Here is a 61,573-nt window from a genome sequence, read left to right as displayed (position 1 = left end):
GGGTCCAGGGCGCACAGGACCAACCTGTAGTACATCGCCACTGCCGTCACAGGGTGCTCGGCCAGACCTGCTGTGTACACTTGAGAGATTAGTGTGGCTGCAGCCTTCTAGCTCAGCGGTGTAGCTAACGCTTCCCTGGGCTGCAGAGGATCCCACACGCTTTGGGGGTGCAGGAGGCGGCTGCAGCTGAGAGGGTTGGAGGGCCTGTGTTCATACACTCAGGGTACCCTGGGTTTTAGTCACTTTTCCAAAGGGGTGGAGCCGTGGACCCCGACTAAGCCACTGAGACTTCAGAATCCACAGCCTCTCCCACAGGGGTCTGGCTATCCACTGGCTTCAGGCTTACAGCTCTCAAACTCCAGGGTTATTCCGAGCTGATGAGACCCGCGCCTGCTCGCTAACCCTCTTTGTGTACCTCATCATCTCAGTCACACTTCCTGCCACACGGACCCTTCAGCCTGTCGGCACCCAAGCCTCAGACTTTCCTCAACTGCTTCCCTGGGCCTTTCTCGCCCAGAGGCTGGGGCAGGCCAAACTGAGGCCCCGGGAATGAAGCTGTTCCCAATAGTCAGGGACCCTGCAGTAGCTCAGATTTTAGGAATAATTTCTCTCAAGATGGTGCCTGGGATACGGCTCTCCAAGTTATTAGAGTTACAAAATGGTATTTTGCCCCACTGTGTGTGTGTGTGTGTGTGTGTGTGTGTGTGTGTGTGTGCGCGTGTGTGTGTTTGGTTGATTGGAATATAAGCGATATAAGTGGCTTACCTTTGAAGCAGTGATTTGTATTCTTTCTAAACTTTTCATTACATATGTGTGTGTATACCCAACAACAACAATAATAATAGGATAAAAATCTAGAAAATATTAAGTAATAACCTTATAATTGCAATTTAATAAATCTTAGCGAGTTGATTATAATGATGAATTTGACTTGGATTTTAAATTTTTTAAATTTCATAGTGTCTTAACTTTGAATTGTTTTTCTTGAGAGTCATTTATTTTATTTTATTTTATGTGTTAGGGTTTTGCCTATATTTATGTCTGTATTCCACATTTGTGGGGTAACCGTGGAGGCCAGAAGAGGGCATTAGAACCCCTGGAACTGGAGTTAGAGATGGTTCTGTATTCCATGTGGATGCTGGAAATTCAACGTGAGTCCTCAGGACAAGCAGTCAATGCTCTTAATTGCTAAGCCATTTATCTAGCCCCTGTCTTATTACTGTTGTTGTTGTTGTTGTTAAGTAGTTTTTTCATACAACATATTCTGCTACAGTTTTCCTTCCCCCAACGCCTCCCAAATTATTTCCACCTCCCCACCCACATTTACATCCTTTCTTTCTGTATCATTAGAAATCAAACCGGCATCTAAAATAATAGGAAGAAGAAGGTAAAATAAAAACAAACAAACAGAAAAAAAAAAAGGGTGCCAAAAAAAGCGCTCGAGGAACACAATGAAGATGCAAAGAAAAATACACATTCCATAAAAACATAAAACCGGAAGTCATAATATATAAGAAAAAGACCTACACAGTTTAAAAAAAATACCCAGACAAAGCATTATGAAACAAACAAAAAAATCCAAAAATAGCATTGAATTTTTTTGTGTGTTGGCCCTCTACTGCTGAGCAAGGAGCCTGGACTTTAGTGTGATCTGTATACATGATGAAATTCCATTAGAGAAAACTAATTTTTCCTTTGCAAGCAGTTATCAATTGGAGACAGAGACTGGGTTGTGTTAGCAGTGGGTGCTTGGGTCCAATTCCCCTCTCAGCATCTAGCTCCCCTACCCCATCTTAACTTTTCAGTGAGCTGTAGTTTATAGGTAGAAAACTCACCTAAGTCCGTTTTCAAGCTGGAAACCTGCTTTGGATCCAAGTTTCTTTTCAACTTTGACTGAAACACATTGGGTTTTCTGCTGAGTGGGAATTTTATTCACAACCTGTATAGAAGGAAAATAAAGCCACAATCAGATGAATGGAGTAAATTGTTACACAAGCATTGTATAGCTCTGCTTCATCAGATAGCCACTGTGTCATATACCACTGTCACCAAAGATGACTCACAGCATTCTCAAACTCTTTCAAGGGAGACAGTTCTGTTTCAGGAACATGAGTCCTCAAAAGCCCAGAAGGCTACTTTCCTAGGACTAGAAACCTCAGGACAAGAACACTCACGTCCTTTACCAAACATGTCTATACTGTGCAGACCAACCAAGACAAAAACCTGAACACAGCCACCAGAATTCAGACATAGCTTCAGCTGAAATGTCAGTAATATTTCACTTTGCATTCCCCTCTCTAAAACAAAGTTAAGCAGGGCTTTGTCTCAGCAAATGAATAAAAATGAGAAGAGCCGTGTGAGTGCAGAATTACAACATAATCAGACACAATCACAAATGTGCATGTAGCCAATGACAAAAAAATTCTTCCCTGAAAACAGTTCTCCTTCACACTGTACCTACTGAAGACAAGCCATAGGTGAGACCAAAGCTGTTGGCTTCTTCTCAACCAAAATACAGCAAATATCACTCAAATAGCTTTGTCAAAATATGAAACAGACATATTTTATTTCATGCAGTTTAAGGAAACTACATTAAATGCAGGACTGTTTACTTGATAAGGATCTCAGTGTAAGGAAGCCTATTTAGGGATTTAGCCAAAGCGACCCACACACTGAATGAGTAAGAGGGTCTGAAAAAAAAATCTGCACTACCATATTTTATTTAAAAGAGCAATAGATGTGGTCTCAGGTGTTTTCTGGGATGAGTAAGATGAAATGGAGTTAGGGGCTGTGGCTATTTAAGAACTGAGGGCATGTTTTATCTTGAAGTAGCATCACTCTGCAGCAACTTCAGCTCATTTGGCAAGATAGCATCTCAAGCTGGGCTGAGTCCTAAACTTAACAAAACCTCAAGAAACCCCCTTCCTATGGCCGAGCATTGAGCAATCTTCTCCTACTCCCAGGTGCTTCCCAACACAGCCCTGAACAGCTTGTCCCTGTTCTAAGGGTGCTGGCATGGGCAAAACAGAAAAAGAACATAAGAAACCAGTCAGCACTATCGCTCCCATATTGGGGAAAGCTGGGTAACAGAGATCAAGACGAGGAGGGGTGAGGAAAAAGGAACAAGTTTAAAGACTATTTGTAATTTCCAAACACAAGTATTGCATACATGGAGAACTTCAGTGGAGATCCTGAGATGGTACACAAGGTTTTGAATGCTTCCCCTGTTATTTGTTGTTTGAGAATGTCACATATGCGTATAGTGTTTTGATTAAATCCTCCCACACCTCCTACCACTTTCCCTCCCAATTTCTTATACTCTTTTTACCCCACTGGGTCCATTCAGTGCTGCCAGTGTTTGCATAGTGCCATCCATAGGACTATGGGCAACTCAACAGAGGCGGCATCTCAGAAGCAAGCTGAAGCCCGCAGTCACCAGCTATAACCAGTTGTCCATAGGTTCTTCAGCTATGAAGTGGGCCTCCATGAGCCCCCAAATCATCCAGAGTGAGGGCTTTGGCTGGCTTAATTTTGTGCACAGTCTCTGTTATTATGAGACTGTGCACCAGCCCTGTCATATCCAGAAAAGACAATTTGGCAGCAGCCCTCCCTGATCTCTGGTTCTTAAAATCTTTCCATCCACCTATCCTGCATTACTGAGTCTTTGGAGGAAGGAGTGTGAGATAGATGTCCCATTTAAGGCTGGGCACTCTGTCGTCTCTTGATCTTTTCACACTGACCAGTCAACAGGGTAGGGAGTGTTCTAACAATAATTTACCTTTATACATATACGAAGTTGAAAGAAAATGATGTAAGAACAGAAACAGAAAAGATGGCCAAGTTACACAACTATTATTGCGCACTAACAATGCCGATTAGTACACTTGAGATCTTCACGAAGAGCCATAATCCAGGAGAAAACATAAATGATTACAACTTGAGAACAGACTTAGTGTGTGTGTGTGTGTGTGTGTGTGTGCGTGTGTGTAACCCAAGGCTTCCTGTACATATGGAGAGACAAGAAGCCGATTGTTCATTTTCCTTTAGTTACATGATGATGATAAATGGGCCAGGAAAATGTTGACATCTCCGTTTATTTTTGTCTTACAGATCACAAAGCGAAATATCAGGAACCACTGCTCCCTGGGAGGCAAGTCATGTTCCATACTTATGCAGCAGCTGTAGCATTGCCCAAACCCGAGCATGGCAACAGCCACAGTGAGCGACCCTTAGATTTCTACCTCCAGAGTCGAATAGTGGTCCATCAGTTTCATGTGTAAATCCAGTATGTCTGGAGGGAGATTCTGATAATCATGGAGGATAACAATGTGCAGGAACAAGAAATACGTGGAGATCTCTGTACCTGCTGTGAACCTCAAACAGCTCTAAAAAGTAGTCTATTTAAGTTATATGCATCATATTTATAACAGTATTTGAATAGGTAAACAGCCCTACGATAATGTATCCATTCCCAAACTACAAAATCAGATCTGTCCTGTCTTGTTCATAATTTGTTTCCAATTGTATTTCCCATATTTCTGTTCTCACCATCAAGGATCCAAGCTTTGTAAATGTAGGTTTATCCCTGAAATCCAAGTCATAAAGCCATACCTTCAGAACTGCCCTGTCATCTGTATGAGTAACACCCCCCCCAGGCTTTAGTTCAATTATAGATTCAAGTGCCTTTACATGTACCAGTTAAAACTCTTCAGTGTTGCTGATGTTCCCTGATGGGTACCATTAATTATTCTTACATCTCAAAACACTAATGTCTGTTTTAGACCCAAGGAAGTTTTCTAGGAGTTATAGACATGACCAGTATCCTTTGTCCCACACTAGTTTAAAAGATTAAAGTCGGGAAAGCTGTTTGTTCACCTCAAACATTGGCAGTACTGGTGAGATTTAGCCTGAAGAAACAAACAGCATTGAAAATTCCAGGAAGATAACTTCCTCATCCATGCCACAAGCATTACAATATTTCCCAGGGATATAGGCCAATGTAGCCAACCAAGTCCCAGAACACACCCTGGGACCAGGGAGGGTGCCATCATAGGTTTCATCCATAGTCAGACCCTGAGCTCCTGAGGCAGCATGCTTCTCCATAGCTATTTTTTTTTCCTACTTTAGAGGACCACACTGACAGGAGCTTCTGTCCATGGCTGCGAGGGGAAAGCCATGCTGGTAGAACACTGTTTTTTTCAGTGTTGCCAGAAGGTAAATAGAACAAAACCTATCTTATTACTGTGAATAAACATATTGCAAGCACATATTAAACTGAGAAGAAATAAGGCATTATAATTCAGGGAAAGGAAGATTTCCCTGTCTTGGAAAGAAGTTCAGTCACTGCAGGTTACAGAAGCAAATATGAATTCTATCTCCTACTCTGCCAATCACCCCCAAAGTCCTGTGACTGTGGGTTTAGGGAAAATGATGAGCCTATGTGTACTAGATACACTCCATATTCCCCAGAGTGGTAAGCCATGGGCTTGGAATGGTTCCTCCATTGACCTGAGGTCATACAGATGGAACGTGGAAAAGAAAAAAGGCCAAATAACAGCCCTCTGACTCCATGTTTATTTTTTATTATATATATTTTCTTTACATCTATGTTGTAGCCCCATTCCTCCTCCCCTCCCAGGCCCACCCTTCTTTCCTCTGCCTCCCCCCTCTCCTTTTCCTCAGAAAAGGGAAGCTCCCTTTTCCATCCAGCCCAGCTCATCAAGTTGCATCAGGACTGAGCATATGTTCATACCCTGTGGCCTGGCGAGGCAGTTTTTCCTTCCAAGGGGAAGTAATCAAAACGCTGGCAAGTGAGTCTATGTCCGATGTAGTTCCCACTTCCCTTACCAGAGCACCCACTTAGACCTTAGTGAGGTCTAAGCTGCCCGTCTGCTACCTCTGTGCACGGGGCCTAGGCCCAGTTCTCGGTTGATGCTTCAGTCTCAGCAAGCCACACTGGACCCTGTTTAGTTGGCTCTGTTGGCTTGTGGCACTCCTGTCACCTCCAGGTACCTCATTTAACTCCCCCAAGTCTGTCGTCTCCTCACCTAGTATATCTGCTGTCTCAAAAGTCCGTGTAAAGGAACCATAACATTATCAATTCTTGGTGTAGGGTAAAGCGCTTGCCTCGAAAACATTAGGACTTAAGGTGCATGCATGTTTGTGTGTTCATGTGCACACGTACGATTGCTGTGAATATATATGTATGCATGTGGAGTCCAGAGGACTACTTTGGGTGTCGTGTCTCAGGTGTTGTGTCCTTTGAAAAAAAAATTATTTTGAGAAAGGACCTCACCGAGTAGTCCAGGCCGGCCTGGAATTTGCTTTGTAGACCAGAAATGCTTGTAATCCCAGTGCGGGAAAAACATACAGAGGTATGACGTTAGTAATAGCTCTCCAGCCAGCCTAGACGATTTGTCAAGCTCCAGGCTAGTGAAAGACCCCGTATCAAAAGTAGAAGATGGATATGACAGACATGGTGCATGTGCTTTCGATCCCAGCACTCAGGAAGCAGAGGCAGGTGGATCTCTGTGATTTGAGGGCAAGCCTGGTCTACAGAGCAAGTTCCAGGATAGCCTGGGATATACAGTGAGGTCCTATCTCAAAACATATTATTTTTAGAAGATGAACAGTGCCTGAGAAATGACACCCAAGATAGTCTTCTGGCTTCAATATATACACACATGTGCACGCACCTCAACACAAACATATGTGCATGAAAACATACACATGTATGGAAACACACTCTCACAAAAAATTAGACATATACTAAAATAAGTTCTTAGTATGACAGCACTTTTTACAAAAGACAAAAACTACTATTATTTTCAAAACTCAATTTTCTATGAATCTGTATAAACTGGAAATACTCTATAGTTGTTTGTTTCTTAGGTTCAAAAACATATATATCAGAAATGCAGGCAGATTCCATCAGGCACTTGATATACTGATAATAGGGCCAAGCCAAATAACAGTCCTTGTTTCTGGATTCATAGACCTAAAATCTTTATGGTCAGTTTATGTTAGCAATAACCCTACCCCTTGAAGGCAATTTTTTTCTGTATTGTTTTTCTAATTATTATAACAAAATATTTAGAACAACATAAGAGATGAAGGATTTGTCTCGGCTAATGATTTAAGTGTTTAGTCCATTATGACAGAAAACACACAGCAATGTGCTGATGATTTGTACCTGTGGCCATGAGAGCTCGCTCACATCTACATAAATCCTGAAGCGAAGAAAGCAGAATGCCTCTAATGAGCTAACCTTTTCTCCTTTCCCCATTTTTATTCAGCCTGGGACCCCAAACCATGGATAATGCCACCCAAATCCATGCGGCTCTTCTCAATTAAACTTGATAAACATTCTTCTTCTTCTTCCTCCTCCTCTTCTTCTTCTCACCCAATCAGAGGGTACGAAGTCCTAGAGAAATTCTTCACCAGGACTGTTATTTCCTTCAGAGGGTGTTGTGGCTTCTTCTCCAAGCTGACTGCTCAGAACTATTGGTCCTTTGTTAGTACACAACACCAACGCCATACTCTGTCACCACAGCACTGAGAGCCCCAGATGAACCTTCACTGGCCTCGTGTGTACCAAAAAAGAGCCAACCCTTCTATTGGATTTAACTTGGGGTTGTGGTTTTTCCATTGCTGCCAAAGAGCCTATTCCAAGGTTTACATTTTATAGGCATGAGGTAGGCCAGGACTCTCCTCTATCAAAGCCCTCACATGCTGACAAGCTTTAATATCTGTTTATCATCTCATAAGCAATAAAAACTAATGTATTAAGTAGTTTGGCCTCGGGAGCCACAATGTCTCACAACTGTACAGGGATTAAGCCATAATCCTCAACTTTACATCATGCTCTTACAGTAACAGAGAATTAGCACGTCAACCTCAAATCGCGAATAGAAGCCAATTAGTCACGCACGGCATGTCAGCGGCTAGCCAAAGGCATGATTTACGAGGAGCAACCAACAGGTCTTCCCTCTGCGTAGTACTTTCTCTTCAGGTACAATAAAAAACAAATAAGGTAAGGAAAAAACACAGAACCAAAAATTATTCTCCTAAATGCTTTTGAGTGTAGTGGATCAAAAACAAACAAATAATTCAAGCTTTGAGAAATGAGTAGTGATTGAGTTAGCTATTATTATGTAATAAATCAACCCAAGGCTTAGCACCTTAAAAAAAAAAAGTATAACCTCTCTTTATTTCAAAAAGAAGGATCTGGCAAAAGTTTCTCATTGGATTGCAGTCAGGTGGTGGCTAGAGCTGGAGGAACAGGGATGTTTCATCTCTCTGTGCAGCCTCAGGGTTCTTCTGTCTAACTGAGTGTCTTTATAGCATGGGAGCACCTCATCAGTCTGAGGGAACTCCAGGCAGTGCAGGGCTCCAGTGTCAGAGTTCCTTACAAGCCCAGTTGCTCTTTAGACCAAACCTCTTGTAATGCTTCTTTATAATTGTCAACTTGACAGAATGTAAATATCACCTGGGAAGAAAGTCTCAGTGTGGGATTGCCGAGAGCAGGCTAGCCTGTTGGCATGTCTGTGAGGGATTGTCTCCATCATCTTGGCTAACATGGGACACCCAGGCCACTCTGGGCAGCACTATCCCCTAGACTGTATAACAGTGGAGAGAGTGGGATTACTGGTAAGCATGCACTCGATCTCTGTGCTCTGATCCTTGCACATGGTAAGGCTACTTGTTTCAAGTCCCTTCCCCCTTGACTTCCTTGCTTTGCTAGAACTGAGATAAAATAAACCACTTCTCCTGGGCATTTTTCTCTCCTCCTAGCAACTGTGAGACAGCCAACTATCTATGTAATTATAAGCAGGAGAGAATGAATCGATATCTTTGTTTCCAGCACCTAGCCCAGTGCCTAGATGCACATTTAGTTAAAGCTCATTCGATGCAATTAAGGTATTCAAGCAATGCTGAGAGACAAGCAAGAGCACACAACCCAGTCCTAGACTATCCCCAAAGACTGGGAAATAATTCAAAGTAACTGTTCCTAACCATCCACAAACATAAATACCATTTTAAACAAAAATTCCAATTCTTCCAAATGAAACTAATTATTCTTCCAGGAACAAATGAGAAAATATGGCAAAAAAAAATCCTACAGATCTGACAATTATTTCAATAAATGTCTGTTCATATAGCCAGAGGATCATCTACATATTTATTTTAAAATAGCCCTCTCATTTGTGGATTCCATTAGTCGTTACAGAGAGAATGCAACACTGACTGCATGAACTTCTGTCCATTTCTTGTCCCATCAGCTGAGGCCCACACAGCCATACTCTGTGAGCAGCCTCCCCGATTTGTAGTTACTACTCCACAAGCTTGCTTTCACAGAGCTGTGCGAGTGATCTCTCTCAAATAAAGAGGTTACTGGAAAGGAGCTTTGGAATCTAAGTTTACCAGAACCCATCAGAGCAGATCCCTTGAATAAGCTGTGCAAACATACTAAGCTTCAGTATCTTTAGTTATAAAAGCAGAAGGGTAATGCCTCACACTTTATAAAATTTATTTCAAGTTGTATAATAGCGTTTCTGCCAGGTCTATGATAAATCGTTTGCAAATTGCAGGGGTGAGGAAAATCTTTTAAAGTGCCATTGGCTACATTTTATTACCTCTAGCCGCACGATCCTCCATGAATAGTAATTTTTCAATACTGGTTTTAAAATGTTTTAACACTAGCAATGGTGTGTTTCATTTTCTCAAGCATTTGTTTCTGAGTCCTGTCAGTTCTTTACAACTGTAACACATTTCTCTCTCATCCAAGTTTAATTGCATGGTGCTCCTGGTTTTTTAAAAAAAAAAAAATGAGCTTTATGTAGACTTTTTTTTTCAAAAAAGTAAAAAAAAAAAAAAAAGTGGAGCCAGGACATACGTGGCCGAGGGAGAGAGATAGCTCAGCAGTTAAGAGTCAGGTGACTGACAACTGCCTGTTACTCCAGCTCTGGGGGATCTGCAGGTACCTCCACTCACAAGGTCTACAGACACCTATACATCATTAAAATAAAAACAAAATATTTCTCAAATCTAAAAGCAGAGTATCCTATGCCTTTAAATGTGGAACTTGAAATTTTCAACATAAATGTGTTAGTTCTATATGGCACCACAATAAAGAAAGTTTAGAACCTTCCCCATCACCTAGTTATCGTTAACCGATGGCCCACAAGGACAGTGACAGCAGTAGCTGTACTCCTGCGGTATCTATCAGAGGACTCTTTGAGCTCCAATTTAAGGTGCTGCTCACATTAGCATGCTCTGACTAGAATCCAGTTTTACAGTTCAGATTGAGAGCGCTTGGCATATTTAAGCTGCACGCAACACACTACGGCATGAATATTTACAATGAGAAGTTCTTAATTTCTGCCTCCATTTCTACCATTATAACAATTTCTGCAATTACAATCGGCAAAACTGTCTTTAATGATCCTTCAAGGAGCATAGAGGCTCATTGTATACACCATGTCTTAGCATTTCCTGCCTCACAGTCATCTAAATCCAAGTTTCTGCCTTTGGGAATCTGCTAATGGATGTTGTGTGTCTATTTGGCTGTTTTGTTTTAAATGTAGATTACTTTATTTCCTTTCTAGCCTTGATTTGTTTTGCTGTGAAGTGATTTGCCATCAATATTTAAACATACTCTTCAGATGCTATCTCTAAAGACTAATATTTCTTACAAAACAAATTATATAGCAATTTATTGCACAAAGAAAATCTACCTGTTATATTAAATGATCTAAATGACATGAAAAATTATCAAAACTTTTAGCCATCTAGTAAATGACAACTTCTCTTCCCTTTATTTTAAATACCAAAGAAACATAACCCCTTTCATGCTCCTGAAGCTGTCAAAGACCATAAAAGAAAAATTCTTTCTGTGATATATGCCTATTGATAATTGGAAATTAAATGGAGATTTTAAAGACTTTACAGCACTTGCTCATTTAAAATAATCATGAAATGTATGTGGGCATAAATAACATTTTTTAGGAAAGTACTTCTCTGCTCAGAACAAAGAAATTTTAATGAAAAGATTAGCACTGATTTACATTTTTACAAAACCCTTTAACGTCTGGCTTGATGAAAGAACAGCTGGATTCTAGTATTTTCTCTGCATTTAATCAGTTTAGTTCTGCTATTCTGATTGAAGTCTGTGATGGCTTGAATGAGAACTGTCCATCACAGGCAAGGAGCCCTGTTTGTGGAGGCTATGGGACCTTGAGATAGAGCCTTGCTGGAAAAAGTCGTTATCTGTGGCGGCCTCTGAGAATCTATAGCCTCACCCCACTTCCAGGCCTCTCTGGGCTCCTTTGTTCTTGATTGAAGCCCTGATTCCATCAGCTCCCTGCTCCCTCACCACGCCTGCCACTTGGTGCCACGCCTCCTCGCCATGACACACTGTTCCCCTCCAGAACTGTAACCCAAAATAAACGTTTTCTCTCTTAAGTTGCTTTGATCATGGTATTTCATCACAACCTCAAAAAAAATGATTAATATACTGTAGAAAGCAGCCAGAATAACTATTTCTTGCAGCATTAATAAAATGGATAGAAGTGAGATACAGGAAAATAACACGAAATATGGAAGGGGAGAGACAGACTAAACTACTATAGGATTATTACTCTGTTTGGGAAGTGACAAATGTCTAATTTAAGGCAGACAGGAGCAGGAGAGGTGGCTCGCGGGATAGAAGGATGCGGTGCGTGCATGTGCGCCCGAGGCTGGATCCTCGGCACCCCTGTAACAGCCAGGCAGGCAGAGAAGCCAACAGTCCCAGCACTCAGAAGGTGGAGGCAGGGTCCCTGCAGCAAGCTGGCTATCTAGGATACCCAGAATCGGTGAGCTCCAGGCTCAGTGAGAGACTTTGTCTCAATAAACAAAGCAGGAAGCCAGACAGAAAGATGTCTGACATCAAACTGGGACCTCCAAATGCGAACACATACACGTATGAGCACAAATGATAAACTGTAAAATATCAAGGGTATGAGTTGTGATTTCGGTGTAATTAGTAAAATAATAATGTTGAGCTATTTGACCAAAATATGACAGGGAAGGGAAAATGGAATATCAAAAATTTGCTTAATGGACAAAAGGCAGGAAAAGGGCAGAATAATTACAGAAAAGAGAAAAAGAAAATGCACCACCAAATTGTAAGGCACATTATCTGAGAGAAAAGACAATGACACATTGATGTAATGCCACTAATAATTACCATCAGAGGTGGCAGGCCCTGTGCTGAACATTCTGCGTGGATATTTCCATTTGTTCTCACAACAGCGCAACAGATAGGAACTGCTAATTTCATTTTATTGTTATTAGGGAAACCAAGGCTTTTAGTAAGAGGCAGAGTCGGCACTTTGAACGGAGCTGTCTGACCACAATGCCCTAGCCATTCTTCTATGGAACCCTATGCACTATAAACAATGCCAAGACCACAGACAATGATGTCTACAGGAGGTGAGTTGTGTGTGCCGTGGGAAAGTGCCAGTGGCACACTCAGCTCAGTGGCCTAGAGTGGAATGGCTAAAGATTTTTATCACATATTGTCTTATATATATAGCAGAATTACCACAGGCTAAAATATGTATAAACCACAGAGAGTTTTATTTCTCAGAGTTCTGCAGGCTGGGATGTCCAAGGTCAAGATGCAGGCAGATGATCTAAAGATGGCTGCTCCCATTTCCAAGAAGGCACCTTGATAGTGTGCCTTCACTTAGTGGAAGGCAGAGAGGCCAAGCCGACAAATGCTGAATGGGCTTTGGTCCCATTCATTAGAGAAAAAAAAGAACAATATGGCTTTAATCAACTCTTAAAAGTTATCACTTCTAAACATTATCACATTGGAAATACCTGAATTTTTGAGAAGAGAATATATTCAAACCACAGCATGTGTGTGTGTTTAAAATAATAGAAACAACCCACATATAAGTATAATAAAAGCATTTGTTTTATATAGACATATATGTGCACACAGAGGGAGGGCTTGGTCCCCTTCCACTGTTTCTACCTACCCATATATCTGTTATGCCAAGACATGATATTTGAAGGAAACTTTACTTTGAAATAGTTACACAAATAACAGTGGTATTGATTTTACTCGAATGGCAATGCTTTATTTTTAATATTAGACAAAGTTTTGAAACCTAGTGACAGAAAAAGAAATAAGAGTTGTTCAATTTAAATCAGTATGTATGCAGACTTGAATCTTCTGAGAGTTATAAAACTTTAAAGAAAAACAAAATGAGAGAGACGTGTTGCAAAAATCAAGAGAAAATGGATGTGTTGCTAATATATTACTGCACTGTAGCTTTTCAGAAATTTCTAGCAAGCTGTATCCAGCATAACATGTTCGCCTGCTTCGTTGTTATTTACTTGGCTATTAGGTAGGCTGGGAGCCAGGTCTGCTCTCAGTTAATAGTCAAGGTGAGGCCTGGGAAACCATCCCGAGTCAGCAGTTCTGCAGAGCTGTTCCCCTTTCCTCTGAGTGAGTCAACAGTGGCTTGCTTGGTCCTCACAGCTGGGGCACACAGACAATGCTCATGGTCAGCAGCTCTTTCTTAATTCAATTTCCAGAACCCACACGGCAGTCCACAACTGTCTGCAATTCCAGTCACAGTAGATCCAATTCCCTTTTCTGGCCTCTGCAGGCAGCAGTTCTGGCATACAGACATACATGTAAGCAAAACACCCGGAGAATCTACCTTAGGCATGCCCACAGGCCAATCTGATCTAGGCAATCCCATTATTTGAGTTAGTTTTAGTTCAAGCCCTAAAATATACATGTCTAGGATTGTGCTAGATTCACTGGGGTGTTCAATTAAAGTCCATGACATAACCTTGTGTTCTGTGGGATTCATCTTGCCTACAACCAAAATATACACAAATAATCCCATGAAACACTAAGATACACAGTGATGAAAAAGAGAAAGCCATGCTCTAGAAGAGTCACAAGAGAAGGATGGAGTGTTCCTAAGTGAAGACCACAGAAAGGGCCTTCAGTCTCCTTGATGTGTTTGTTCGTAGTCCTTCACTATCTAAGAGTGTAAATGAGGAAACATTTGAGATCAGCAAGAAGACTGGCCCAACTAGGAAAGCACCTAAATGCATATGGAAGCAGAGTTATGGACAGCCTTCACTTATGCCATTGACTTGCAGTTAAATTGGCATTGCAGACAGAAAAGTGTACCTGAAGTCCTGCAGCTAAGTAGTGAGGGGCCCAGGTTCAAGTCTTTCAGTTGCTGAATACCCATGTTCCATACACCCTGGATAGGTGAGGAAGGGAAGGCCAGATAAAAATCTCAGAAATTATAGTTTTCAGATAAACGGATAATGAAAACATGGCACATCTACAATGGAACTTTACTAAGCCATGAAGAAAAATAAAACTATGAAATCTGCAGAAAATGGATAGATCTAGAAATTACCATATTAAGTGAGGTAACCCAGACTCAGAAAGGCAAATATTGCATTACTTTCTCACACTGATCCTAACTCATAATATATGTTGTTATATGTAAATGTGAGTGTTGTTTATAAAACAAGAGAGAAGATCATGAGAAAGGAAACAGAAATTTGTTACAGACTGAGCTGTGAGCTCCAGAATCCTTGATGGTCTCAGAGGTCTCCCCATCCCTGTGGGAGCAAGCACACCTGCTGTGGTCCTACACTGAGCAGTCCAGGTACTCCCAACCTTGACTGTCTTGACCAGATCTCAGCCCAAGGTTGGCATCTAACTACAGATTGCTTTGCAAGCTGGCATAGTAGAAAGCTGAGTTCTAATAGCTCTATAGAAAACTAGTCTTTCGTGAATGCACTTACAAGAGAACAGAAGAAAACACGGCACCCGGCGGCTGAAAAGCAGTTGCCTTATCACTGGGATGTTTTGACAAATGAAAAGTATGAATACACTACATTGACAGCTGGTGGCTTAATCTGAGCTAACTTTCCATTCCAATGTTATGTCAGAATAAGATGATCAATGCTTGTGGTAGCCTTCCCACCGTCACTTCCCAAAACTGAGATCATATCTGAGGTTCTTTTCTCTCTGATTAAAAAATACCCCAGGGTTTATAGCCACAAATATGTGCTGAACACATCAAGGTGCCTTCTTTCATCTTTTAAGAACTGTTCTCTGAACTGACTCACTCTGGGCCCGGTGAGATGCATGCATAATCTCAGCACTCAAGAGATAGGGGTCAGGAAGACCATGAGTTCAAGGACAGCCTGGACTATTAGCCCTTCTCAAGAAAAGAAAACAAAACAAAAGCCAGTTTCTCATGTAAATAAAATAATAATAGGGAATGTTTCCAGTCCACAGCTGCAGGCATCATGCAATTGCAGATGAAAGTTGTAGCTTTGATTATATTGTATAAATGCGATCAGTCACTTAGTTGTTATATCAAAGAACTTAAATACTTTTCACACTGTGCTAAATTTTTAAGGGAAACATAATGGATCATATTTTCAGTTTACTGGGAAGACAGAAATATCCCTAAATCAACAGTATAAAAACCTTATACTGTTTTTTGTATAAGTAAATTGTACATTGCAGACGGTAGGTATCGTAGAAATAGATAATGATGGAAGAGGAGATGAAAGAAAGCGTCAGGAATGCGGTGGGTTGTAATATTGCTCCAATCTGCCTGGATTTCCCCTGCTGAAAGTATTTCGAAGCCACCACCCCTCCCCTTTTTCCTTTTTGAGATTATAATTTGATTACATTTCTCTATTCTCCTTCCTCCCTCCAAACCCTGTCACATAGCCCCTCTCCATTCTCCTTCAAATTCACAGCCTCTTTTTTCACTGTTTGTTATTGCATGCATATATGCATACACATATATATTCCTAAATGTAACCTATTCAGTATGTATAATACTGCTTATATGTTTTCAGAGCTAACTGTTTGGCCCTGGGCAACCAATTCGTGTGCTGTTCCCTGTCCTACTCCCAAATTTCTTCTGTGGCCTAGATCTTTGTGTGGTGCCAAGGCCTTGTGCGCTTGTGTCCATCCAGCCTGCCATATTCGTTGGTAGCCCCTCCGATGCTCTGCTTCCTCATGGATGTCTGCTTTATAGCATGGCAGGATAAAAAGCTGAGTTCTACCACAAGGGCAAACTAGAAACTACAATGGATGTGCTTTACAAACAAACCAAACAAAACACAGCAACTGGCAGCTGAAAGCATTTGACTTATCTCGTGAATTACTTCATTAGCCTAGCAACTGCTTGTGGTAATTAATAATAATAATAACAGCAATAATAATACTGAGTACATACCCAATTACCAGTTTGACTAAGTGACTTGCTTTGGATAATGGAAGCAAGTGGAATGCATCCTGACCAACTAGCAATTCTACATATGCATGCTGGTTCTTTGGGCTTCTAGCATCTCTGCCCTCTGCTATGAAGATAATATATTTTCGGTGCTAGTCTTTCAAACGCTCCTTTATCTGGAGGTTCCTTAAAGCTTATACCTCCCTTCTCACTCCCCCATCCCAGCCATGGAAAAAAGAAGGGTGTAAGGGAAAGGGGATGTAGCCCTCTTTACTTCTCCCTGCTCAGTAGGGTCGTAGGATTCTTTTGGGGGCAATACCAATATCCATCCTCAGGAAATCCAGAAGTCCAGGGAACCAGCAAATCAGCAAGCACAGCAAGCAGTCCCCCTCTGTCTCCTCCAAACTACCACACTTTTTTTCCCCTCTGGATTATCATATTTATATCCCTCAAAGTCCTCAGCATTCAACGAATTCCAGCTGGCAAAGACCACGCTCCACACAAGACAATTAACAGGTGTGGACAAACTAAAGTCCACCACTTGGGATTATTAAAAAAAACATGTTTATATCCACAACAATATATTCTGGATAAGGCACAGAAGCTGCCCTTAAGGAGCCAAGAATAGTCAAACCAACTGACAGAGGATGTCCACAACACAGAACCAACTCACTACACAAGAAAAATGGAGCATTTTGCATCCAGCCTAGAAATGTCAAAAGGAACACAAATAAGTGGTGTGTCCTCAGTCTCAGTGTCACCTGATTCTTTCGACACCTGTCATTCAATTTACTTCACGGATGAAGGCTATATCCAGCTGAGAGAGCGAAAAATCTCAGCCCTGGCCACAAGATTGTCTGGAAGTTAACACCCCTGGAAGGCAGAGCTGTGAGCTGTTTACCATGTATGAAAGGAGAGATAAAGTCTGCCTGGGCTCCTGTGCAGTAGACAGTAGATTAACTGGATCTGAACCCCAGAAAGGGCAAAACGAGAAGATTAGAAACCAGAAAAGCATAAAGGGTCAAGCAGATGGAGTCACTGGAATTGCCACAAAGAGCCCATGCTTCACACTGATGCCCAACAACAGAGTTTGGGTGCTATACACAGACATGACTAATGGCATGGAGCCCCTCTTGTTGACAAAGGTTTATTTCCTGCCCCTGCTGGATGCTCAGTGTGCTGGTAGCAGAGGCCAACTCTGAGCTTTGCTGTGGTACCACTCCTGGAAGAGAGCAGCAAGCTCTTCATTAGTGAGCTGATGACATCATACCTCGTCGTTGGTGGAGGAGGCAGCACACTGTCCCCGTTAAACTGTTTTCCAGGTGTGCTTTACTTTCTTCATCCCACCATCACTCCAAGAGCTTACAGAATACCTGGTGTGTCAGGATAAGATACCACACCACATCATTGCCACTAACCTACTGAGAGACTCATCCTTAAAAGGTGGGATTTCATGATCTGTTAAATTGGTTTTCTTGCTGTTCTGACCTGACAGGCAGCTCAAGGAACAGAAAGTTTACTGGCACCCACATTTTAGGGGAAGGCCAGAAGGGCTCTCTACTGTGGCATCAGAAGCATGAGGCTGGGCGCTGAAGAGATGGCCCACAGGTTACAAGTGCCTGTTGTGCTTGCAGAAGACCCAGGTTTGATTCCCACAACCTGCATGGTGACTCAGTCATCCCCATTTCCAGGGGACCCAACGGGAATGCACATGACACACACACATGCATGCCATCAAAACATTCATCACGCATGCACCAAGTAAAACGACTAAAAAACAACAACTGAGAAAGAATCTGCTCGATCATGTCTGGGAAGACCAGGAAGCAGAGAGAGGACAGACAGGAAGGTGTGCCTCCCCCCACCACCACCACCCACTACTTCCCCACCCCACCCCAGAGATCTACTTCCTCCAAAGGCTCTGTAACCTTCCCAAACGATGCCACCATCCAGGAAACAAGTTCAGGAGATTCTGAAGATATTTGTCGTGCAAACACTAGCAAATAATGATCTCATTGTAATGGTCTAAAAGAGGGTAATATATAAATTCCTTGTTAATTTCAGCTTTGTAGCCTATCTTCACCATTTATTTTCTGTCCCTGCCCACAAGCTGGGGGGCAGAGGGTGATGGAGGACAGTTCCTCAAACTCAATGAGTATCAGTCGTTTTATTGGAAAAGTGAATTGAAAGATTACTATTAATAGAGACTGCTTCACCTGCCAACTTACAACTTCACCTGCCTTCTGTTCTTTTGTCAGTGTCTGTCCATCTTCCAACATGAAAGGAAACCACTTGATAAATGTTTCTTGATGGTTCTGGGGAGAAAAATAAGTTATGGAATATGGTGGAACCATTGTAAACTCAAGAGTGGAATCAGCCTGGTGCTTGGTTTTGTTTCTTCTCAGGGATGAGGGAAAGGTAGGTGCTTCTTCAGGAAGTTAAAGAAGCTATGCAAAACCATTTGCACCCTTAAAATGGTGTGTGTATGTGTATGAAGATTTATATATAATATATTACTATAAATTGATATATATTTTATAACATTATATACATATATATGTATATATACATATATATAAAACTGTCTTTCCCAAAACATCAATTCTCCAAGGCTAGGGTAGGGGTGGGATGTAATGAAGACAGTGATAAAAAATTTTCACTAACCTAATAAGTTTAGTGGAACTGGACTAAATAAGTGGTTAAATAAGTCATTTATTTCCTTTCTTAGAAAAGCTACTCACATTAAATAACTCTAAACCTATTTTTTTCCAATAAACATACAGTACCTGACTCTTACCACAATGGTTTACCTACTCATGAAAGCCAATGGATGAAAAACAGTTGTCAAACTACTTAAGAATTAAAATTAAACAAAGTATAATAAACACACACCCCAGAGCAGGAGAGCAGGACAGCTGTCCCTGCCCCTCACCTGAACAAAGTGGGTGAGCTAGCCATGGTAGCTCAGGCACAGGAAAGCTGGTGGGCTGACCAACTCAGCTTCCACCCAGGCCCAGATCCAGGGATCTGAGATGGCCCACCCCAACATCTACTGCATTTGCATTTATGAACTGCTGGAGAATTTATGAACTGCTGGAGGGGCCTGTCCTGAAGAGCAAAGACTGCAGGATCTCCATGACACAGGGCAACAACAGGATATCCAAGAGCAGGCCCAGTGAAAATCTAGTATTGATACTGCAGCAGAGGCCAGAGGCCTAGAACCAGACCAATGACTCACTGTAATGAACAGTTGTAAGTAAAGCTAGACAAACAGGGGACAGTGCATGACACAGGGTGACTCAGGGTGACACAGCCATAGGTTCCACAGCAAAATTTTGTTTTGGTTTAGTTTTTGTTTATAAAGAGGGGTTGCAAGGGCAGAGGGCAGATAGGAAGGGATGGGAAGATGAGCGGGATTGGGTGCATCAAGTAAAATTCACAAAGAATCAATAAAAAGTTTTTAAAAGCATATTAAAAAACATAACACTAGTCTGAGTATCTGTGCCTTTAAGCTTATTGTATCTGCTGGTTATAACAAAGCCATCTCAGGAGGCAGGAGGGACAGGAGAAATGAGAAGTTGGGATATCCATTACTGTTGGATACCCTTGATGCTATGTCATTGCTGCTGTCACTACTTGTGGCATGTGGCTTCAAGTAGTTTACCCCTCAGGGTGCTAAGTGGTAGCCATTAGCAGCCTTCTTAGCACTCACATCATCACGAGAAAGTTCAGTCACCAAAAGGCTCAGAATTCCCAGAAGGCATATTTCTCTCTGGGGTTTGGCCTTATCTTCCACTTAAAAAAAAATAATAATAGCAATAATGCCTAATGCTATGCAGCTTCTGAGAATTCACTGAACCAATCCATTAATAATGGCAAACAGATGCCACCATCTTGTCCTCTACACTGGGAGTTGAGCTACAGTAGGACCTACCCACCATACACTTTATCTTCCTATCCCAACATTTCTAGTGCATTTCTCAATGGATCACAGGCTTATGGCATCACTCTGTATACATAAATGCTTTTTCACCACAGACGGATGGGGCCACAACGACCAAAGAAATGATTCCACCTCCACCCAAGGGCTGGTGAGATGACCTAGAAGGGAAGGTGCTTACTGCCAAGCCTGACGACCCGAGTTCAATACCAGGGAGCCACACAGTAGAAAGAGAAAGTGAACCCCTGTAAGTTGTCCTCTGACCTCTACATGCGCATCATGGTACACATGCATAACACTCACACACACACACACACACACACACACACACACACTTAAATATGTAAGTAAGTACATTAAAGAAACGATTTAATGCAAGTCTACCTTGATGAACCAGTGAGTTTATTAGGGTTTCTTTAGGGCTCTTGGGCAGCTTGTAGGTTGATGCCATCAAAGGACAGCCCCTCTCCCTCCCATAATCGTTACTCACTTATGTATCTCCAGAGTTGTGGGGTCTCACATGGCCCTTCCACAACGAAATGTCAGTGAGTCCAATCTTACAGGGGATCTGGCTTGGTAATCAAAGCTGCTCTGACTTCAGGAACAGAGGCCACAGCATTCCCTAAGTACAGAGTTCTACAACACCAGGCTACTTGAATTAATTGAGCTTTCAAATGTTCTGAAGTTTCTGTAAGTTATAACTGTAACTATTTGCGATGAATGACCTCTTTTCTTGAACTTCTCTTGAAATACCTTCCGGGCTAACCAGCATTACCTTCTGTCTTAGGCTCCTCTAGCCATGGACCCTTTTCACAGATCTGATTAAAGGATAAACAGAAATGTATTCTTCAACTCCTCTTATTTTTTCTTCTTTACACTCACATCCATAGGAAACACCACCTGTTCCAAGAAGCCGGTCCTGCTCCCTGTCAGCACACCAAGAGTGAGTAAGAACAGAGAGCGTTCTTGGTGGGGCTCACACACCAGGTTTCGTGTGCTTCCTCTTCTGTGGGAAGGAAGTATTTCCTCTTGATGATCATTGCATTTTGCAGGCTATTATTTTTAAAGGAAACTTCACTAATTTATGTAATCAAGATGCATCTAAAATAGAAACAGCACAGAATTCAAGAAAATGTGTAAAATGGTTACTAAACCATGGTTACTCCACACTATAGAGTGGACACAGTTTTCTGTTAAGGCAGCCCCTCACTGCGCACCTTGAATGTCTCCCGCACTCACAGTGGCATTCCCTCCTGATTTTCTTCTGTATTTTCCCAGGGAGTATCCATGTCTTAGACACAGTGGGAAAACTCAGCACACCAGACCCACCAGCTCATTTAGTTTTCACAAAAGAAGGAAATGAGGTTACAAAGGTGAGGGGTAATCTCTCCATGATCAAATAACAGAGCAGGTACCAGACCTTTGATATGCCTGATCCTAAAGCCCAGCATTTGTAATATAAATACTATGCATTTTATAAATAATATCCTTGTTATTTTTAATAATCCCACTTTAAATTTTCACAATACTTGGAGGTAGGGGAATCACAAATAACAAAGAATTTCTGGAGTTTCTGTATTGCTTCCTTCCTTTTCGCCATGAATTTTCCATCTATCTCCCATACCCAGCCTTCGTTTGAAGAGCAGAGAAAACTCTCTCAGCCCTCAGCCCTTCCTTGCTCTGCAGGGCATAGGTCATAGTGCTATGTCTTCCTTGTTTTCCAAGGCACCTTTTTCAGACATATAAACTTAGAAAATGGGAGAGATAAGTATGGAAAAGACTGTAAGGACTCATGGGAGGGAGGCAGAATCATCTCTGTCCAGTGAGAGTGTCAGCTAAACAAGGCCAGCTGGCTGGATTTCGGCTCCACATCTGCCTCTAACTGTTTGGTGTTACCACAGGAGGCCACGTGGTCTACCTTAATGTCAGCTTTCTTATCTGTAAAACACCTGGAGTTGTGGAAGTCAAAAAGATACTGGATATAGAAGCATCCCAAGTCATCAAAGCGCCTGTCCATCTGACTCACCAATGTGGGGAAAACCCTCTGCAGCAGGAATAGGGACTTTGCATCTTGCATTTACATACTCAGCACTTCACACTGCTGGGCAATGCTCCACAAGCCTAAAAGGTCTTGACAGTCTTAAGATGATAACACAAGGACTAGCTACTGAGTCACCCCAAATCCAAGCAGTGATGCACCAATTCCAACTAAAACGGAACAAAATTGCCTTTGAAAATAAACAAATCTAATCTTACCGTCAGTGGCCCAGATCCGTTACTTCCCACTTCTGTTTAATAACGGCCTCTGAGAAGTGTGGGCTGGGAGGTGCTACCTTTCCCTCCTCTATTCTCCTACCTTCTCTAGGGGTCTGTTTCTTGGGACAAAACAAAGTTCCAGGTCTTTGAGACTGCAGCCTCAGCCTCTGCCAAGAGCTGCCGTCCCGCCAGAACTGCTTTTTGCTGTTTATAAAAATTCTGGAGAATGGCTGCATTTTGCGGGCATCTCGAAACGACATAGCTCAACTAAGACAATGTTTTCATGCAAAAGTGAATGATGAAGAGAGAGGAGTCTCTACCCTTAGACTGAGAGCCATCCACAATCATCTGAAGATCTTGTTTCAAATAAGCTGTCCGCATCGCACAGCCTCTCACGCTGAATATTCTGATATTTGGGCTGAAAAAAATAAACTTGTTACTTTTTAATATTTGAAAATCCCTTCTTTTCTTTTTACATTCACTTTTTGGGGTGTGTTTCCGCACACACATGCGTGTGTATGTGAATGCGTGTGCATACGGAGGTCAGAGGACAACCTAAGGGGAATAAGCTCTCTCCTTCCGCCATGTGTTCCCAGAATGAAACTCACGTGGTCAGCTTTGGCAGCAAGAGCCTCTAGCCACTGATCCATCTTGCCAGCCCAGAAACATCCTCTTTAAAAAATATCGAAATAAATATGTAGAAATCCCTTTAATACCCTCTGTCTATCCTGAGAAATGACTGCAACTGCTAGTTGCTACAAATATGGTTTTGGAGTGCCCTCTAGTGCTAAAATGTTGATAATACACCAACCATCGCTTTAGGACATCTATACACCCTCTAGCGTTAGAGAATGAACACTGTCTATAGGCTCAGGAAACACACACACACACACACACACACATACACACACACACACACACACACACACAGCAGCCCACAGAATTTCTGGATGAACAGAGGCACAAATAAAGCCACACAGTGACGTCAGAAATAAATTCCTAATCTGTCCAAGAACAGGTGCTTCTGGACAGCACAAAAGCTCAAGAGCTCTCAGGGACCTTACCTAACAGATAAGGCATCAAAAACTGATCCAAAAGCAATGGATGTGCGCCAACAATGTGACAGTGCATTTGAAATGGCTGTTCTATCACAAACTCAACGAATGTTAAGTAAACATGTGGCTCAGGGGTTAGGAACACTTGTTGCTATTACAGAAGACCTGGGTTCAGTTCCCAGCACCCACATGGCAGCTCACAGTCATCTGTAACTCCAGTTCCAGGGACTCTGATGTCCTCCTCTGGCCTCCACAAGCACCAGTGGCGCACAGACACACATGAAGATAAAACACTCATACACATAAAATAAGGTAAATAAATCTTAAGAAAGAAAACAGAAACAAAAAATTCATTAATTCATTGGAGACAGCAGATAGTAATCTTTAAAGAGCAAATCTTCAAACAGAGAAGTATACAAAATTGAATGAAAAATATTATATAAGGCATCATTCTCAGATTCAAACAAAAAGAAGACCATCCAGTAAGCTCCAAGACAGGCTACTTGAAAATATGTAATTGAAAGAGAAAAATTAAGGAGATAGACTGAATAAATCCTGCAGAAACTACAGGACAGAAATACAAGAGCTAATATTCACATTGCTGGAACTCAAGAGGGCTTTGAGAATGCCACAGGGTGGAAAGTGTATTCAAAAAGATGGCAGAAAACTCAAGTGTAGACATCCAGACATAGAAGAGGTACAGGGAACCAGCTTAATTCAAGTGTGGAAATGGCCCACTTGGTAAAGTGGTTGCCTTGCAAGCTTGGAGACCTGAGTTCAGTCCTTAGAAGCCACAGAAAGAAATTCCTGCCTCAATGGCAGATGCTTTTAACTCCAGACAAGTTCCCGGTGGTCACTGGCCAGTGTAGCCTACGTGAGGAATTGCAGGCCAATGAGAGACCTTGTCTCAAAAAAGATGGACAGCATCTGAGGATATTCAACATCATCTTCTGGTCTACTTGAAGACACACACACACAATCAAATGTGAACACATACACATGACTGTAGACACATCATCATATGTGCGAGCGTGCACACACATACACACATGATCATATGTTCATACATAGACACACACAAAAATAAGAAAGAGGGGGAACTCCCAAATACTATGTGTGTGTTCCAACTCACCTGACATCAACTTCTCAGCAGACACCAGACCTGACAGCAGGGAGTGGAATGAGGTAGTCATGGAGCAAAGAGAAACAAGAGTTGCCGACGTACCCAGCAAAATGATCCATTAGAAATGAGAGGCAACGATGTCCCTAGACAAACAAAGCTGGGAGGATGTGTCTGTACTCAGTCTTCTGAGAAACGCTAATGGGAATCTTCTTGATGAAAGAAGGACACAGAAGCCACAGGGTAAAAATAACAAGATGCAAAACTCCCTGGTAGGAGCAACTATGCAGACAGATGGAGAATGTTCTAATGATGTGAACACAGTGCAAGGGAAAATTATATCTTTAAAATAAAGATCAGAAGTGAATCTAATGTAATATCTATATTAGTATGCTTAAAACATAAAAAAACATGTGCATAATGAACATTTAAAAATCTACAAGGTAAGAACTTGTAACTAAAACATACTGCTAGGAGCAGAGAGATGGCTCAGTATTTAAGACCACTAGCTGCTCTTCTAGAGGACCCAGATCCCATTCGCAACAGCTACATGGCAGCTCACAGCCATCTGTAACTCCAGTTCTGGGGGATCTGACTCCCTTTTCCGGACTCTGTGGACATGTTTGGGCACATAATGTCGCACTAACTCACATGCAAGCAAACATACATACATATACACACACAATTTTTAAAAGTAAAAACAAAAACACGATTAAAGAAAAATCACTTAGCTACAAAGGAAACTTGTACAAAAAGGAAAAGAAAATAACTATAGATACATCAGAAAGCCATAATAAGCGGGCAGTAGTAACATACAGGCTGTCAATAATTACCTTAAATGTAAGTGGATTAAAATCTCCGATTACAAGATGTCACGTGATTAAATGGATTTTTAAAAAAAACAAACAACTACTCTCATTAGGTCATGAGAGACATAATCTCTAAGGGAGATTATGCTCTATATAGAATCCAAAATAGAGCAGGAGCAGCCACACTTACAAAAATAAAGTAGCCTTTAACTTTAAAAGTATGAAAAGAACATAGGAAGACCTTTCATGATGGTGGTGTTGATTCAGCCAGCAGTAATAACGATTATAAACAGGAACCCACTATGTAAATATATAAGCAATTCTTAATAAATCTGAAGGAAAGGATAAACTCCGGTCCAGTAAGAATACAGGACTTAAATACATCACCTTCATCATCGATGGCTTATTCAGGCAGAAAACAAATGCACCAGGTAAAACTGCATCTAGGCTAAACTGACCTAACAGACATCTAGACAGATTCTGCCCAACAGCTGCAAACATGCATTCTTCTAAAATCACACTTCCTGTTCTCCAGGACGTGTCATGTAACAGGCCACAAAGCAGCAGCTGCTAACACTCTTTTAATTGAAGCCACATTAATTTTTCTAACTAAAAGACAATAAATCTAAAAACAAATGGCAAGAAAAAATTTTATAAACTATACAAATATGTATACATTAAGCAACTTAAAAATTAAGTGACTTAGTGATGAAACTGATAAAGTTGTTTTTGATTTCTTGGGATAAATTAGATGATAATGAGGATATTGCATACCCAAAGTTATTGGACACAACAAAAGTCAAAAAGCTTGTAGAAATTAGTGCATTTAAAAAAGCATAACGTTCTCAATTAACAACTTATCATTGCACCACAAGGAACTAAAAAAACAAGAATAAATCAAATCTAAAATAGAAGAAATAATAAAGATCAGAGCAGAAATCAATGAGATGAAAACAAAGTACAAAACCCAATGAACCAAAGAATTTATTTAAAAACAAAAACCAAAACCTAACAAGCCCCTTAGCAAGACAGGCAGAAAAGGTTAGAAGACTCAAGTAAGTAAACGTCGGAAGTCAGAGATGAAAATGTAGATCATTGCAACGATTCCTAGAGATTGCTGTGAGCAACTACACACCAGAAATCTAAGAATCCAGAAGAACCAGACACGTTCTTGGACACCTAATCAAGGCTGGATGGTGAAGGAACGACATTTGCATAGCTCAGTGTTACTGTCTGAATGTGAAATGTCCCACAGAGGCTGTAGTGAGGTCTCAGCACTTGCTAACCCGCTGGAGGCACTGCCAGGTCTGAGCGGGGGATGGTATCTTTAGGAGGCAGAGCCTTGTTATAGGAAGTATGTCACTGGGGGCAGGCCCTAGGGGTTACAGCCTAGCCCCACTTCCTGTTCTTGCTCGGCTTCCACACCATCAAGTGAGGGGTGAGTCTAATATTCCTGCCACCATAACAGGTTCAGTTCAGCACCTACAGAAATTCCAGTCCCAGAGATCTGATGCCCTCTTTTGGCCTCTGTGAGTAGTGCACACATAGGGTGTATAGCCATGCATGTAACCAAAATACCCATACTCACAGAAATAAACAGAAAGGTTTAAAATTGACTTCTTTCAATACTTAAAATAATTTGCAAGATCCCAACTCCTGGAAGACTCAAGCTAAAAGGTTGTTCTGTCAGCAAGAGCAATGCATTCCCCAGTGTCCTCTGCAGAAGAGCTAAGGAGGGATGATAAGGGACCTCCCAGAACAAAAATCCAAAGTGCTGAAGAATAATGGATTTTTGAGATCCATCAACATTTGTCCACTGGAAATTCAGAATTGTTATGAATATGGCTATTTAAACTTCTACTGTTCCCCTTTTTACAAATGAAAATATTTCTGTCATCCTGTCCCCAAGTCATTTTCTTAATTCATAAATTTATCAAGTAAACTTAATAAAAGCTATTAAAATATTTACTTCGTGTTGATGCTATGATTAGATGAGGCTTTGGGGCACATTGGGATGGGTGTGGGTACATTTTTGCATGAAGGCATTCAGAGATAATATTGTAAATCAAATTATTTTTCTTGAATTTTCATTCCCTCGTGTCAGTATTATTTTTTGACACTTTCGTTGTGTCCTCATGGGGGGCAGAATGCATTTCTATATCTGTTAACTTTGTGCCTGACTCCAGAAATGTTTGGCCTGTAGAATACCAGTAGTGTCAAAACAAAAATGCAACTCTCACTTCAAAGGGAATAAGGGATAGTTTATTCTGAAGTCTCTACGCCCTGGGAAAATTTAGGTCATTCCAGATCCCGTGTTCTAACATGGTAACAGTTTTGTGAATATTTTAAAGTAACAGAATATAAATCATAGAGCAAGGCTCTGTTTTAAATGTCCTGGTGGAAAGCCACACCTGCTAATCGCTCTCAAACAGTTCCACCAACTGTTTGGAACCAAGAAATCAAATATATAAGCCTTTGGGTGTAATCCTCACTCATTGGGTATAGAATAAGTTGTTAATGAATGTTTCCTGGATGGCCCATAGGCTTAGATATTTGAATTCTTGTTCTCCAGTTGCTGGAACTGTTTAGGAAGGATTAGCAGGTGTGGCTCTGTTGGGGGTGGGCTGTACTAGGGGTAGGTTTTATGGTTTCAAAACCTTGTGAAATTCTCAGTTCTCTGCCTCCCACTGGCAGATAATTATATAAGCTCTTAGCTACCCCACAGCACCATGCCTGCCTGCCTGCCGCCATGCTCCCCACCATGATAGTCATGGACTATCTGAAACTGTAAGCCCAATAAATGGTTTCTTCTATAATTCACCTTAGTCATGGGATCTTTCTACGGCAACCGAAAAGGAACTAAGACACCAAGAATGAAGGACAGTGAAATCAATGTTTTTGTCATGGCAAAGGTCATCAAGTCTCAGAGGTTCACCTGGAAGCAGATTAACCCTCTTAAAATCTCAGGAGTCCTTTCTACTCACATTCAGTTAGCCAAACTGTAGCTCATGGCCAGGCCAAGTGAAGGGGCACTGAAGTTTATGCTGCACACAACACCTCAGCAGTGGCACAAGATATAACAGTACTATGGGGACAAAAAGGACCAAGTCTATTAACACAATCGGCCAAAATACCAGAGAATAGGACAAAGTGGGCCAGAAGCCATGCTGATCTAAGGATTATAGAGCCTCCACTGAAAAAGGTAAGTCAGAAAAGCATGTTAATCAGAGACACTTCAGTGTTGCAGTAAATAAAAGAATGAGTGTTGGGCTGTATCTTATTATTAGCCCTTAGATTATCACGGCAGTATTATTTAACCTGCTATCACAAATAATAAGACACAGAAACCTGTTAGCTTTTATAATTGCCTCATTTACCTTGGGCTGGGCAGATATTTCACTTACACTGTCTCAGTATCTCACCATCTATCTCCCAACCTCCATCCAATGCCATCTACCTTAATCCTCCTCATCTGGTCTACTTTCCATCCATAATCCCATGGTACTTGCTTGTTTTCTTCATCTGGGCCTTTTCAAGCCATTATTGGAATCCTTCCCCCTCCCAGGCTACCTGGTCTGGTTTCTTCTTCACCTAACCCATTGTGGGGTGCTCCTTCCTCCTCTCTTCCCTTCAGTCTGTTTCCCATGATTCTCTTGAACCTGAAGCCCAGGAACCTTAAGCCATGCCTACCCCATTCTGCCCTGCCCAGATATAGGCTGTTTAATCAACCATTCAGGTATGTCTCAGGCAGGTTTACAAAACAAGGATGGCTGTAATCAGAACTTGAGCAGTACGAACAACCCCCAGCACTTGAGTTAAAAATATTTTGCGGGATTTGAAGCTTTGGGATACTTGTGGGAGCTGGGTGTAGAGAAGGAGGTACAGAGCCCTCCTCTGCCACTCTCTACCTTATTCCTTGTAAGATAGGGTCTCTCCCTGAACTGAGAGAGAGAGAGAGAGAGAGAGAGAGAGAGAGAGAGAGAGAGAAAGACCTAGCCCTCCCTATACTTTCTCCAAAGCTATGGCGTGTATGCACGCGCGCCCATGTCTGTGTCCTAGCCCTCCCTTCCTCTTTCCAAGGCTTGAAGACAGTGAGCCTCAGTGGACTTCCTGTTTCTGCTCTCCTAGGTGCCGGGATTACAGTGTGCACAGAACCATGCCAGCTTGTTAGCTGTCCGCACACTTGCTCTTAAGTACCGAGCCCTCTCTCCAGCCCTGCCTTTTGGAATCTTATGTTATGATGCTGCTATAATCCAATAGGAGTCAGGATGAAATCAGACCGACAGCATCATTAAAGATTCATTATGCTGATTACACAGGCGTTCTGCTGAGATATAAAGCACCTTCTAGCAGAAACCCATGCTGTCAGATGACTGCAGGCAGACACTGTCTCAGAGATTTGCCTCAGCCACTCCCCGTATGGGTGAAGTTGGACTGAGAACCAAATTGCTAAAGAGAACTGAGAGAAAGCCTGGGCAATTCTTCTTCTTAGCAGTTGAGGAAAGCGAAGCAGAAAGAAGCGACTAGGCTTAGAGAACTACTCTAACATTCATGTCTGCAATGCACTGTTCCATAAAGGTACCTGTACCTGTTCTCAGAGTAAGCATTCTTAGCAATTAAGCCCCTAAAGGTGGGTCCCTTAACAATAGTGCAAGCATAGGACTGTGGTTTCAAAGTAAGAACTCAAGGGGCTGGAGAGATGAGATGGCTCAGCAATTCAGAGTACTCGTTGCTCTTGCAAAGGACCTGTGTTCAGTTCCCAGCATTCACATGGTGGTTCAGAACCATCTGTAACTCCAGTCCCAGGAGATCCAGTGCTCTCATCAAACCTCCATGGACACATAGTGTACATACACACATTGTGCCGGTTGGTTTTTGTCGACTAGACATAAACTTAAGACCTATCTGGGAAGAAGGAAAGGCAATTGAGGAATTGCCTTCTTCAGACTGACGTATAGGCAACTCTGTGAGCCCTTTTCTTGATTACTGATTTATTGATGATTAATTGATTGGAGAGGGTCTAGCCTGCTGGGTGGTGTCATTCCTGGCAGGCAGTCCTGAGTTGTGTAAGAAAGTGGGCTGAGCAAGCTATGGGAACAAGCCAGTAAACGGCACTCCTTCCTGACCTCTGCTTCAGTTTCTACCTCCAGGTTCCGTTCCTGCAGTGAGTTCTACACCAACTTGCCTTCATGATAGACCACAGCTTCCAAGCTGAAATAGACCCTCTCCTCCCCAAGTTGCTTTTGGTCATGGTGTTTTCTCATGGCAATAGAGAGCAAACTAAGACAGATGTGCAAACAGTCATACACATAAAAAAAAATCTTTATGAAAAAAATTTTTTAAAGATTCAAATGGGTCACTGAGAAGCCTCTTCCTATATTGGAACTCTCAAAAACCTAAAACTTGGCATTGCTTTTTTCTTACTTGAGAACATATATTCATTTTTGAAAGAAGTTGAGGTGCCGACAATGACCCCAGACCCCTTGTCTGTCTTCCTGACAATGTTTTCACTTTTGGAAACTGCCAGGAAAGTTAAAAATAAAATTAAATTCAAGCTACCACTCCTGCTTTTAAAGGATTAAATTTACACATCAAAAGAGACGTCTGTTAAAACGACAACAAAGAAATCCTAACCTCCTCTCTCAATATTTGAATAATCTCTATCCAGTGATGAATCCCTCTTTGCTCCTGTCAGCTACAAGGACATTCAAAAGGTGTGTCAGCTATGCTGTGTGCTAAAAGCGCAGCCCTTCTATGTCAAGGCATTTGTGTTTACACACACATCATGTGCTTGCATACACAAGCAGAAGCAGTAAGTTTAAAATGTCCTTACAAAGCTTCCCTCGGGGCTGTGGTGAGGAGGACCAGAGTTTGATACCCACCCCATCATCTGCTTGCCCAGCCTAGTTTAAGCAAGAATCCCCCTCTGTCAGTTTAGCACCCTTGATATCTGATCAGCCCGGCCTTCTCTCAACAAGAATCCTGTTCGGTGGGTTTAGCAAGAATCCCTCAACCTCTGATAATTCCTCTTAGTAATTCTCCAGGCCCAGACATCCACACCCTTCCTCTCCTTGGCTATAAATCACCAGGTCCCTGGTTGAACTCAATCTTAGTGTTTCAAGAAGTAACAAGTGTTTTTGTTTGTTTGTCCATTGTTCTGTTTTTAATCAGAAATCAAACCGTAAGAATATTCTTCTGGAATAAGGAAGCTTTTCGAGGTCCCTTGGAACACTGCTGCTATATTCTTCACAGAGCTGCAGGCAAAGAACTCCACAGCTACTTCGTCCAGGGGGTTACACGCTTGGGAGGTAAAGAGCAATACTACAAAAATCTTCAAGTTGGCTTCGCTGGTAGGCTGGGAACAGCGTTTGGGACCTAACAGGAACGCTGAGCCCGGCCCCCCCTCCGCCTGAGCTGGGCCGGAGCATTTCTGAACGCCCGAGCGAAGGGGTCGCCGGCGTCGCGCCGAGCAAACGCCCACCTCGGCGGCCACAGGCGAGGGGACTCCCGAGCCCCGCAGCGCGGCCCTCAGCGCCGACGTCAGCGGAAGCGGCGTCGAGGCCTGCTGACGTCACGGGTCCAGGCCCGCCCCCTAACACCTCTGGCTCCGCCCTCTCCTCCCCTCCCACCACGTGTCCCCGCTCCCTCCCGCGGGGCCGCGCTGGGGCGGCGGGAGCGGCGGACGCGATGGCGCGCTGAATGCCGGGCCACAGCCCTCGCCGCCCGCTCGGCCGGGGTGAGTGCGCGCGGGCCGCGGGGCCGCCCGGGGCGGCTCGTCCTCCGGGCCGGCGGGGGAGGCCGGGCCGCGGCGGGGCGGGGACCGCAGATGGCAGCTGTCGCGGCGGCCGCCTTTGTTGCAGACCGGCCGGGGAGGTGGGCGGCGCGGGATGTCGCCGCCCCGCAGGTGTGCTGGGGACCCGAACGGAGGGGCGGGGGCGGCGAGAGAAGGTTGGGCAAGCTGGCTGGAGCGAGCAGGGGCGGCGGCGGGCACCTTCGCGCCGGCCCCTCCCACCTCCCGCCCCGCAGCCGGGCACAGGCCGCGGCCAAGTTCAGGCCCGGGCTCCTGGGAGCTCACGCGCGTTCCTACCTCCCCAGGCCGCCCCCCGCCCCCCGGAAACATTGAGGAAGCTGTCTCCGAACTCCGCCAAGATCTTTGCTTTGGAAGTCCCGGGAAATGGGACCCGCGAGATGCACACTCACCACACACCCAGAAATTGCCAGCAGGCTTCTAGGGGGAAGCTCTTTGTACCAGTCTGAGGAGGCTTCGAATAGAGAGAATTTGCGACCCGGAGGCGAGGAGTCCTGCCAGGTCCGGGTTGGCCTCCGACACCCAGGCACACCCATCTCAGTATCACCGACTTGGCTTTGGGAGGTCGTTTAGGGCAGAAAGACTTTAAGTTTCCGAACTGGCTTGTGGACAGCGCCTATGAATCTGGAAAATTCAGGTGATAAGTATTTGGGGCTAACTATTCAAATGTGGTATCTAGGCTCAGACACTTTGAACGGGTAGCAAATCAGCACCACTCTGCTCTGGCCCTGATTCCCTGTGAGTGGTATTCTCAATGGGAAACTTCTGCCTGTCACTGCACTGTTTTACACCTCTTCCTGGAATGCTCACCCCCTGTTCTCAGTTCTGCCCTTCTGCACAGACGGTCTCTGAAAACTAGTCTGGTCTCCGTATCACAGAAAGCTTTTCAAATGTTTGAAGCTAGCCAGATATATTCTCTGCCCACGGCCCCTCTAATAATAATGAGATAAGCCACCTTCCCTGAATCCCTCCCTTCTAGCTGAAAGCAGACAATGCTTTGAACTTAACCGGTTGGTGTATACCCAGCCGCGAGCCAAAAGTTCACACTGACACCTGGTTTGTCTACCAAATCTTGCGTGCAGAGATGGAGTCCCCAGCATACCCTCTAAATTTGACCCTGAAAGAAGAGCAAAAAGAAGAGATTCAGATCCGGGAATTGGAGGATGACCCCATACATATGCAGAAAGTACAGATCAGCTCAGAAGGCGCATGGGTAAGTAAGAAAGGGTGGGATGTGGCTGGCCTTGCTCTCGGTCTCCTCCCAGGGCAGACATGGGGAGTAAAAATAGCCCAGTCTCATGTGTTTGCATTCCTCAGAAAGCAGCCTTGTGGCTCCAAAAGGCAGGGCAAATAATTGAGGTGGTGATGGAGACAGGGCCTCTAGCAGCAAGGCTGAGACCTTGTCTTCTTGTCACCGAATCACCCATTTTCCTGTGCCTGGCTTAACATTATCATCATCATCATACATATTGTAGGCGCCAGATACGTATAAGACTTGGGTCATTAAACTAACATGAGGAGAATTTAGGCATAACAGTTGGCACCCAGAGCTATTTGTCACCTAGGTGTAAATGGAAATGCTTGCTAAGCTGTAAGGAATACCCAAGTATAAGTGGAACAATATTTAATACATTTATTCACAATAGTTACTGGGGTCATGGAAATGGAGTGTGACTAACAAATTGATGTTGCTTAGGTTTTTATTGTCTATAAACATCAATATCATCAGTACATGATATCCTTTGTGCCCTATGAGAGGGGATGCTCTTCATCATAGAACACCGAGCTGCGGGCAATGAACTAGAAAGACGCTTATTCCAGATTATCTAGTCCACCCCTCTTACCAAAGGGAACCTCAGGTACCAAAAGGTTGTATGCTTTCCTGTGGAAAGCCCTGTGTATACTGACTTACCAAGCTGCAGCCATTTCTATAGCGCATCTTTCTGTGTTACATCTCACTATAGGCCAACAGTGCATTGTCAGGCTCCTGGCTCACTGGTCCGAAGTTGTGCAGCCTTTTACCCTTCACGTTCTTTGTCCACCGTGTCCTCCCAGTTGTGACTCAGACAGGGGTCCGTCCTGTCTAGCTTGTGGAAGACCACAAAGCAGTAGAAACCGTGGATTCTGAGGCTAAAATGGACAGCCCAGTATATCTAAATGGGCTGGAGAAGTGTGGCAATGAGGCACAGTAAAAGTAACATCTGATTGTGTTGAGCAAATGAGAAAAAAAGGGGTGAAGAGCATGCCTTGCCCAGGAAAGAAAGAAAGGAGTAGAGCAGCTGGAAGAGGAAGCCTGGCAGCTTGAGGGGTGGGAATGGGATTCTGCCATTTGTAACCTCTGGGAAGTCTGCTGTGAGTCTTCAGTTACTGCATAGTGTTAAGACAAGATCTCTGCCTTCATGCAGTCCTCAGTCTCCTGGGGGACTCGTGACTCTCAAGACAGACTTCTTTCAAGCCTAACAGGTCAGCTCAGGATTCTCTCACAGGCAGAAGCGGGGACGTCTCATTCAGGCCTGTTGCCAGGCCTGTTGTGTCCTGAGCCATGGACAGCTTTGTGTTCCACCCCTCCCCTTCCCCCCGGAACCTTTAGCAGTATATGGAGACAGTTTTAGTTGTTACCCAAGGTAGAGGTTGGGGTGTGAGGTCCTAATAGCATCTTCAACTTCAGCCAAGACTCTCCCTATACATCTGTAATGCAAGTGAAGGCACCTGCATGTATAACAAAGAATTGAGTAGTCCGAAATGTCAATAGCATATGGTTGAGACACAGATAGTACATTAAATTAGGAGGAGGAAAAAAAATAGAATCTGCATTTTAAATGTATATTTTGACAATAATTAGGATGGTTAATATGGACTACTCACATACAAGCTGTGTTCTATACTAGAATTGGAGTAGAAATACAGTTTCAAATAGAAAGAAAAAATAAACTTTGAACTGAGCCTTGTGATGAGTGGGATGCGCAAAGGGAAGGGAGAGAGTTTATTCTCCAGATGAGAACAGCATGATCAGAGGCACGGGAGAGGGAAGCTGTGGGTGAAGCTAAAAGCCCCTGGAAGTCCGAGACAGGCAGTGGGAAAAGGTAGGCCAGGGAACGCTGTGTGCTCTCTTGGGTAGTTAGAGCTGGCCTCAGTAACTCTGAGGAATGAGTCTTAAACCATATACCATGGCAAGACCTACATGGCCCATTGAGTCAACACTGTACGACGTCAGCCAAGCTACTTAGCCACTGTTTCCTTAACCATAAAAGTTCAACAGCAATTCCCATATCCATGGCTTATTTAAATAGGTCAGAGATCATGTTTATATGAATGGAAATGCCCTAAACAATACCTGACCTAGCAGAGGCTCCATTGGTATAGTGGTTCCAACTCCTCTTGGATGTCTACTGTCTAGTAAAGCCGTGCAGTTGTAAGCACTTTGCAAAGGGTTGTGCTTGGCGGTAAGTAAGTATTAGAAAGCCAGCTTCCAGGAGAACAAGATCATGCACATGAGCTCAAGAACACCTCTCTGATGAGTACCTAATCATGTGAGAGAGGAAGGACAGGAATTGCAGGTTCTTACCTGCAAAGCCAAGGAACAGTGACGCTTGAACTACACACTACCTGGCTTCTCAGTTTTTCCTAGAGCCAGCCCTGTTTACCTTCTATTGTTTGACCAAATGAAAGGCTCCTGTGGAGCAAAAAAAGGCCTGTATAACAGGACCCAAAGTCTTGCCCCATCTTTACATGGCTCAGAAATACTTCTAAATCTCTGTACTGTTCCTTGGGTGCTTACTGTGGACTTGTGTGAAGATCCTCTAGCCATGGGATAATTAGGAGAGATGAATCCCCCAGCAGCTCTGGACAGGCCATCACTTATCCAGGTCTAGAATGTGTTACCTGCTCTGCAGGGATTGCTATAACTAGGCCTGCATTCTTCTATCAGCAAGTGGAAGGGTCCTATAAATAGTTCTGTCCTAGATCTGGAACGTGTAAGGGCCCAAGAGAGAGCTGTTTAAAATCTCAGGTGTTAGGAACAGCAGGCTGGAAAACCTCGGCGCTGTCTGGCTTCCAGGTTGAGGAAGAAGTCTGAGAGAAGCCTAGGGACCACAGCATTTTCACCTCCTACTGTTGCAGACGTAAAGAGTTTTTGTCCATTCTTACTCCGGAGAGTTGCCTTGTTTTTTTGACAGATGAAACTTTAATTCTCTGAAACTGTTCCAAGAATGACAAGAGAAGAGAAATCCAGAGTAATAGATTTGCCTCAGTCACTTGTTTCAGTAATGCACGGTACGTGCCCACCAGCTATAGCAGCAGTTCTCAACCTGTGGGTCATAATCCCTTTTGAGTCAAATGACCCTTTCACAGAGTCACATTTCAGATACCCTACCTATCAGATATTTACATTACAACTCATAGCAGTGTCAAAATTATAGTTGTGAAGTAGCTTGAAATAATTTTATGGTTGGGGGTCCCACAGGAGAGACTGTGTTAAGGGGTCACAGCATTAGAAAGGTTGAGAACCACTGAGCTAGAGGAGGCATCCTGGACTTAGGGAAACGTAAGCATAGGCTATTTTTAGCAAAGTCGGATTTACATGACGAGCAGAGAAGGGAAATGAGATGCACAGTGCAATGAGGCACCAGGGTGCTAAGCACAGGGCAGTGTGGCGCTGTGTAGGTGTGCTCACAGCCCGGGAAGTAAGGTAGTCTGGGCTAGGTCTCGAAGATAGGTGGGTGTAAAAGACAGGCCCTCGAGGGCCAAGGGGAATGGTGGGCAGAGGTGAAGAGGCATCGGGTGAGCAGCTAGTACAGCTGTGACCAGACAGAAGATGCCCAGGGAAAAAGCTATGTCCTCTCCAGTGAGCCTTGGACTCACAGTGCTGGGTCCATGTTTCAACCTTGCCACTTATTGGCTGTCTTTGCCCAGAAATAAGAGTCCTCTGAGCCCATTCCCCAACCCTCGCTAAACTGGAGTACCTTTGCTTTCTGTGAGATCATTGAGGGAAATCAGGCAGCAGTAGTAGCCTTTGCCAATGAGTGTTCCCTAAATAGAAGTGGTATGGCGGTGGCAGTGTAGTAAGTAGGCCCAGTTGATAAGGAAGAAAGGCCAGGTGTATGAGTGATTCACAGCTTAACTGTTGAAGAGGCTGCAGGCCATGTATATACTGACTTTCCTAAGCTAAGGGGAGAGAATATGATCACCGAGGCCCACGGTACAGCTTTGAAGAGTTTGAAGGAGAGAATGCAAAGTGGACAGTCTGAAACAAGTTCACTGACTAGGAGCTTTGGAGTAGGATTTTTAATGACCACAAAAGAAAATACAGTAAGAAAAAAAGCAAATCAGTTGGTAAAACAAGACATGTTGGTGGCTATCTTTAGCTAGGAAGGTACTCCCTCCTTTTGCTACCCAGAAAAAGAGGAAAGCTGGAAGAATGGGGTGGGAAGTGGGGAGCTTACTCTGGACCTAAAAGCCCACCATTTTGCTGGGATCTCATTTCATAAGTGGAGCTCAAACTGGCCCATCTCTGCTACTTGTGCTCCTACGTATTGGAAGGGCCGAGTTAGGGGCCTTCTCTGGCTGGCTCCCCTCAGAACAGCTTTGGCCCTGAGTCAACAGTTGGAAGGGTTGGCTCACTTACAAGAAATCTGTGTGACCCACAAAATGCCATAGAAAGCAGTAATTCTATTCAGTTTGAGATACAGCCCCATCCTTTGGGCTGAGGGTCTCTGGCCAGTTGATAGGAGAGGTGTAGGTTAGGATGGACATCTTTGTGGGGACACTTATGTCGGGTGTGGATGGCTTCTTGGCTTTGGAGTCCCAGGAGAACTGAGCAGATTACACACAGTACCTGAGATGATGTCCAGGGTCCCCCAGCCTGATGGTGGCAGCTGTTGTGGTGGGACATAGGAGGGCTCTTGTCCCCAAGAGCAATAATAATGTAGACACACCTTTTGCCTGAGTGAAAGCCCTGACCTGACCTGTAAGAATGGAGGCTGCACAATCCCATTGTATGTAAGGATCTGTGTGTGTGTGCATACCAGTCATTGAGAAAGTACTGTTCATGTTCCAGGTTCCAGCCCTATTTAATGAGGTGGCCATCTATTTTTCTGATGAGGAGTGGGAAGTTCTGACGGAGCAACAAAAAGCCCTCTACCGGGAAGTCATGAGGATGAACTATGAGACTGTCCTGTCCCTGGGTAATGCTTGGTTATCCTTTGCCTCTGGGTTGCTTTGGACCCTAAGACCATCAGAACTCTCATCTTGTTCCAGTCTCCTCATCTGAGTGGGACGCCCCTCCCGTTCCTGTGCCAGCTGAACTCCCTGATTTTGCTTTGGACGGGACTTACAGATTATGTCCTTCTAGTTGGAAACTGATGTTACCTCTTAAAATAGTTCTCATTTGGCCCAAGTATTCCCAATCCTAAAAAAGAAAAGAATGTAGCCTTCAGAATGTCAGCACGGATCTAGGCCTGTGTTTTGTTGATCCTTGGGAAGGAAAACTTTGTCCTGTCAGCCTCAGACACTTGGGGATATACTCCCTGAGAGTATTCTCCCCAAACATACACTAACATTATCCCTCTTCTCAGAGTGGAACCATTTAGAAGGAAGACTTTCCCAGTTGGGTTCCAAAATGTTGATTGTTTTGATGGCTGGATCCACTCACCTCCCTGCTAGTGGCTGTATTTTGCTGTTGCTAGTACCAGCTCCCATTGACAGGGATTCAGAAATCCCCAGACAGACTTTGCCTTCAATCCCTGTGTCTTTAAGTATCACCAAGCTCTGTTTCCATCTTCTGCCATAGGGGTGGGGGTGGGGGGTATACAGAGTGAAGCTGGTCCTGAGTACTAGGAAGTATTAACTTTGCCATTGTGCGAGGCCAGTAATATACAGCTGTTTCCCTACTTTATTTCCTATGAACAGAATTCCCATTCCCTAAGCCAGACATGATCAGTCGGTTGGAAAGGGAAGAGGAGTTTCCTAAATCTGATGAGTGGCGGCTCCAGGGAGTAACCATTGCAGGTACTGAGTAAACTAGTTCAGCATCTACCCAAGAGAAACTGGGTTTTTGGTTTCCATGTGCCTTCTATAAGGTATTTAGGAGTGAGGCTCAACGATTGTGTATAGGCTTTGGGATGTAAAGATCACCCTTTCTAGTATTGCATGGACTGAGGCAACCCCTTTCTCCTGGGCCGCCATCTTATTATTGGTTGTGAGTTTACACCTTGATGTGTAAGCCGGTGTGTGCATGAAGCAGACTGAGGCTGTTACAGCATTTGGTCCATACCTGAATGGGCATGGCCACTTTGACGGCATGCCATATTCCTCCTCAGATTAAGGCATAATGAGAAGGACAAAGCACATTTGTAAATGTATTTACTGTTGGCTTCCTGTTCCTTTCTGGGTAGAAAGGCAGTAACAGCGACAGTACATATTTGAGTAGTTATTTCTAAGAAGTACCTAATTTAGCAAAAGAAATGGTTGGGAAAATACACTTAATCCCAATACTTGTGAGATAGAGGCAGGAAGAGCTGAAGTTCAAGGTCATTCTTGGCCAGCCTGAGCTATATGAGACTCTCTCAAAAAAAGAAAAAAGTATGTGTGTATGTGCACAGCCACACCACATACTTAAGCTTACATATGTGAGTATACCATAGCTTTGAGATTGCCAAAATATATTTGCTTTTCTCTGTAGTTGGGTTTAAAGTGCTGTATTTTACTGATTCTACATCTTTTCCTTTTCACTTTACATTGCAATTGAGAATGCCTCTTAAAATGAGTGGTATTCCATAGCTTTTTTCTTTTCTTTTAATGGCACATAGTAGTGTGTTTTATAGCTGATGGCCTTTATGTTTGGGAGATGCAGGAATCTCCCTAAACCATGCTTCCTGTGACCACCTTCCAAATGGAAATTTTGACAAAACAGTTTCATCTTTGCTGTGCAGGAACAAGGTGTCTGCTTTATACAAAGGCTTACTTTTGCTGACAAAAGTTTTGTTGTAGTTTTGGTTTGGTTTTTGTTTGGTTGGCTGGGGTTTTTTGGGGAGGGTTGTTAGTTTGTCTTTTGGTTCAAGGGCTATGACTCAGCCATGGTATATCCAGATTTCTGTGATATTAGGTAGTAGCATGGATACATTTGTCTCCCCATCCACATGAACACTGCGTGAAGCTGGGGGCGGAGGCAGATGCAGCCTAAGGCCATGCACATCCTAAGCAAGCTCTAGCCCCAGCTGGCCTTTACTTTTATATTTCGAGACAGGATTTTACTAAGTTGCCCAGTGCAGCAGCATTGAACTTATTATTCTCCTGCCTCTGCCTCCCAGATAGCTGGGTTTACAGGTCTGTCACCAGGCCTTCCTGCAAACACTCCTTTCATCTGAACCTGGCCCCAGTATTATGTGCTTCAGACTTAGGACTTATATTCAGTTCCGACTAAAAGTCCTCTTGTCACTTCCATGGCTTGGCAACCTTCTATCTATTCATAGCATCTATGGCCTCTTCTACACACAGTATGTGAAAATTAGATTTGGTAATTTGTGTTAATGGGATATAGATAAGGACTTAGACTGTTATTTGTTAAACTTTTGGTTCACTTTTGATGAACTCCAGATTAAAATTTATGACCTCCCCCAAATCTATGAATAAACTGTTTATATCCTGGCATTTTTGCCCCTCCTTATTTGTCTTCTAGAAAATGAAGAACCTGACTTTAGGACTCCAGATTGGGCAAGCGCAGTGAATGCCACCTCCCATTTTCCTCAACCTCAGCACCTCAACAGCTTTTACCTGCATCTGCCTCGGGATATCACTGAACTGCCTGAGTGGAGTGAGGGGTACCCTTTCTACATGGCCATGGGATTCCCAGGGTATGACCTCTCGGCCGACGACTTAGCTAGCAAGTTTCAGTTCAGTCGGGGCATGCGTCGCAGTTATGATGCAGGGTTCAAGCTGATGGTGGTGGAGTACGCCGAGAGCACCAACAACTGTCAGGCTGCCAAGCAGTTTGGGGTGTTGGAAAAAAATGTTCGAGACTGGCGCAAAGTGAAACCACAGCTCCAAAATGCCCATGCCATGCGGCGGGCATTCCGAGGCCCCAAGAACGGAAGGTTTGCCCTGGTAGACCAGCGTGTGGCTGAGTATGTCAGATACATGCAGGCCAAAGGGGACCCCATCACCAGGGAGGCCATGCAGTTGAAAGCTCTTGAAATCGCCCAGGAGATGAACATTCCAGAGAAAGGGTTCAAGGCAAGTCTGGGCTGGTGTCGAAGAATGATGAGAAGGTATGACCTGTCTCTGAGGCACAAAGTGCCAGTCCCTCAGCACCTGGCCGAGGACCTGACTGAGAAGCTGGTCACCTACCAGCAGAGCGTGCTGGCTCTGCGCCGGACACATGACTATGAAGTAGCACAGATGGGCAATGCAGACGAGACACCCATCTGCTTAGAGGTGCCCTCGAGAGTGGCTGTCGACAACCAGGGGGAAAAGCCCATCTTGGTCAAGACGCCAGGCAGGGAGAAACTGAGGATCACAGCCATGCTAGGTGTCTTGGCTGATGGGAGGAAGTTACCCCCTTACATCATTTTAAGGGGGACATACATTCCGCCTGGGAAGTTCCCCAGTGGCATGGAAATCCGCTGCCACCGCTACGGGTGGATGACTGAGGACTTGATGCAAGACTGGTTGGAAGTTGTGTGGAGACGGAGAACTGGAGCCGTGCCCAAACAGCGAGGGATGCTGATCTTGAATGGCTTCCGGTGCCACGCCACTGACTCTGTGAAGAGTTCCATGGAGAGTATGAACACAGACATGGTGATCATCCCAGGGGGCCTGACCTCCCAGCTACAGGTTCTGGATGTGGTGGTCTATAAGCCACTGAATGACAGTGTCCGGGCCCAGTATTCCAATTGGCTTCTGGCTGGGAACCTGGCACTGAGCCCCACTGGGAATGCCAAGAAGCCACCCCTGGGCCTCTTCCTGGAGTGGGTCATGGTTGCATGGAACAGCATCTCAAGTGAATCAATTGTGCAGGGGTTCAGAAAGTGCCACATCTCCAGCAACTTAGAGGAGGAAGGCGACGTCCTATGGGAAATTGAGAGCCAGTTGCCCAGAGAACCACCAAAAGAATGTGATCCTGCAAGTGTGGCTGAGGGCAACTGAGAAGACTCAGGTAACTGGTCAGGAATAGCTCCTCTACCACCACTGACACCCCTGGTCATGTCTAGCACTTACCTTTTTTCTGGGTGTTAGTTTTCCCTTTTCAAGTTCTCTTTAAATAAGCCTGCCATGCCACAGTGTAGACAGGTCATCAGCACTTTCCCTCTCGTCAGAAACAGATCTGTATTTTGTCCTATGGCCTGAATCCAGGAGTGCTCATGTAATCAATGGGTAAGATGGGCAAGGAGCAGTCTGAACCCTTCACATGAGAGCAGCTCCACTGCAGAAAGTTACTTGGCCCAAAGAGCATAGTCCGACATTGTTTGGTTCCCAGGAAGGCTGTCTAAAAAGATGACTTTCTTCTGACGTGCAGTCTGTCTGCTTGCATTACTTACATAGTTGCACTGCCTTTTGCTGATGTGCAGGACCATGACTCAGGAGAGAATGGAGTATGCCTTTAGTACAGTGACCTCTAGGCCCCAGGCGTGTACTAGGGAGAGCATTATAATTTTCATGCTCACCAGGGAGATGGTGATATGTATTGTTTGCTTTCATCTAGGGAATGCTGAGAGTTTCTAAACATCTTAGTCCATGGAACCTCAGCTGGGGTGAGCCATTACAGTCAATTCCTGTTGTCAGCAGATATCTGAAGGAAGGTGTTTTTGAATTGAATCTTTGAAGGGCTGCAAAGCTGGCTCAGCAGTTAAGAGCATACTGTGCTTGCACAGGACCAGAGTCTGACTCCCAGCACCTAGGTCCTGCAGCTCATGACCACTTGCACCCCCATTTTGGGGGTCCAATGAGCTCTTTAGACTCCAGTGCACCCACAATCACATGCCCTTTTCACACACAGAAGCACATTATTTATGTCATTAAAAATAAATCCTGGGTTAGAGAGATGGCTCAGCAGTTTAAAGAGTGCTTACCGTTGGTTCTTGCAGAGGACTGGAGTTCATTTCCCAGTGCCTATACAACAGCTCGTAACCAGCTGTAACTCCAGTTCCAGGGGATCTAATGCCCTCTTCTGACCTCAGCCAGCTCCTACATGCATATGATTCACATAGACCCCTGCACACTCACACATACACAGAAAAAGGACTCTGCCTCAGAAATAGTACTGTAGTGAGGAAAGTGTGAGGGCCTAAGGTCAAGTGGGGGTGGTGTGCAGAAGAGGAACAACTTTGGAAGAAAACGGGTTGGGAGCCTAGCAGAGCCCACCCTAGCAAAATCCCATATCCCCTGTACACACACCTTGAGCAAGCAGGAGGGCCTGAGTAAGGGACACAGGGAAAGCACAGGCAACTTACACCATTCTCATTTTCCTTCAGTCCACCTGCATACTTCGAAAAGTGGCCATCTCTAACGAGAAGACTAAAACTAACTTAATGTACCTTTACTTGATTTAAAAATAAGTCTACTGTTACATTTTACTTCTGCCCCCCCACCTCCACCATGCAAGGACAAGGCTAACAGAAATCTCCACCCCTCTGTGCTGTGTAAGCACAGACTCCTTAGTGGCATATACCTTCTTCTTGCTCTCATATCTCATATCGTACTCTAAACACTGAGCCCTAGACTTAGGGTAGAATAAGCACTTAAAACTGAAAATGCTGTCTTCCCTCGCCCCTACTCTTTCTAAAGCCCCGTGCATTCAGGCTCCTTTTCTGTTGACCACTCTGCTGCCCCAGTTGGATATCTGACTGAGTTGCAGTTGTTTTGTCTTTTTTCTTACTTTCTCCCTCTCTGTTAGAAAACATTTTCAAGTTTCTAAGCAACTTGCCACTCCAGGAACCCAGTCAAAAACTATCAGAAAAGGAAAGTGCAGAAAACCGTGCTAAGCCCTGCTGTTCACACCTCACAACAGCATGCGTTTCTATTCCTCCAGATGCTACTCCACAGCTGCTGGGGGAGTGATGGAAACAGACAGGATTCACAGCACAGTGGAGAGTTCAGAAGATACAGGCATTAAACCACCTACTGTTGTGGAATAGGATACTATTTTTGTTAAAAGACATCCAGAAATCCAAGCTAATTCATACATAGGCTCTCATTGTTTTCCAACAAATGGAACTGAAACAGTTGGAAGAAAAACTTTTAAGAAGATGGCTGCAGAGGGACCAGAAAGGTCAGTGGGTCTCTCTAGGTCTGGACAGCAGCATGAGCACCCATCAAGACAGTCCTTCCCACCCCATCCTGTCAGGTGTCAGCCAAGCATAGGACCCTTAGGTTCAGTGACAGGATTAGAAAAGAAACTTTATGCCCATTTCTTCTTTCAGAGCTGGCTCCATCTGCCCATTATGGAAGCCTGTAAACACAAGTGAACAAGGGTATCTTCTGGAGAAGAGAACACCTGTCTAACACCAAGATGCACTATCACCACAGCTCTCGTGGTGTCCTTTCTGTGGAGAAGAAACCTCAAGTATATACATATATATATATATATAACATATATATATATATATATATATATACGCCTTCGCAGATGCTTCAGTAGAAGTGTTTCTATACAGGTCACAACAACAGGAAAGCTTTTGTAGAAACACGTCATTCATGCACTCCTGTCTCCTCACGGAGGGAATGAGATATTGATAACAGCAAAGTGGAGATGCTGTCTTGGTGCAGAAGATGGCACTTTCTAGGTAAACTAGGTTAGTATGGAAGATGAAGAGTTTGACATAAATAACGCTGTTACACTGACTTCCCAAGTGGTAGGCAGCTAGCCCTTCTAGGGTCTTATTTAATGACCCGACTTTCCCTGTTGTCCTCTTTAATGAGGCAGTCCTTGGTGCACAAGCCTTTGCTTTTCAAGCTGCCTGCAGAAGTCTAAATCCTCTGCCATGTACAGAGAACAAGGCCCACTGACTCATACTTGGTCCCTTTTCTTTAATATTTTTGTCAAAAGGGCAGTGGGAGGATTGGGCCTTAAGCCACAGCTGCTTTCAGACTTCAGCCTATAAGAACAGGTGTGAGTCACTGACTTTTTCCATAATAGTCATGTGCATTCCTGTGTAAGTCGACTATTAGGAAAAACATTCCTTCAAAGCTATCTGTGCTACAAAAATTCTCCCAGAACCTCATAGGCAAAGCCATTGCTAGATCTGTCATTCCAAATAGTGTGGCCAGCAGGTTGCTGTGGCCACCCTTCCTCCACTCAGCTCACGTGGATGCTATACTCTGTTCTCAACATCTTCCCCAGTTTCTACTCAGGTACTCATTCTCCTGTCTGTCGTCACTTTTTTCATGTTTTAACCAGTCATTAAACCTGCCCAGCTTGAGTTCTGAACACATGACAGTGACGTCTAAGATCTGAACGAACTGATTTCCCATTAGCTCTGTTGGTACCGTCTTGTCATCCCTAAATGCCATCTAAACTCTTCTCTCCATCAGGTTTGGGCTTTTGTTTTGTTTCCTAACTTACACTGTCCTCTTCCCGACTTTAGTATTTCTCTTGCTTGAGAGCTTAAAAGACGTTTGGCTTTTCACACATAAGCCAATTATCTTAATGAAGAGTAGAGAATGGGTCTGATTCCTTTCTCATCTCATACCGTTACTCATCAGGTTACATAGCACTGGAACTTTTCTAGAGTGATGGTTCTGCTGTCAGGGTCTTCTGGCATTCTTCCGCTGATTCAAATGATCTATGCCTAACAGCCCCAGTACAACTGTGGAGCAGACTAGCCGTTTCCTGAGAATTACCATAGCACACTATGACTGGTACTCCCTACTAGATAGAAACTGATCCCAGTAATAAACTTTGGTAATAAAGACAATAGGCTCTGGTGTTTTTATTTATCTGCTGGTATTGTCGAAAGTTAAATGGTAAGCTATTGCCTATACTACCAGATCTGGTAGTAATACATCATACTGTTGAAGCAGTCTTCCTTCAAGTGGTACAAGCATTTTTTTTTTTTTTTAATTAAGGAGGATATGGGGTTTTAAACTAGTTCTTAAAAGTTGGACGAGAGTTTGGATAGGTTTCCTCGGTGAGTCATGCCTTAGCAGTCTTACAGCCGTGGAAGCTGCGGAGGACAGCCGCGAAAGTTACAGTGCTAGGTTGATGGACAGAAGGCTTTCCTATTTTCATAAATTTCTCAAGTGAAAGCATATTCACAGGCCTCTGTTGTGTGCTTTTACACAATGGAGACATGTTGGGTGGACTTGGTCACAGCAGAGTGTGACGAAGTGCGGGGGTGCTACTATGGCTAAGGTCCTCAATGTGGCTGGTAAAGCAAGGCACGCTGTTGTTACCTAGTCACGCCTGTGGCCAAATACATTACTAAAAACATACAATACAGATAACTTGGGAGTAGCTAATTGTGTAGTTTCTAACTTCCTAAGTTATCCTTGACACTTTATTATTTCTTAATTATGGTGGACTGCATATAGACTCATAACTGGCAGAGATATCAGAAATGGAGCCAGCAGTTGGTGGAACACAAAAATTGAAATCTTTCTTTTACAGGAGCTCTTGATATCTTGTGTCCCTACCTTATACCCAACCCCATCTACCTAATTCAGAAAATCTTCTGACCAGTGGCATGAAAGACAGACCAGAATGTAAATCTGTAGTGTGATTTTTGAGCGCCTGACCCTTTAAAGGATACCCAGTTGACCCTGTGACCTTCAGTGATGGTTGCCTCTTGGGCTTTTGGGAACAGCAGAGGATATAAAAAGCCAGCAGAGGCTGAGAAAGAGTAGTAGTGGGGTCAGAGAAGACAGCTAGTGCAGGAAGAAAGATTGCGTAGGGCTAGAGAAGAGACTGAGCAGAGTGAAAGTAGAGTTGAAGTGAACTGGGCTAGCAGAGTGAGAAGACAGCTGGTGACAGCTGAGCCAGGAGAAGCTGAGCTGAGCAGACAGGCTAGAAGAGCTGGAGTCTAGAGTGGCTAGTACTGGAAAAGCTGGGAGAAGGGACTCTTTAACCAGACTGTTGGAGAAATGTTTGAAGGGGCTGGGCTGGAGACGGAGAGCTGGCTGGGAGTCAGGAGAACTGGTTACTGTTTGTAAGAAAAGAAGACAACATTAAAGGAAACATTTTAAAAAGGAAAAAGCATTTTACATAAATCTCAAAACATGATAAAACGACTGCTGTGGATCTGGAGCTCTGGTCCCACTGGAAAGGTCACTGAGTATCGGCCAGGGAAGTTTCCCGCTTAGAGCTTCCTCTGTGAATTCAGGAGAATGTACACACACATCCCGGGGGCCTTTCACATACCCGCAGAGTGTGCCTATCCCTCCAAACCCTTCCAACCCCTACGAGTTTTTTATGTCACCCACCTGACTGCCTAAAAGGTTTGTGCCAAGAACAGTTTTCGCTGTTTTATTTATTTTTATTTTAGGCTACATACTACTAAATGCAGACCTTCAGGAACCTGCCTTTGGTACATTCTTTTAGTGTTTGAGCCAAAATCTCATATGGCTGGACTTCAGTTTTTGTGGACGATAATATCCTTACCTGCTTATTTGAATAAACAGAATTTCTCCCAAAATGTTTATTTGTCACATTTAAAATACAAAATCAAATCCACAGATCCAGATACAGGAACACCAAAAAAAAACATGTACTTACTGTTTTGGCCTCTGAAAACCCATCTATACACCTAACTTATCCATCAATACTACATGAATGAAAAGCAACATAGCTTTAAAACAAGTTGGTTACCAGTAACACTGTCAACTGTGAGCTCACAGTACCACTTGAAAGGGCAAAACAGACGTAGAAATAGGAAAATGAGTTTCTAAGATTCATGAAAATATTCTATGGGATTAACAAGCTTATCCGCCTTTGGACACTACTGCTAAAACAACTGAATTACAAGAGAACACTAAGGATAACTGCATTCTAAGAATTGGACTAGAGTAATAAATGCAAAGAAAGAACCACATCTCCAGATCCTGTTCTCTAGAGTGAAACTGGGTTGCTTGGTAACATCCCTAGCTGCTAACTAGTCACTAAAGGGTTCTGACTAACACTAGGTTATTCCACCAATATGCAGAGTACAGTTCTTCAGGAAAGGCAGCTTTTAAACTGCCCAATACAGAACACACATCACTGAACACAGTCCTGCTAATCATGGGGACTGAGCTACAATAGCATCTTTATTCTAGGATGTCACCTAGCTTACCAGCAGAGCAGAGGTTCTACACCTCAGCTGACTTAATATCCCTATCCAGGCACCGCACAATGTTTGCTCCTTTATCTGGGGACACAGAGACACACAGGTAGGTCTATCAGTCACATATATTAATGGCTTCACAGTAGCAACACAAAATGCACTCAATGTCACATTTCCATAGGAAAGGTTATACATACACTATACACTTCAGTTTTGAAATGTGGACGCAAAAGCGTTCCATTTTCAGGAACCAGTTAACTTAGTGATGATCCCAAATCTTCAAGTTCTAATTTAGCAGAGCAGAAGTCCTTCTTTCGCTGCCAAGCGCTGGCGGTGGACTCTGTCCTGTTGCAGCTCCTCGTGGTTGGGATGCCAGAGCTTCATGATGACCCTTTCAATGTTAAGGGCATACACAGTATGTGTAGGAATGACTTCCCTGTGGACCTGGGATTTGAAAATTACATGTTTACTGTTGTACTTCAGTGGACTTATTTCTCCATCATTCAAAAATACAACTTGCATTAAAAAAAATTCTCCTGACTTACATACCTATGATCACCTAAGCAAATCCAAGTCAGATAGTAAGAAAACTAAACGTGTCTGTGGGACATCAGCAGGTAAAAGATAATTGCCATGCAAGCCTGATTACAAGAGTCCAACCCCTAGAACTCAGATACATAAAGGTGGAAGGAAAGAAATGACCCCACAAAGTTGTCCTCTGACCACACGCAACCCATGACACATTGCGCCCACATGCATGTACATGATAACAATTCAAAACTTAAAGAACTATAGAATTATTTGGGATGGGATTTTTGTTTGTTTTAATAAGCAGAGGATGAGATAAATTAGGAAGAATTACAGGATTTTGTGATTTTAAAATGGGGCTACTACTGTTGGCCATAAAAAGAATAAAGTAAAAAAGTGAAAAAGTATATTTGTAGATTCAGGGTCATTAATGTACCAAGAAATCCAGGTAAACCTTAAGGAGCCAAAAAAATACCTGCAAAGCTTCAAAAAGGTCATACATGTTCACTGGAGGCAAAGAAGCAGGTAGTGTGTTGCCGGAGCATGCCAACAGGAATGCCGCCTGCTGTTCAGCATCGTCAGGATGTGGGTGAGAAGCTGGGTTCTGACTGGCACAGGGAGCAGCAAAGGCTGGAGGGCTGGAAAAGTTTTAACAAAACATTCTCAGCACTTACAATGGAGATCTAGTGAACACCTAGAATAGCATAGCTTGCTGTAACATCCTGTTTTGATATGCTTAAATGAATCAGAAACCCACCACTGCAAATAGAAAGAGTCCAAGATTTTGATTTTCAGAAGTCTCCAGGTATCAGGCTGGAAACAACACAACGTGGCCATATTTACAGCTTCCTCTTATAATACTAATATATTTATTTAGCTCGGGATTCTGAACCAAATTGTTTCCTGCTCCTACAGAGTTTCCAGTTTGGAAAGAAAAAACAAGACAAACAAAAGGAATATGAAATTGGAAAAAAATTATGGAGAAGGCAAATTTTACTGATAGCAAGCTTAAAAAAATAAACATCAAGAAAAGCAGCATGACACACTGCAAAAAGCAGCAAAATGGGAGTATAAGAGAGTCACCCAGATCTTGCCAACTTCCCAAATCAGAGGCCAAAGAGAAGACAGGCTGAGAAGTCGGGCAGGGCTTTTCCATCAATGGAGTGAGTAACTACAGGAGGATACGAGCAGGTAGAGCAAAGAGTGGGGCAACAACTGTAGATTCAAAGCATTCGACAAACGCCGCCCCCACAAGAGAACCAGCTCCCTGGGACTGGGATGAAGGATGGAGGGCGCCAGGGCAGTGCCATGTCAGAGGCAACTCCCAACACCCCCTACTCCAAGGAAATACTTTTTTCATTCTTCCCTAGAGAATGACTTAAATATGAAACAATACCAAACAGATCTGTCTAAATGAGGTCTGGGTAATATCACATTTATTGTGTCTGGGTAGCATAAGTAGAAACCTAACATGGACCCCATTAAAGATGATACTCATCACAATGTCTCCAGGGCCTTATGGAAGCATCTCTTCCATGGCTGTCACTTCCCCTTACACCTGCCCTCCTTCTGTTATTTTCCCCACTGTCACTCCTTTCAGCTCTCCCAATCGCAAATATTTTCTTTGACTTTGTATTATTGTCACCTCTTTCCTTCCATCCTCCACGAGTCAGGTAACCAGACAACAAAACCCAACATCTAGGGGAAGTTCAGTCCCCAAGGTGACCACAAGAAAACTAGATCAGTATTTCTTCCCCAAATAGTTAAAGGTAACAGTAAATTTTGAGGGGGAGGCAGAATGGATAAAAGTAATCTGAGCCAACCATAAAAGGGTGATTTAGAAGCCAAGATGGCCTTGGGAGCCCTGAGCGGACTGGGGCTACAGAACAACAGGACCCTGAGAACAACTAGAAGACATGGGCATAAGCCACAACCTTGAGCTACAGCTACAAGAGTCAGATGAGGACATGAACATCTATCCCTCCCCCTCCCCCTCCCCCTCCTCGTCCTCCTCCTCCTCTCACCATCAAAAGAATCAGGCTTAGGCCATACTTCTAGCTGAGAGCACACCACCTCCTGACCAGGCAAGAGGCCACCAGGAGGAAAGATTACCTGAGGAGCTACCCAATTTCACTTCAGAAAGTGAGAAGCAATCAAATTAAACAATCACCTCTGATTAAAAAAAAAAAAGTACCAAAAAATATAAAGCATGTAGCTTAAGAAATAATAGTGTTGATGTCAAAGGTACTTGAATCTTGCAGAAATGCAATAACTGATTCTTTAATAGCCCAGCACATCAGGTCAGTAACCAAGCAGCAAAGGGTGAGAACAGGAGACAGGAAGCCACTCACCCCTCAACCAGGTTGTTGTAAGCCACCACACTATTCTTCAGGTACGGCTGTGGGGTCACATTACTACCAAAGGCGTATTTAAAATGGCCATCTCGTACCCGGTAAGCTTTCCTTCTCGACACAACTGAAGTCAGGATATCTTTGAGGTGATTCTGTAAAAACAAAAGAAAAATAGCAAGAACTCTGCAAAAGCAAAGTATAAAGCTTCCACTGTCAAATGCTTGCCGCATTTAGGTAGAGGTGCAGAATGACAGAAATGCTCTTGAAAGAGGCTGTGCCAATGCAGAGGGAACAGGAGAGACGGGCGCTTCCTCACACAGCTCTCCTTAAAGAGGCTGTTCTACAGGCCGTGCTTTTCTCTCCAGTGGACCTTGTTTCTCAGTTTGCAGTGCTGGAGACTGAACATCACCTGGGCCTCACATGGAGGCAAGGGCTCCTTCCACTCCACGGGCATTTCCTTTTGCTTCTCAGAAATGATTTTTGGTAAAGTAAGTTTTGTTAGTTAAAGGCCAATGACTTAGAAATTTGGCTTAAGATCTAGTATTCAGTGGTTATCAAATCACTGCAAGAGCTTTGGCCCTCAAAAGCTCTTGTTACAGAACACTGCAACAAGTAGACATTTGTGTCTACTCAAATTCTTTTCCCAAGTACATTAGAGCTGGAGTATGTTAGCACAGGAGAGCCAGGACCAGGCCAGGCAGTTCACTTATAACTATCTTCTATCAAGATATCCTTGTGTAATTTAATGAGTTTTCATTTAATGTTTCTAATGCCATGAGGCAACTATTGTCTCAGAAGTGTCTACGAGGAAAATGAGACCCAGAAAGTGATTTCTAGTTACTTGCATACTGTCTGGTATTGGGGCAACGTGCATTCTATCAAGTAACTAAGAGAGACGATTGAAGCAGTGGGCTGAGCGAGCCACTGTTCCAATACCCAGACTGACACCATAAATGCAGCCTCAAACACACATGACCTAAGCCACTGCAGATGCACATTTCTTTTTTGCCCTTAAAAAACTTTCCTGTGCTGACAAATTAAACCAAGAGGCAAGCAGATGTATGGATGCTGCAAGGAACCTTTCTGAGATGCCTGTCCACTAAAGGCAGTTCTTCGGTTGGGAAATGTGAAGTGTTTCTCCTTCGGTGACGACAGTGGCATTCAGTTCCTGTCACTATCAGCTTCAAACACACACATACACACACACACACACACACACACACACACACACACACATACACACACACACACTCTCATCCCAATTGTCTGTAGTTACTTTGACCGACAGCAAACCAACCTCCACAGCATAGACAACTGCAGAAACAGCTTCCTCGGTGACATTGTCCAGCCCGTGCTCATAGGCAGTCACAATCATTCGTCCTTCAAGCTGACCTCGTGTGGGAAGCATCATCGTGTGTGAACAAAGTTTCAAATCATCATCATCCTGGGGATCCTTTGCCACAAACTGCTGAGCTCCAGAAAGGGGGTTCTGAGGCTGAAACCTATGCTAAGGAAGGAAACATCCAAAGTATTCACTTCAATAGCAATGAAACACAAACAAAAGAAACCCATCTACTGGACTTGGGGATCTACACAGTAAGACAACCAAAGGGTATTAAATACCTTTACAACAACATAAGGGTATTAAAATTTCTAAAGTGAAAATGCAAATCATGGGCTGTAGACAGCTCAGCCATGAAAGGTTAGGCTCACAACCAAAACTACAAAAAGTAAATCATGCACAAATGATCATGGTTCACACCGTTACATGATGATGAGTTACAGAGAACAGTGCCTGTGTAAACAGCGGTTTGTAGTTTTCTTTTTGGAAAGTCTTGCGCTATACACAATAACCTAGACAGGCCTCAAGATCATAATACTGCCTCAGCCTCCCACAGCTGGAATTACAGGTGTGTACCTTCATGCCCCGATTAGCCATTTATTATACTCAGTGGTCGTTTATTATACCTTGGTGGTTACAAAAATGTATGGCCTTATGCTAAAAATAACAATCGGAAGAGACAACATAGAACTATATTCAGAAAGTCACAGAACTTTAAGTATATTCTGAAAGTATAAACATAATTAATGCTTCAGTTAGGATATATAAAGAAAGGCTAATGAATGAAATGATAGCTCTAACAAACATTCTGAAGACAGGGGCACCTCTTTATTATGACTGTTTGCTTATATTCCTAATACAGCCTAAGGCATGATCTGAAATATTCAACCTTTGTTTGTAAAACTTTCAGCATTCCTATGAAATTCTTATACTCCGCCATTACCAGGACAGTTGTTCCAGAGAACTCTGATTTTGCAGAGGAGGCAGCGATCCATGTATATAGTATAAAAACGGTATCGGCATTTTCCCATTTCCTAAGCATAAAGCTCTGCCATATCCTACACACTTCACACCAGGTACGCCTCTACAGGCAGTGAGGCTGAGCATGCCTGAGTGTTACTGACATAAAGCACGGAGCAGGCAAGCCTAGGATGAGAAACTTTTGGAAAACTTTTCCTACAGAAAAACATACATCCCAAAAGGTTTACAAGTGTTATCGCCAAATGCCTCAGTCTCTATACTGATCTTTAAGGTCTCAGAGCACAGCCAAACATCAACAGAAGCCTACCAGAGGCTCCTGGCTAGGCCGTGACCAGACGTGTTTCATCTCAGAGATGCCTGAGGAGAGAGCACATGCTCAGCTTCCAACCAACCTGTGGGAACTCTGTGGTGCTAATGACATGTATGTGCAAACACTGACAGGAAGACATTTATAATCTCTGAAGACTTTTCTTCCTAAATCTTTTTTTTTTTTCAGCTCTACTGGGAATATGTAAAACCACAACTGCTTAGCCATGTGTGGTGAGACATGCCTTTAGTCCCAGAACTCAGGAAGGCAGAGGCAGGATGATCTGGGTTCAAGGCCAGCCTGGTCTACAAAGCGAGTTCCAGGATAGCCAGGGCTACTCAGAAAAACCCTGTCTCGGTAACCCTTGCCCCGAAAAATTCACAGCTACTTTATCACAGTAGCTCGTAAGCGCACAGTTGTTGGGATCTATTGGAGGATGACCTACATCAAATTTTTGACGAACAGAAGAAAGCTTTTTCTTGCCCTTCGGTTTTCCAGGCTTGGCTGCAGAGCCCCCTGTCCAGGGCAAAGATCCAGCACCCTCTATGAGACAGAAAACAACAGGCACAGTGAAAAGACATTTTTAACCAGAGTAGAAATGACAACAGCTAACCCACCCCACCCCACCCCCCCTCCCGGGAATAAAAAGCATGGATTACTCGGATGCTGAAAACAAATAAGGAAGCTCAAACCTGAATCTTTTCTTTCTACTTCTTTATAAGTAAAATGATAAATTCTCTCAAATAACATTGTTTTCTAACTAAAACCAAAATTATTTTTGAGGAAAGCAAACTTTTACTTTTTAATGTGTGCAGAGGCCAAAGGTCAATGGCCAGAATTTTCCTCGGTCACTTCTCCACCTATTTCTTACGATGGGGCCCTCTCACTGAAGCTGGAGCTGGGTATGGGCTGTGCTAGGTAGCCAGCAAGCTCCTTCCCTTTGCCTCTCCAGCAAAGAGATCACAGGCTGGTGCTGCTGGTGCTCTCTTTAACCGAGAGTCTAGAGGATCAAACTCAGGTCTTCATGCTTCCATTGCCCCAGCTGGATATTTTTAAGTAACGAAGGGGGGGGGGGGGGTTGAGCATTGTAGCCCAAGTTGGTGAACTGAATACATGTATTTATCTCTTTTTCAAAACCTGGCTAAAAATGACAGGAAGGCAAATGATATACACCCGCAAGAAATAAAGAAACTTAGTCTCAACAAGTTCCAAGATGGATGAACAAGGTAATGACTTACAGAGTTTAGCCATGGAGGCTGCAACTCTGCAAAGACAGGCAATGGACAAGCAGAGGAGGCTTAGCAGACAAAAGGCCAAAAAGTCACTTTCAATGCAAGGTCTATGCTCAAAACTTCCATGGACTAGGCTCACTATGAAATAAAAACGCGGCAGAGGTAGACTTAACCAAAATACCCTATATGCATTATGAAATTCTCAAACAATAGAAGAAATCATTTTTAACAAGCGGCACTCCCAGTTCAGGAATTAAGAATATGGATCGGCAATGGTGAAGTGCCGAACCATGTGCAGGCTCTGTGCAGACGCAGCCACAAAGCAGCTCTGCTCGCAGCTCGGCACGGGGCCCACACAGCAGGGAACATGTAACACATGAGCTGGTGAGGAGGGAGGGGCAGTTCTCACACCACACTCACTATCTCTGGTGCCTGCTATGGTAGGCAGCGTGGATGCTGGCTTCCTGAACAAAGCTTTCAGCAGATGCTCCTACTAACGGCTGGTCCTCTGTCGGCTCACTCTAAAGCGAATGGCCACAGGTTTCTGCTACATTCTTGAAAGGATAAGGACAGCACCAAATAGGCACTTCATCATATTTGGTAATATGAAATATTTGCAATGGAAGAAACACATGCAAGATGGGGGGGGGGGTGTCACATGACCACACAGGAAGATAATCAGGGGTCTGGCATGTTTTTATGACACCCTGCTTACTCTCTCACGCTCAGCAGTAATGAGGCATGGTGGCACATGATCCCAGCACTGCACTAGGCAGAATGATTCTAAGCTCAAGACCAGCCTGGGATGCACAGCAAACTTTGGCATACTGCCCCACCTCCCCCAAAAGAAACTCAGGAGCTCTGTGCAGCCAAACTGTGCATCTGAAAGGGGAAATCCAAACAATCAGGAGCACCACAATATGTTAATCTAATCTTGCTTCCAAAGATGGCTACTCTTGCCTAAGAACGTCCCCCACCTCACCACCACCCACACAGAAACCTAAGACACAAGTACCCAGCCCATGGGTAGCAAACCACATCCAAACGAGAGCACAAGATTAGAAAAAAAAAAAAAAAACAACAACAAAAAACAGCCAACTAAACATGCATAGATGTTCTAGATAGGAAAAGTAAAAAGACTGACACATATCCATCTGGTATCTAAGAAAAGTGTGAAAACACATATATCCGTCAAACAAGAAGAAAATGCTATCAAGGCTGCTGAATCCGAGAATATATTAAACAGAAAGCCTGGGAATGCTGAGGAACTCCCAAAGAACACAGAGTAAATAAGACAAAGAGACAGACACTAACACTAGCACATTCAGAGACAGGGTCAGTCGACAATGAGGGACGACGGATCACTCGCCATCAGAAGAGAACACAGCAGTGAATGCATTGGGATGCAGTGCTCTAGCCAGGAGCGGCCTCTACCAAAAGTGGTCTGTGCTGATCTTTTGATTTTTAGTACTAGGAACACAGTGTTTAATTAAAAAACAAAAATCACCCTTGGAAAAATATTTCTGAAATAAGAACTTCAAAGAAGAACTCCTCCAAAAGTTTCTAATGTTCTTTTTTTAAAATATGTACATGAGGTGTTTGGGGCTGAGGGGAGGGTTAACGTGCACTGAAGTCAGGACACCGGAAGCCCGGCACTGTGCAGAACTGTGGTGTGAGGCAGTGGTGAAGGTAAGAGAGCCGCCTCCGCACTAGGGCCAACCTTTCCGAAGAACCTCCACTACCCATCACCTCAGCAGCAACAGCTTCTCTCAGAGAATGTCATGCTAAGATCTTCCTTGAATTCTCTCTCGAACAGTCATTATGAGGTATAATACAGAGGCCGGAGCGCCAACGCAGCAGTCAAGAGCAGCTGTTGCTCTTGCAGAGGCCCTGGGCTCAGTTCCCAGCGCCCACGTCGGGTGACTCCCAACGGTCACTCCAGCTGCAGGGCATGTGACACTTGTAACTGTATTCGCCTGTACACAGACACACCCACAGGCTTGTAATTAAAAAGAATAAAAACAAAAAGTGGGAAGGGATAACACAGAACACCAGGCACTTCCTGCCTGCCTTTTAAGATATTCAGAATCACCCTGGCTTGAATCATCCTGACTTAATCTGCAGCGGCAGGAACTGCGTAAGCCTCAGCCTCTCACAAGGCCCAGGGCGGCTTTAAAGTGAGGGGCGTTTTTCAGATCACTGCCTTCCCGCCCACAGGCTGGCAGACACTGAGCTCTGACCTCCTTCCGCGGGCTACCCTGTGACTTCTCATCACCTAACGCTCAGCCTGTGTCTCCTGAAGGCCCTCTCCTGGGACCTAGCGTCCTCTGGATAACTCGGGGAACATCTCCTTTGCAAGCCTGAGTGTCTGATAGAGGCAGTTAAGTCCCTGTGCTACCCAGCCCTGCCAAGTGATCCACTCTGAAAACATTCCCACTCCCTTACCTGGTGTGGAGACCAAAATCTGACAGCGTGTGAGGATGGCCAGGAGGAAATCATTGTGAGAGTGGACTGCAAAGAAGGAAGGGCGTCACACGTCAGAGTACTTTCAAAGTTAGAAAAATATCCGACTAGCCTGTAAATCCTTTAAACGGTCCCTCTCTCCCTACCATTCTTTACAATTAATGTTTTAAACCAATGCTGTCAAGATTATCTTACACACCATCAAAACCAAAAGGACTTTTTGGCAATCTGGGGACGCTTGGGGGAGGGAGGAACTACCGTTGTCCTGTGTGAGGAGCCTGTGAGCCTCAAGGTCGAACTCCTCTTTGCTGATCTTCTGCTTGAACCACAGCTTTAAGTTGGCCCAGTATCTGCAGAAGGAGACATGACATTAGCACCCACACACTTTTGCCTCTGCCCCGGCTTCCAGAGAAGACAGTTTTATAAAACCCAGTGTCCGTGGCTGAGGGATGAGGCCTCCCCGAGTTCCTCTGTGGAAGACCCAGTCTCTCGGCATGTGGCTCCAGGCAGAGCCTATATAAAGATATACCCGGGTGAGGATGAGACTTGAGTGACTCCAGTGTGCCTAGCCAGCACTGCAGAAAGGGACAGACACTCCAGACTCCTGCCTGCACAGAGGTCGCAGGAGAGCCCCAGAAGAAACCCACCCTCCAACACACCGGCCTTGGATTTACAATCCCCGCAGCTGCAAGAGTATGATTTTCTGCAGTTTAAGCAACAGGCCTATGACACTTTGTCACAGCAGGCCTAGCAAATGAACACACCCAAGAGGCAGAAGACCAACAAGAGACATCCTTTCTCCCTAAAAGGAGGCTGGCGCGGCCTCAGGGCCAACTCGGGACAGGCACATCTGTGCCTTCCCTTCTCACAGCTGCCTTCAAGGCTGCCCTCCAGAACCCTACATGGGCCCTTCACCCCTAAATGTGCACGCTTCATGGGGAAAAAAGTGGCCACCGATACTTACTCCATGCGCCATGCTTCCCTTCAGGTAAGCTCAAGTTTTACTCTAATCAGCAGAAAAACTGACTTTCAAAGCACCTAAGAAAATATTCCCAGAGATGAGAAATAGAAGGTCTGTGGTTTTAGCATTTGGACCACTGGGTAAACAGCAAACAATTCACAGCCATGGGCTCTATGGAAGCTTGATTTACCCATGTTCAAGGATCACATTTAAATGGTCATGATGGACAATGCAAAGCAAACTGCTTAGGAGGAAAACATGAGAGAAAAACAAGCTCAACCAAGGCTCAGTTCTTACAATGAACAAAGACTGGAGACAGAAATGGAGGTCAGTTCCATACGGCATCATTAACTGTGTCCCCTGCACAGAGACCTGTGGATTTCACGTTATAAATCCGGAAAATGTAGATTCAGTGCCCATATTTGGTCCACATCACAGTGAGCTTTGGCCTTTACGAATGGATAGGAATGGTGCTAATTTCAAATTTCTGTCAGCACGGACTTCACTCTGTGATCCTGGCGGGGTACAGCACCTAACCAGAGGTAAAGCTGTGTCCCTCACAGGCCACGTGCTGCAGGCTTAGCCCCACACCGTTCACTTCCAAAACCCTGGGAGCACTGTGTATAGAAAATGAGACAAGTGTCCTCATGTGATTTCTAAAACTTGCTTTTTAAATGCCACTCATAAAGCATAAAGCCGTTCTAATGAAGGCAAAAGCAGTCATTTTTACCTAGTAAATAATTTTTACACTTAATTTCCTCCTCGCAAGGCAGAGGATCCTTCGTGATACTATTTGGTTGCCCCTAAAGCTTGGTTTGAAGGTCTTGGGGCAGGATGATCTGAGTGACAACATTACAAACTTAAAAGGAAAAAGAGCCCCTCACCCCAGTCAGCCTGAAACCTCTCGCCAGTTGAAATCAAAACTTCCAAATGCAACTACCAATATCTGCCTAAGGCCTCTTCTCACCAGGCTGTAAACCTGCAATTTTCTAGTCATCGCCACAGAGACCCCTTGTGCAACTTTAATGGCTCCTGGTTTTACTTTACCAGACCATAAGCCCGTCCAACTCATCAGCAAAAAGAGAAGGGGGGGGGTGATACAAAATTCTTAGGTGTAACAAGACAGAAATGCATGTGCTAAGACACCCAGAAACCCATGCCACACAAGGGTTATTGTCTTGTCCCTTCCCTGGGCATCTCTTTTAACTCCAGTGCTTAAGATTTACAAATCATAATTTTTTTCAAGCCTTTTATTAAAGCGGGGCTCCGGTGAGAAGCCCGCCATCCATGCTCTTGGGTGCACCTTCTTGAGAGCCTTTCTATTAACCAGCCTTTCTTCACTGGCTGCTCTTGCCAATCTTTTCTACACCGACGCCAGGAACTATTGGTTTGCCAGAGTTGAAGTTCCCCAAAAGACCAAGGCACCTCCTCCAGCCTCAGAAGGCTACCGCTGAAAGGGCTGTCACTGTCCAGTCGCCGCTGACAGTCCGGCTGGGCGCCTGGGGTCCTTTACAACCCCAGGAAAGCATCACACGGCGGGAACCAGAAGCCTTGGTCCCATCCCCGGCCGGGGCTCTTCTGGGGGAAGAAGCAGTATCTCTGGGTGTCGGTGTCCTGTCTATCAAATGGGAGTAAACAGTGGCGATCTCACAGTTTTGAGGATTAGATAGTATGTACAGAGTGCTAGAAAAGGCATCCTATGGCCGACTCGGCTGCCTTCCCCTGCGGATAATGTGGTGTGGGGTGACCCGCTTCACCCGGGGTCTGTCTGCCCTCGGAACCCGCTTTCAAATCGCTTCTCAACGCATCCCGGCTGGCCCAGGAGCGACGGAGGCTTTCGCCTCCGGGAAGCCCTCCAGGGACCCCGCCCCGGAGCGCCCCAGCTCCGCCGGCTCCCGGGTGTCCAGGGCGCTGCTCCCGCCCCACGAGGACATCACCGGGCTCTGGGGCGCCCGGGAGGCCCGTCCTCCAGCGCCTCGAGTCCCGGCCCGGAGCCGCAGAGGAGGCGCGGCGGCCGCGAGGCGCCTCGGGCCTCCGGGAGGCAGGGAGAGCCGAGAACAGGACTACTACGGCAGCCCCGGGCGACGGCCACACCCACGCGCAGGCCCGGAGGCCGGTCCCCGGGGTTCTTACTGTTTCACGTTGTCCCCCAGCGCCTCGCTCAAGTTCTTCTTGGCCGCCTCCAGCTCGCTCACAAAGGTCGCCATTGCAGCGCGCGTCTCAGCCCGACCTTAGGCCGCGCGGCCCACGGCGACCAGCAACCGAAAGATCAACTCGGCGGAAGGCCCTGCGCTCGGGACTCGAAGGCTCGGCAACGCTCGTGGGCCCCGCCCCCGGCCGCTCGGGAGCCCTCTCGTTTGTTTGGTTCTCGGCTCCGCCCGTCTGACCGTCGGGAAAGCGCCCAGCCAAACTCCGTTCTCCAAGGCCCGCCCCTCGGGTCACGTGATCCACTTCACCTAGTTGGGCGCGTGCCCAGCCTACGCCCGCCCGCGGCGGCCTCTGCAGCGCTGCCCCGCCCCGCCCCGCCCGCCCCGCCCCGCTCTGACTGACAGATCCGCTCTGAATTCCCACGCCGCCCTTCCCGAAGGAAGAGCTCCCGCGGAGATATCTAATTTATTCTCTTGTCCTGATTTTTTTTTTTTTTTTTTTTTGGCTGAGTGCTCACCAGTTATTGTGAGTTTGGTTGCTTTATCATGTTTTCTCACTCCTTCCACTAAAACGTAAAAGTTCCCTGAAGGGAGGATTTAAGTTATTCAAGTCCTGATCATTCAATATTTGCGAAATGCAAGTTCTCTTGTGTTGTTTCTCTCCCTCTCTCTGAGTTGTTTGTTTGTTTGTTTGTTTGTTTGTTTGTTTGTTTGTTTGTTTTGGTTTTGAGTTT

The 61,573-nt window shown here is 44.3% G+C and overlaps 2 protein-coding genes across 10 annotated transcripts; one reads left to right on the top strand and one right to left on the bottom strand.

Moving 5' to 3' along the window:
* The first annotated feature begins 32,069 nt into the window (after positions 1 to 32,069).
* On the top strand, positions 32,070 to 46,184 carry Pogk (pogo transposable element derived with KRAB domain). 8 transcript variants are annotated; one of them, XM_021656273.2, is made up of 6 exons: positions 32,070 to 32,205; positions 32,565 to 32,914; positions 33,360 to 33,490; positions 38,333 to 38,459; positions 39,184 to 39,282; positions 40,952 to 46,184. In XM_021656273.2, exons 2-6 carry the CDS (start codon positions 32,896 to 32,898, stop codon positions 42,415 to 42,417), a joined length of 1,842 nt encoding a protein of 613 aa, XP_021511948.1. In that variant the 5' UTR covers positions 32,070 to 32,205; positions 32,565 to 32,895; the 3' UTR covers positions 42,418 to 46,184. The 8 variants fall into 8 exon arrangements, 7 of the variants coding, with proteins under 7 accessions (XP_021511948.1, XP_060220607.1, XP_060220605.1 ...); XR_009584632.1 differs by lacking the exon at positions 32,565 to 32,914 and having other exon boundaries at positions 32,099 to 32,205; positions 40,952 to 44,539; positions 44,691 to 46,184; XM_060364622.1 differs by lacking the exon at positions 32,565 to 32,914 and having other exon boundaries at positions 32,099 to 32,205; positions 40,952 to 42,427; positions 44,691 to 46,184.
* A 1,704-nt stretch (positions 46,185 to 47,888) lies between these two features.
* Tada1 (transcriptional adaptor 1) lies at positions 47,889 to 61,073 on the bottom strand. Of its 2 annotated transcripts, none has more exons than XM_021656282.2 (8): positions 60,826 to 61,071; positions 57,990 to 58,081; positions 57,714 to 57,779; positions 54,482 to 54,579; positions 52,704 to 52,913; positions 51,407 to 51,558; positions 49,531 to 49,693; positions 47,889 to 48,971 (listed from the first exon to the last, which is right to left on the bottom strand). In XM_021656282.2, the coding sequence occupies exons 1-8, from the start codon at positions 60,897 to 60,899 to the stop codon at positions 48,819 to 48,821; spliced, it is 1,008 nt and encodes a 335-aa protein (XP_021511957.1). In that variant the 5' UTR covers positions 60,900 to 61,071; the 3' UTR covers positions 47,889 to 48,818. The 2 variants fall into 2 exon arrangements, with proteins under 2 accessions (XP_021511957.1, XP_060220608.1); XM_060364625.1 differs by having other exon boundaries at positions 48,763 to 48,971; positions 49,556 to 49,693; positions 60,826 to 61,073.
* Between the last annotated feature and the right edge of the window lie 500 nt (positions 61,074 to 61,573).

The sequence above is a fragment of the Meriones unguiculatus genome, chromosome 11, assembly GCF_030254825.1.
Source record: "Meriones unguiculatus strain TT.TT164.6M chromosome 11, Bangor_MerUng_6.1, whole genome shotgun sequence".
Lineage (NCBI taxonomy): Eukaryota > Metazoa > Chordata > Mammalia > Rodentia > Muridae > Meriones > Meriones unguiculatus.
This window is presented reverse-complemented; position numbering and strand designations above follow the sequence as displayed.

What these genes read in the sequence shown, in the direction of transcription:
- Pogk (XM_060364622.1), top strand. Translation starts at nt 32,169, where the DNA reads ATGCCGGGCCACAGCCCTCGCCGCCCGCTCGGCCGGG. An exon ending in TCAGCTCAGAAGGCGCATGG is followed by an intron (nt 33,491 to 38,332) that starts GTAAGTAAGAAA and finishes TTCATGTTCCAG; the next exon opens with GTTCCAGCCCTATTTAATGA. An exon ending in TGAGACTGTCCTGTCCCTGG is followed by an intron (nt 38,460 to 39,183) that starts GTAATGCTTGGT and finishes TCCTATGAACAG; the next exon opens with AATTCCCATTCCCTAAGCCA.
- Tada1 (XM_021656282.2), bottom strand. Translation starts at nt 60,899, where the DNA reads ATGGCGACCTTTGTGAGCGAGCTGGAGGCGGCCAAGAAGAACTTGAGC. An exon ending in GATTTTGGTCTCCACACCAG is followed by an intron (nt 54,580 to 57,713) that starts GTAAGGGAGTGG and finishes TCTGTCTCATAG; the next exon opens with AGGGTGCTGGATCTTTGCCC. An exon ending in CTGTTCGTCAAAAATTTGAT is followed by an intron (nt 52,914 to 54,481) that starts GTAGGTCATCCT and finishes TTCCTTCCTTAG; the next exon opens with CATAGGTTTCAGCCTCAGAA.